This window comes from Maniola jurtina, chromosome 12, assembly GCF_905333055.1.
Source record: "Maniola jurtina chromosome 12, ilManJurt1.1, whole genome shotgun sequence".
NCBI classification, from domain to species: domain Eukaryota; kingdom Metazoa; phylum Arthropoda; class Insecta; order Lepidoptera; family Nymphalidae; genus Maniola; species Maniola jurtina.
In genome coordinates, this window is record NC_060040.1 from 3,461,139 (window position 1) to 3,533,227 (window position 72,089).

The 72,089-nt window shown below is 37.4% G+C and overlaps 1 protein-coding gene and 2 long non-coding RNA genes across 3 annotated transcripts; 1 reads left to right on the forward strand and 2 right to left on the reverse strand.

Moving 5' to 3' along the window:
• Window positions 1-11,282: 11,282 nt before the first annotated feature.
• Window positions 11,283-32,385, reverse strand: LOC123870111. Its single transcript, XR_006797014.1, has 3 exons — window positions 32,326-32,385; window positions 13,871-13,874; window positions 11,283-11,293 (listed from the first exon to the last, which is right to left on the reverse strand). It is a non-coding gene; the product is annotated as an uncharacterized LOC123870111 (long non-coding RNA).
• LOC123870110 lies at window positions 18,136-40,425 on the forward strand. Its single transcript, XR_006797013.1, has 4 exons — window positions 18,136-18,306; window positions 27,270-27,281; window positions 30,405-30,409; window positions 40,413-40,425. It is a non-coding gene; the product is annotated as an uncharacterized LOC123870110 (long non-coding RNA).
• Window positions 40,426-69,876: 29,451 nt separating this feature from the next.
• On the reverse strand, window positions 69,877-70,518 carry LOC123870034. The gene has a single exon (XM_045913195.1). The coding sequence runs from the start codon at window positions 70,516-70,518 to the stop codon at window positions 69,877-69,879; it is 642 nt and encodes a 213-aa protein (XP_045769151.1).
• Window positions 70,519-72,089: the final 1,571 nt, after the last annotated feature.

Here is a 72,089-nt window from a genome sequence, read left to right on the forward strand (position 1 = left end):
TATATTGTTTTCCAACTGTAACCACTTCTACTTAATGAAAGTTGGTCTTCTTTACTATAAGCATTTTTACATCATACGGCATACCTTTTGCTAGTAGGTATAACTTTCATGAATTAATTTGCATTTTCTTTAGTGTACCTACTTATGTAGTTTTATTTAGGTACTAGCCGATGCCCGCGACTTCGCCCGCGTGGATTTAGGTTTTTCGAAATCCCGTGGGAACTCTTTGATTTTCCGGGATATAAAGTAGCTTATGTGCTAATCCAGGATATCATCTATCTCCATTCTAAATTTCAGCCAAATCCGTCCAGTAGTTTTTGCGTGAAGGAGTAACAAACATACACACACACACACACACACACACACACACACATACAAACTTTCGCCTTTATAATATTAATGTGATATCCACTTTTATAACCAGCTGTAAGTCTTACTTCCAAATAAATTTAAAAAATACAAACAAAATCGCAAGTTTCTAGAACCAGTGCAGCGCTTTGAGCTACCTACCTATATACCTACGTATACCTACATTTGATTTAAAATATAATATCAGTCAGTTACTCTTTCCTTTTGTAGAGTACCTAATTGTTGAAACAGCACTTTTTTAAAGCTTTTTTATCTTTTTCTCTAAACAGGCAGGTACCTAATTTTCTTTAGAATCATTGCAGTAAATTGCACGTAAATGCTAAAAGGGAGATGGGCCGTAATAATCGTATAACTAAGAACGTGCCTTATCTTCTAAGCTAAAGAAAACGCACATGCCTACGATTTTAGAACGACAAATTAGTCTGTACTGCTAGACATAGGCAGCTGAAGGGACTACCATGATGACCAGTCATTGGTTTCTATGCACCATCAAATTATGTATTTGCAATTTGACATTGTAAGGTCTACTTCTCCTGAGATGCTCCGGTATCGGGGCGAAACGTGCGTCGAGTGGTGTTGGGATTTGTGTGGTGTTGCGTGGTGGTGGAGCGTATTGCTTGCTTGGTGGCTGGCTTTTCCTGCATGTTCATTAGTGGGAGGGCGGGCGGTGCATATTGCATGCTGCATGTTGCACTATACAGATTTGTTTAATTTAGCGGATTATAGCAAATTAAGGTTTTGGTTCCTTGTATACCATCAAATGAGTTTTTCAGCTACTTATTAATTCATTGACTTGGATTGATTAATTATTATTATTATTGTTCTGAATGAGACATTAGTGATTAGATAAGTTTAGTATTTACCTCAAACCCGGCGTTGAACTCGTAATTTCTTTGGCTTTGTGATTTTGGGAGAGATTACGGGGTTAACTCACAATGTCTATGTGCGCTTAAATGTTTTGTATAAAATTAGAGACTTCATGTTTACAAAATCATGATAATAAATTTTTAAGGCCACAAACTAAGTCGCATGTTTGTGCTGCTTACAATATTTATAAGAACAAGTGTGCGTAGGCATTATTTTGTCTTAAACTTTAATCATAATTCAAAATATGTTTACCGCTGGTAAGTACATACTCATTATAGTCCATGATAAGGCCCTGAGTTAGCGAAATGTTTAATTATGTTTAGAACTAGTTAGCAATTTTCGTGGGAAAATTATTGCGCGTCCAACATTAAACTTTTCATGTGAGCTGAAGCTGATTTTGGGGTTAGGAAGTTTTGTTAATGCTCAGGCCACACCAACGGGAAACGCCATTAAGTAATTGAATTAATCGATGGTCATTAACCGTAGGAGTAGCCACGACTTATCGCAATAATGTGACAACGGCATTCACATTGCGTAGGTCTGTGTCGATAACTCGGGTAGCGTTATTTTTTGGCATATCCAAGAGGCTTAGCGCGAAAATTATTTGCGTTGAAGTGGTCACACCGTATTTGTTTAGCGAAGCCGATTGTGGATTTTATTTTATTATATGGATATTATCTTCTCTTCATTGTGTTCTTTATTTCTTCCTTCGCTAATGATAAAATATATTCATATGATAAAAACTGTCACTCATTATGGCAGCTGATAAAATAATTCATGCGAATAAAGCATATTTGAATTACTTATAAGCCTCAATAGCCAAACAGGTTGAAGAGCCGACTGAATTCTAAAAAAAGGTTGGCGGTTCAAACCCCACCCGTTGCACTATATTGTCGTACCTACTCCTAATACAGCTTTGCGCTTAGTTTGAAGGGGAAAGGGGAATATTAGTCATGATTAACATGGCTAATATTCTTTTTAAAACCCAAAATAAACCAAAAACTTATAATACCAAGCCCCAAAACGAGGCTCTAGAAAGTAAATTAAAAGAAAATCACAGTAACTTCATTCGTCAAAAATAGAGCTTAACAAATGTATAAATGTTAACATTTACATGGAAAATATGCAACGAAGCACTGAGCTGGGCGTGCGGTAGGTACACCGCGCAGTCTTTCGTGAACTGCATGATGTTCCGTTTATAGCTTCAGACATTTTAGAATTTAAAATCGTGACTAGTTCTTATAATAATTAGAATACGTATAAGTTCTCTGGTGGTGAGTGCTGCTTTTATAAGTGGAAGTTTGCCCAACAAGGGCAAAATGGGGATTTGTACTCGTAATTTCTAAATTATATAGGGTCTGGTCTAGAAGGCACAATGAGGAGCACATAATTTGTAAATAGAAGTACACAGTGCGAAAAAGGGAGATCCGTGCCAAGGATTATGAGCTTCAGTAATGAGAAAGACATGCAGACAGAGTTTAGTAATTATTAAACAATATTAACGGGACAAACGACACTGAGCAACATATTTTTATTTATTATTTACATATTAAATTATAATTTGACATTGATACGATCCGTTTTGTCGACGTACCAATACGATTTGTCCGTAGGTATAAACTAACCGAAAGTTGAAGCGAAACTTAACTCCACAAATTTCTCTGTGCCCGTAATTACTCGGCAAAAAATAAACAGAACTTGATTTCTGTTTTTTAAGTAAATCGCTGGTGGGTAGGTATTTGGGTTGTTTTTCTGCCGCTGTTTGGCTTGATGCCTATATTTAAGTTAAGCAGATTTTTAAAACTTAAGGACGCCTTAGTTGCGTTTTGTAAAAGTTAAGATACCAACTTCTTTTTCTTATTAACCAAGACGGGCGGACTGTTGGCATGCAGCTTGAAAATCACCGAGAAACAAGTGTAAATTAAAAACCCCCCCGACAAGTGAAACTAGAAAAGAGCTGATAACTTTCAAACGGCTGAACCGATCTTCTTGGATTATAGCTAAGAACACTCTCGATCAAGCCTTCTTTTAAACAAAAAAGACTAAATTAAAACCGGTTTATTAGTTTAGGAGCTACGATTCCATAGACAGATACACAGATACATACGCCAAACTTATAACACTCCTCTTTTTGGGTCGGGGGTTAAAAAGAGTTAGCTCTCCCTTACGGTGTATAATATAACCGGGCAAGGCTTCTTACGAGTACGTTCCGTCGTTTTAACTTAGGTCAAGCGGACAGCTGAAAAAATTTAATATGGTACTTTTGTTTGGGCTGTGATATAACAACGAAGTTTTGACTTTTCAAAAGCAGGAATTGGTAATCGAGTACCCAGCAAAAGTCAAAGGCTAAGGCTATTATCTAGCAAGTGCATAAATAGGCTATTGTTAACTCCACATAAAACGAAATTGTCGACGAAGCAAAGCTGCTCGTAAAAGCCATAGTAAATTTAATTTTAAATTATCTCGCCGGCAATGAAGCGTTACAAAATAATGCGCTACATTTATAAAGCTTTCCCATACTAAAAGCGTTTTTTTATTTTTTATTTTTTATTCTAATATTTTTAAGGGGCTTTTATAGGTGTCCATATGCCAGCTCCATCGGTACAATCTAAATTAAAATTAAAGTAGGTATAAACCTAGTACCTAAAACTACAACAATTTTAGAGAATCACTAACAAATTCATACACTTTCATTGCCGAAACGTTCAAAGGTTTGTTTAAAATAACACTAAAAGCGTTATAAGAGAGGTTATTTTCACACGCGTAGCTGCGCGCGTAGCTGTTTCGATTCACGTAGCAGCGGGAGCGTAGCGGTAGTAGGTAAAAATACTACGCTACATTACGTAGCGTATACCTACGTAGCGTATACGTACCGTAGTACCAATAAAACGTACTCGTAATCGTAATACAACGTACCTAATCGTAATCTAAATTCTGCCCTTTGATTGGTTGAATTGGTTCTTAACATTTTTCACAGCCAATCAAAGGACAGAGTTTGCTACCGATTACAATTACGATAAATAAATTTTTCTTACACAATCGGGGGGCAGATTATTATGCCGCCTCACTGTATTTTTGTCGTATTACGATTGTATCTCATAATATATATACGAAGGTATATCTGGATCATGCGTTTTATTTACTGTGTCTGATAATGCAAGATAAAATCATCTTTATAATACGTTATACGTATTCATTTGGTTTAACAGGGTAGGAAAATATCGTGTGGAAGCCTGCCTAGAGTTTTCCATTAATGTTCTCTAAGGTATGTGAAGTCTGACAATTTACACGTGGCCAGCGTGTTAGACGATGACCAAACCATTCTCATTCTGGGAGAAGACCTATGCTCAGTAGTGAGCCAGCTATGGTTGATCATGATGATGATGAAACTTGAACTTGAAGGCAAACTGTACTGTCAACGTTTATAGCCTTTATAGCTCAATGGTTGAGGAGCGGACTGAATTCCGAAAGGCTGGCGATTCAAACCCCACCCGTTGCACTTTTGTCGCACCCACTCCTGGCACAAGCTTTACGCTTAATTGGAGGGGAAAGGGGAGTATTAGTCATGATTTATATGGCTAATATTCTTTTGAAACAAAAAAAAAGATGTAAAAAAAGTCCTTTCAGCGTTAATCTGCATTGAGTGTGACGATGTCTTAACCTCTCTTTACAAAACTACCGGTGTATATTAAAGCCAGGTTCGCACTAGGCTTACTTACGACACGTTTGGTTCCAAAAGCAACAACTACGGTTCATTATAACCTTTCAAAGGCGCTTTGAAAAGACTAAGCTGTAATGAAGATTATATCATGTGCGGAGAAATTTAAGCAAAACGGTTAAAAAATATGCTTCTGAAAAAGCTGTGAAACTGGAAATGTTCTGGGAAAACAAGTTTCAAGTTAGTATTTTAACGTATATTCTTATTTACTTATTTATTGGTTAATCCGACTGTATATCTGTCTGTTTCTACTGTTCTTTTTTATATTTTTTTTCATAGGGTTGCGAAGGTATTGTACAACTTTGATGTGCTTACTATAGTCATTTATGAGTTAGACTGTATTTATAGATTTCAGCCTTAGACTGAGTTATCACTTACAAGCAGGTGAGACCGTGAGATTCCAGTCAAAGGCTTACTTGTAATGGAAGAAAAAAGTAGACCCCAGTACCTCTCTTTGCTTGATAATATAAACAAACTTTTCTTGGAGTAAAATACAGTTTAAAGATAATTTTAATACGCAGGGCCTTCTGTGAATTCAGGTTGAGGGAGTTAGTCCCTATTTAAATTAGATGAAATCAGATAAAGTTTTAGGGAAAGAGAGTGATTGCTCAATTGGTTTTACCTGCTCCATAGTGAACTATTCCAATTGCTATTGGAGTAGGAGTCCGACAAATTAACAAAGTTCTGATCGTATTGAGGGTATGGAAGTTATTATGTAATAGTGAGCTTTGAACAACCAGGTTGAAATTACTATCTAGAGTTGATTGTTCGAGAAATGTGTAAACTCACTGACATTATTATCAGCATATAGTTGAAAAACTTGAGATTGTTAACTCCCGACCCAAAAAGAGGGGTGTTATAAGATTGACGTGTGTATCTGTGTATCTGTTCGTGGCATCGTAGCTCCTAAACTAATGGACCGATTTTAATTTAGCTTTTTTTGTTTGAAAGGTGGCTTGATCGAGAGTGTTCTTAGCTATAATCCAATAAAATCGGTTCAGCCGTTTGAAAGTATCAGCTCTTTTCTAGTTACTGTAACCTTCACTTGTCGGGGGTGTTATACATTTTTAATTTACACTTGTTTTCATGTAGGTTTTAATGAGACTTGATGTAGGTTTTCTCAGTAAGACAACAGAATATTAAGTATTACTAAGCTAAAATTAAGTACGGCTATTGGGACTGCCGCGCTAGGAAAGTTCGGTTGTCACATTTTTGTCACGCGAGATAACATATTAGGTATAGCCTCCTCATACCGCTTGATTGGCTTCACTCAGACCTCAGCCCTGCCGTTACTCGCAATGCGTAAATCATGCGTGGACAGGCCGGTGTTTCGGTAGTAGTATATAAATCAGTTCGCTTGTACGGAGTGCCAGGAGTGTGCTACTAGTCACTACTAAGATAATCCACTTAAGTGAAGTAGGGATGGTTCAAGCTAGTCTTTCTACGTTTAAAATTTTCTATACCACTTTCCGCTCCGGCTTCACTCTGAAAATCCTTTCTCAGTGAGCGTCTACCACGTTTACGCTATAGAGAAACACTATATGCAAAGTTTTTAGATCTTATGTGCGTCCGCGTTGTAGGTTAGTAGGAATTCCGTGGGAATTTTTTAATTTCTCGGGATATAAAGAAGCTTATGTCACTTTTCAGGTCTTCAACTATATCTATGCGAAAATTCGCGTTGATCGTTACTTTACTGCGGCGTGAATAAAGGACAATCCAACAAACAAACACACTTTTGCAATTATAATATTATTTGTAGTGATAGCGAATTCATAAATACAAACCAAGTTGGGAACTTACTTGTGAAATATGGCCAATTAAAACAGGGTTGCATTAAGCCTGGCCTTATTTACTATGGATGATGTCTCTCGGGAAATTCGGAGTGGATGAAGGCATTATTGTTAATTTTAAATAAGTTTGATATCTCGAGAGTTTACGTGCCTACACCTAGCAAGGGTTTGCAAATTTTGGAAACTTTTTAGGGCTATCGTGAGTATCGATAAAATTGCACTCTAATAATGTTTTATTTTCAGGTAAAATGCAGCTATTAAATAACTTGACCGCCACTGGAAGCTTTATATTGAGACCGTTTGTTTTAACCTGGTGACATCACGTAATAGATAATAGAATTCTATGCTAATGTGATATAATATGTAGAGATGATTATTATATAACATTTGTACTATAAGGAGTATAATATGATATTATAATAACTTTAACTCTAACTAAAAGAAAAGTCCTTACCGCCCAAATCATCAATGCCCAGTGCAAAGTGATAGACCTAGAAAATAGAAGTTTTACACACAGGTTCAAGATTTCCGGAGAATGGGAATAGGTAAAGGAGATTTAGATAGGTGGCTATTTTCACAAAATGGCCTTTATTATAATATTTAATTTATTATTGAAAATCTTACTTTAACTATGGCATCCATTTTAAATGTTGGTGCAGCTGATATTATTATTTCTGTAGGTAGTTCAGGATTACTTATGCTGGTTTTTACTCACTTTTGCTTTAAAACGTGCCTTTTGAAAGCACGAGTCTATAATAGAGTGTAGTGGGAGCCTTTTAAATTTAATGTTCCGTAAGCAAGCCGCTTCGTGTAGACGCGGCTTAATTACGGACTGGCAGTTTTCTGTGGATGTTTTGCTGTTTTTTTTTATTAATGAAATGCTTATGCGGTAGAGTGGTAATTAGTTATGAGTACTCAAGTTGGAATAAATGAAGATTATGAGTTGAAAGAGAAAAAAACTGTAACTGGTCGAATTCTGTACATTAAGTATATGTATTTTGAAACGTTCTTACCACTAGGCTATCACAAAATGTTTATATAAATGGTAGATTCAAATGGGTATAATACATACCAGCCCATATTTTGTCTATGGGATAGGCTCCCCGTGCGAAGCCGGGGTGGGTCAACTAGTTTAAGAAGTAAACGTTTTTATATTTCTTTCTTTTACTAAGCTACCATTGCTTTCATCTTTTAGTATTTTATAATGTTAAACCACGACCATGCTAGAAGCTTTTCAAAGTAAAGAAACCTTTTAGCTTTACAGTTAATCTCATTTATCATACCTACGTAAGTTTAAGATGTTAACCGTTAAAATAGGTCAAGACTCGAGATGTTCGCCGTAATCCTGTAAGCCTAACGAGACCCCTCGGCTATCATGTAGGTACGTCACGGCGAAGCTCCACCTACGTGACATGATTAAACTTGCGATGTTAGTTTAATTTTTCTTAAAAACAGAATAGGGGACTTTACGATTCACATCGAACGTGCCGCGTCGAATCGTATGCTCCCGCATGCTGCAGTAGCCGACTGCATGCCCGATGGATAAAATACACTGGAATGCGAGCGCATGCCGTTGGATGCCGCAGCATGCCACTGCATTTTTTGCGCAACGGTATAGATTTAGTGGCGTAAAACAACCTAGCATATTATAACACCGATTAGGGGTATCAAATGATAATCATAATTTTATTGATAAACACCGTCAACTGTTGAATAAATGAATGATCATACTTTTATCGTACGCCACAAAATTAGTACAGAAAAACACATAAAAAGCAAAAAAAATATATAGGAAGATATATTGCAGCCTTATTGCTACCTAGCGATCTCTTCCAGGCAATCAAATTGTTAGTAAAACATCTTATTTCACCAAATTCTTCTCAACACAAACTATGCAATTATTTACGTTCAGTTTAAAGTAACCCACAGGACGTCAGTCTGATACGGAAATCCTGTTGTTTCATTAAATATTTAAAAATAAACCTATCGGAAGTGGATATTTTTGACAAAATAAAATCGAAACGTCCTTTTTCGATTCCAAAGCGGATTACCGTCCGAGTAAATACGTGCGTAAAATGCGACTAAGTGCTTGTTCACGTAGAACACGCGAGAGCGGGCATAGACGTTTTTATATAGAAGCTAGAATTGTCTGTAAATTATTTCATATATTTGATTAAAGTGAACAAGACAATTAAGCTCTTTTACCCGCGCTCTGGTCAATCAAATCCTTTCACCAAAAGTTGATCCTTCCATCAAGAGACTGAGAAAGTTTAATGTTACTACTACTTCATTACAGATCTGACCATCATTGGATGTCCATAAATTGTTATTTGTTATCAATATATGACATAGTACAAGTGTAAATTAAAAATTTATAACACCCCCGACAAGTGAAGGTTATAGTAACTAGAAAAGAGCTGATAACTTTCAAACGGCTGAACCGATTTTCTTGGATTATAGCTAAGAACACTTTCGATCAAGCCACCTTTCAAACAAATAAAACTAAATTAAAATAGCTTGATTAGTTTAGAAGCTACGATGCCACAGATAGATACACAGATACACACGTCAAAGTTATAACATCCCTCTTTTTGGGTCGGGGGTTAAAAACGCATTTCATTGTAGTTAGTTGCTTTACCACTCACCAATGTTCTCAGACCCAATACCAATGTACTCAGACCCTTAAGCAAATAAACAGTACAGAGTTCATTCCCTGGAGTATCGCCATGGAATAAATTCAACGGTGTACGGCTTTCGGTTGATCTAATGTATGTGTGAATCAATTCATTGCAACCCCATTGTAATAAACGACTTGCAATGCTAGACTTTAATTAGACAATACGACACGATTTATCTACTGCAGCTCGGAATTTTTAAAACTTTACCCTACAATATTATGATTAACTGATTGTTGTTTGTCTGTTTGGCTATTTTTTTTTAAATTATATAGACTAGCGTTTGGCTGCAATCATACCTGCTGGCAAGTGATGATGCAGCCTAAGATGGAGCACGCTTGCCTAGGAGTTGCCTATTCACTTTTGACTTGAAGGTACCCATATTATAGGTGGAAGGGAAAACTGATGCCGGAAGGGCGTTCCATATCCTAGCGGTTCGGATTAGAAAAGAGGAAGCAAAAGCTATCCCCTACCCTAGATGTCTAGAGTTCTAGTCCTCTTTTATATCTGGAAAAAACCTGATTGACCTGACTTACCTTATTTGACCTGCCCGAGCTGATCTGTCCTACCTAATACTGAAAAAATCGGTCAAGTGCGAGTCAGTCTCCCACACGATTAGGGTTCCGTACTATCGTGAAATAACTTTTTATTTATTTTATAATATTTTTTTTTAATTTTCATGACGGCTATTTTGAAATTTGTATTATTAGGAAAGCTAAAATAAGTATAATAAGTCTGTTTAATTATATGCCGATTTGATTATTTACATATATTTATATATTCATTAACATTAATAATATAATGTTTATACTTCTATAGCTATGTCATTTACAACATTTTGGTTGCCTGGAAGAAATCGCCAGATAGGCCCCTTTACCTGCCTATATTTTTGTTTTGCTTTGAATGTGTCTTTTCTTTAATAATTTTGTGGTAGATATACAAGAAAAGTATATCAATACCATTCATTCATTCATACGACAGTAGTCCAACAACTTAGATCTACAATTAGATTTACTTAAATTTAACTTAAATCTACTTATTTTCCATACCTACTCTTTCAGTTCTCCCACAAAACTATACAATCTATTTCCTTAAGAGCAAATGTAATTAAGTAAGGGCTTCAACGATCTGTAATGTAATGTACAATGTACGTAAATACGAAATCTCTTTCAATTCACGTGCAGCCAGTGGAAAATATCACTTTTATAAGATACGATAACGACACGATGTCGGCAGAATAAATACCTAAGGTAAGTAGAGGTGTATAAAATTGTGCACCTCTACTTACCTTATTATTTTAACAACAATATTATTAAAACAAGAATTTGTAATAATAATTTATAGATCGCGTATAGATAGATAGGTTCAGCTAGCCTAACTGTAGCGCGGTGTACCATAAACCTGGTCGGGCTTATTCGTGCAGTCAGTGCAGCATAAAAATCAGTCAAGTGAAAGTCAGGCATATACAACAAAGGGTTCCGTATCATCTACGAGAAATAACACTTAAATATAATAATACTTTTAATGTGCAAGGCTGTTATTAAATTTTTATTATTTGTTATTATAGCGGCAATAGAAATACGCACTAAAAAAAAAGAAAAAAAAAGGTAAAATTTCAACTCTCTTTCTATTATGGTTCGTGAGCTGCAGCCTGCTGATAGACAGATAGACGGACATGTACAGACGGACGGATGGACAGACAGCGGCGACTTAGTAAATTTATCCTATTGGCACCCTTGCGGAGCAGTAAAAAGACCTTCATTATATTTATCTAGTGTCGTGAACTTGTCGTCTCCTTTAAATGCGCCCATAAACGAGTAGGCTTTCCCTGTCTTAACCGACGAAAATATTTAGGCACGTAACTCTGAATTAAACTTCGACGAGAATTAATTTCCACTCACACGACTTAATAAGAATAATATATTCCGCCATTTTGGAAACGAAGTTTCTTAGCTGCGAGCTTTTGCCTATTGTTTAGTTTCTAAGATCTCATGACCTTTGTAACTGAAACTTTGACTCATTATCATGTAGAGATAATTGTATGGAAGCCTTTTATAAACAAGTGGTATTGGATTCGATTTTCGGCTGAGAAAAGTTCAGTATCATACCATTACTCTTCGTGTCCACTAGTAGATACATTTAGTACTATTATATTATTCTGTGCCACTAGTAATATAATTTGCAACTCTGTTTAAGTCCACGGATACGTATGAAGCGATTTGCGTTCTCATTTCTGATTCGCACCGCTAAGATTTGGAACGTCCTCGCAGCATCAGTTTTCCCCTCCAATTATACCTTCAAGTCAAAAGTGAAAAGATATCTTCTAGGCAAGCGCGCTCCATCTTAGGCTGCATGATCACTTGCCACCATTCTGATTGCAGCCAAGCGCTTATAGTCTATAAATAAATAAATAAAAAATTACTTAGGCTAGGTGCTTGTTTGTGTGGGGTACCAGCCAGGTAACCTCCTCGTGTGCCCGAGTGTTGCAGGTAGCAGCAGCGCTTGGGCCGGTGTACCCTGGTAACATGGTTAACGATTTCTCTTCAAGGGATATTGTTGGCCATGGCTAATTGACCTGGCGGGGAGGGGGTGTTGTCCGCGCGTCCCTCTGAGTATCCCTAGCAGAGGGCGCAGTAGACGCACCCATGGGGCATAGCCCCAGGAGCGGAGGGTGTGGCTGTGTTGGGTGGTTGGTGATGGTGCTTCATCACCCATCCAGTCACTAGCTGCCCCACCGGTCTCTCGCCTGTCCGGTTTGGTGACGGGCGAGGGAGATGTTGAGGATAGGGAACGTGGAAAGGGGATCGCCCTTCCCGCGAACCCTAGCCCTCGAGAGGACCTGTGGGTGATGGACACGGGATGGTCCGTCGCTCACAGTGTGGTCCTCGGGTTGGTTGGCGTGCTGTGGTTCCGGCATGCCTGTAACTAGGTGTTTGGGGGCACGTAGTGTCCCAGTGGTGGGTCTTCTACGGCGGACATCCGCTGGCGGAGTAACGAGGTGTTTCCGGTCCCTTGTGCTCCGTCATTAGCGGTGGGATGGAACTTCGTGAGGTTTTTAGTCGGTAGGAGTCCGACATAACGACCGTGCTCCCCCGTGGTCGGTGGTATCCATGACGGATTTTCCTCACGAGAAAAAAAAAAAAGGTGCTTGTTTGTGTAAATATTCGCAATAACTCAGTTATGGTATCTACTAAAATGATATTGTCATTGACGTGACAATGGCAGCTGATTTCTGCACGATTTATTATTGCTAGGCGGTAATAAGTATTTACCTCCAAAAACACCAAAAAATAGCACAGCTATACGTCATAATCACAAGTATCGCAATAACCGTTTTTATCCGTTATTATCCGCCAAATAATATAAATTTTCATACTTTTAATGAAAATAATAACTCGATAACACCCCGCGTATTCGCTAGTAATATTAGACCGAAATTTACAATCTAACAAAGCTAATAGCCTCCTCATAATTACCGTCAGCTCGTTATTAAATAACCTTCTCAGCGACAAAATAAACAGATTACCTGTACGTGTGAATAGCGGCGCTGATAGCTCACGTTTACACTACGACGATACTGTACCAATTTACTATCGTGAGATGTTATAAGTATATTGACACATTTAGTCTGAGATTTATAGAGCGCACTTTGATTTTGCTCAGACTTAAGACGCTATTAAGACGAGACAGTGCTATACAGCTGGCATAAATCTGTCTCGTTTTAACTAAAACTTAAGTCTAAGCAAAATCAAAGTGCACTCTATAGATTTCAACTTGGAAAACTAGACACGCGACAGCAAGACGTCCAAGATAGCTCCGAAATGTTGTACTAATAAAGAATTGTATGAAAATGTTTTGATACTATGGAGATCGCATAAGAGTCGCGTTGATGTCATACGCCATGGTAGCTGCGCTTTGTTTATATATTTACAACCTAACAAAGCTAATAGCCTTCTCATAACTACCACCAGCTCGTTATTAAATAACCTTCTCAGCGATAAAATAAACAGATTACCGGTAGTTGTGAAAAGCGGCGCTGTTAGATTACGTTTACACTACAACGATACGATAACAATCTACCTATTATTGTGAGATACTATATACTAGTTTATACCTGCGTCTTCATCCACGTGGACGATACAAATTTCAAACCCTTTCTTTTACTATGTCTATGTTATAACAGCTAGCTGCCTGCGTTTCAGCCCGATTTGTCCAGTAGTTTGAAGTGTGCTTTGAGAGATCAGTCAGTCATTCAGCGTTTCCTATATCCTATCCTAGTACATATTATATATAAATTGCCCTAGAAATTTTGACCTAGTTTTCTATATTATCACAATGTCTAATCTGTGCCACGTTGAACACTTTGCTGTTGATCGTTGCGTGCCTATCTAATTTTGAATTTAGAATGTGTTGACAGTTATACTCTTTATTATATTTATAGAAAAAGGAACAAAACTATAATAGAAGGATGCAAAGGAGGTGTCATTACAATATTCTTACATACGACGTGTAGAGAAAGGAATTAGTTAACAAAAGCATAGTGCAAGAAATCCAAGACTGCATTTCAAAAGAAAAGCTATATCGCACTGTCGCAATGTAAACAGAGCTATGTTAATAACAGCGACAGGTATATTTTATATGTATAATAGCAATTTTGTTGACGGAGTTAACGATGTTTACTGGACAACATTTTGTTTTCTCCAACAATGTACTGACATGTTTTGGGTCTACAGGGTTACAGCCAAGCACGGATTAGTGTAGGAAAATTGTTTTCACACCTAGTAATTTTCTTTGGACAGGTTAACTGTCTAAAACTAAATAGGTTTACTGTCTAGTTAAAGATGTGTAAATAAGATTAAGTAAGGAAGAACCTATCTTTTTTTATTCGGATACAATTAAGCCTTTGACTGCGATCTCACCCAATGGTAAGTGATAATGCAGTCTAAGATGGAAACGAGCTAACTTGGAAGCGGAGTTTGTAATCTATATACTCTGAAACTACTGAACCGATTTTAATAAGTCTCTTACCATTAAATAGGAAGCTAGTTTATCAGAAGCAATATAGTTATGTTAAGTAGGTAAATATAAATAAATCAAATTTCATTATAAGTATAGGTTGTTACGGTTATTCTCACGTATTTAGTCAATGTTAGCCCGACTAGCTTTGAACCCATCGGGGGTCCTTTTCATAGGTGAAATAAAAAATTCACCCAAGTGAAGCCGAGTGGATTAGCTAGTTAAGCTATACGGAAATGTTGACACTCCCCAATTTTATAAAACATAGCATTCACACCGGCCTCAATACGCAAATACCAAACAGAGACTGTTTTGAACAAACTTTCAGATCTGGTTTTCACTGAACGCAAACAGAGGGTAAGTCAACCGACCAAAAGTTTTGACCTTCACGACGGACCAATTCGGAATAAATTGTATCGAAATCTGGGGTCTTATGTGTCTGGTTTCAGTTGTGCAAACTTTATAATTGGCCACCAATATGTAGCCCCTTGCTACAGAGTAATTAACTCCTCGATTGTACTTGTCACTTGGTATGATAATAACAGGCGACTAAAATGCAAAACTGAAAGTACCGTAAATTATTATCATTCATCATCATCATCATGGTCAACTCATCACCGGCTCACTACAGAGCACGGGTCTTCTCTCAGAAGATTATGGAGATAGCATCCAGATTTCTTTACGATGTTTTCCTTTACAGTTAAAGCAAGCGATATTCAAAAGTACCTACTTAAAACGCACATAACTCTGAAAAGTAAGAAGTGTGCGTTCGGGATTGACCTCCGACCTCCGATTAGGCTATCTATCTATTCTATACATATAATAAAATTGTAGAAAAGTGGTGTCTGTACAATGGAAATATATAAAAAAAAGTAGCAGGGGTTGTTATTATATCGATGCCGAACCCGAAATTGTAATAAATTTTTTTTGTCTGTTTGTCTGTTTGTCTGTGTGTTTGTGCACGCTAATATCAGAAACGGCTTATTCGATTTAGATACGGTTTTCATTAATTTATTGTAGTAAGCTTCACTTAACATTTAGTATTTATTTCATGTCAATCGGTTCATAAATAAAAAAGTTATATCAATTTAAAGAATCACGGCGAACATTTTTAACGTACAGAGTACGTACTACACGCCTCGCGCCTGAGCGTCCGTGGTCCGTAGTATAGTCAATACTATAACTCTATCTTCAGATTAACCGAAAATACAATGGATATTTTGGCTACCGAGTGAAGCTGGGACAGATCACTAGTGTTTTAAATAAAGATAAGGTAGGAATTTTATAAACAACAGTACACCGGTGATCCCACTATCCCCACTGTAAATTAGAAATTCCAGAATTTATAATAGACTTCTAAACTATTAGAATACCAGCGTTTCTTGGTCTACCTCGTTATTATTCTATAGTAATTCTAGACTTTAGACTCACTACATAATATTACATGGAATTTTCAACTTAGTTTATTAAAAGCAGGTAGTTAGCTAATTAGTATATTGTTATAAACTGTATTGTAGCCGAGAAACACATAAGCTCGTATGTAGTCACGTTGGAGTTGTAAGGAACTCCTATGTGAATATTCAGATTGTAACGCAGACTCCCAGACAGTCTTTTGTCCCAGCCCTTAATTAATACCCTTGCATCCGCAAGTATGGACTCTGTTGGTCGTAGTTTAGGATGATCGCATACCATGGAAAAATCCGTTAGAGGTGCAACAAGGCCAAGAGCCGACTATGCCACTGCTTTTTTTAATAAAAAGTATAGTAAAGTAAGTCAATCACATTGGGAGCATCGAAGCAACATCGATGACGTCAGCAGAGTCTGGTGCTGCCATGAGCTCTGCTTAAGAGGGCTCTCTCCGTCACTCGTTTCAACTCGTTTCATACAATCGTAGTTCCAATTTCATTTGAATATTAAGCAACCAAAGTCCATGAAATTTTGCAGACATATGCTAGAAACTAATATCTATGTCTGTGGTTTTCCAGATTTCTGTTAAAATACTCGGTTTCAAAGTTACGCGGTCTTAAAAATTTTCATACAAATCCCCTGTAATTTTAAAACTACATATTTTTAGAAAAATCTAAAACACCACAGACACAGATATTAGTTTCTAGAATATGTCTGCAAAATTTCATGGACTTTGGTTGCTTAATATTCAAATGAAATTGGAACTACGATTTTATGAAACGAGTGGAAACGAGTGACGGAGAGAGCCCTGTTAAGCAACAGCACAATTTTTTGCATTTGGAAATTGCTGACGTCAATTGTATTTATTTTTCTTTTCATGAACCGTCCGGTATTGATCAGGGTCCTTGCATATTTAATTAATAAGATAAGGAGGAAAGATGCATTCAGTCGACCAGTCCGAACTTTAAAAGATGATGTGATTGTTTTGTATTACACTGCATTTTCACTGGCCACCAGGTAGGATTGCTGCCAAAGACTAACTTGTATTTTCATAAAGAAAAAAAGATACTCTTGCAAATCTTCCGGCTCTTGCGGCCATGTGCGATCACCCTCACATCCGCAAGTATGGTCTCTCGTTTGTCGTAGTTAGACGTAGCGAGCCTCGGGCGTCTGAATGCCCTTTAATTTGCCAGTCCAGACGGTTGTCACATCTTGGCGGAAATAATTGCCTCAATGAATTTATTGATTGGTACTCACTCTCCAGGCTACAGTATAGAGTACGAAGGGTTGGTGGTGATATTTAATGATTTTTGCTTTGATGACTCTTAATTAGAATATTTTGCGTATGGACATAGACTTAAAAATATTTATCTGAGTGTCGTGCCTGTTTCTAATTTTTAAACACTGACCCAAAAAGAGGGGTGTTATAAGTTTGACGTGTGTATCTGTATATCTATCTGTGGCATCTTACCTCCTAAACGAATGAACCGATTTTAATTTAGTTTTATTTGTTTGAAAGATGGCTTGATTGAGAGTGTTCTTAGCTTTAAACGAAAAAAGTCGGTTCAGCCGTTTGAAAGTTATCAGCTCTTTTCTAGTTTTCTTATAGAGGTTTTTGTGTCGGGGGTTTTTTTTAAATTTTGAGTTATGTCTTCTTATTGCTATAACGTATGATACCTACCACCACATTTTTAACGAATCGCTTAGCGGTTTCAAGAAAACTACCTACTCAGTTTTCTTGAAATCAAAACAGCACGACTGGGTTACGTGGCGTGACCTAAACGGATTACGGCGGGTTTCCTTCTTGTTTTCCGACGAGTCGGCGCTAATTTAAAACCTGAATCTCAAACCCTTGACAGCTTGACGCGAACATAGCGTGTTTGTCGTAACTTTCGTACGGAACTCAGAACTATGGAAGTGACAGAGTACTGTTTTTAATGATAAATGAACTTCAAAAATGGATCTCTATAATCCATATATCTCTCTCTATGGATATGGATTATGATCTCTAATGTTTTTGAAAATAAAATATAGCCTATGTTACTCAGGAATAATGTAGCTCTCTGCTGATGAAAATATTCTCGAAATCGGTTCAATATTTCCAGAGATTACTTCCTACAAACAAACTTACAAACTTTACCTCTTCATTATATTAGTATAGATTAACTAGAATTGACAACGACTGCATCCGCGTGGATACAGCTTTTTCAAAATCCCGCATGAACTTTTTGATTTTCTGGAATAAAAAGTAGGTCAATTTTTTTAAAATGTTTCCAAGCAAAAAATCAATAGATTTCAAGTCTAAAGCTGAGAACTATAGAGCGCAATATGACTTTGCTCAGACTTAAGATTGAGTTAAACGAGACAGATCTACGTGAGAGATATACCTCTGTCTCCTATTAACTCAGTCTTAAGTCTAAGCCAAGTCAGAGTGCGCTCTATAGATCTCACCCATAGAGTTAATGTTTATAGGTTCTATTTTTTTTCTCTCTCGTCTGGCTTTACAAAAATTAGCCAATGTCAAGTTTGTAGATATTTACAAGTCAGGGAAACTATATAAGTATGGACTTCGTCTGTGCCGGCGCTCGCCGACACACGCGCGGCACCTCTTAAGAGCGCTTTCCAGTCAGTTCTATGGTTCCACTACCAAAAACACAAGTAAAACACAAAACCCGGCAAACAAAACAAAAAAAATAAACACTCCAAAAATGCAGAACACGCGCGCCAGTAAACACCAACACAGACGAAGTCATATTTATAGGTAGTTATTTGCCACATTTCTGAACTCTACATCCATGTTTAAAGCCCTAGACTAGACTGTGGGGTCCGCGTGACCGTTCTAAAATTTCCTTACACGAAAGCTCTTTGCAGTTGACAGTCGCCGGGGTGGGGTTGAAATTTTGTTTCCGTTCACAAATATTGTGCTCCCAAATTAAAGTTTCCAACTCCAGCCGTTTTAACTTGTTAGCGTGTAATTTGGATTTGTGTCTAAAATGACCCTTTTCGTTATTAGTTAAATTAGTGATTCTTCTGTACTGCAGAGTATTTAGTGTTTCAAATTTTTAACCCTTAATTATTATAACTGTGGACAAATGAGCTGTTCAGACAAATACAAGTGTACCTAAATCATTATGAAATGGTTTTGTACCTATACCTTAGATTTTTTACTGTATTCAAGATTAAATGAACAGACCACTGATGTTTAATGATGAGATACTAGATTAGACGAACCAGTAAACATTGCCAGTTTTTAGGAGATTGTTTAGCTTAAATATTAAATAGCTCCATGTCAATATTGAGAAATACTGCCGACCAAATTCTTACTAATATCACACAGTAAAGCATAGGGCAAAAGTGTGTTAGTCTATCTCTCTGCTACCTTTTCAGGGCCTATTCGTTTAGTCGGACATAGGCTACTTTTGTCCAGGAAAATCCATGTTTCCACGGAATTTTTAATAAAACCTAATTCCATTCCAGCTTTGGCGGATGTCAGCTAATATTTCAATCACAAATAGAATTCTTTTGAAAGTATTTCCTTGAAAGTCAATCTACCTATTTATTCTTATTAGAAATGCTAATTTAGTTTCATCAAAAAATAAAACATTTTTATACTTACTTTAAAAATATGAAATTATATTTTTAGTGCGATCTAGATTTACCTTCTCAATAAAATACATTTCCACATTAAAATTTAATTTTAAAAGTACACAATTCAGCCATTTAAACGTCATTTACACGGATCGCTCAGTTAATTATTTTGCCGCAGTGAAGCCTGGAGACATAATATAAATAACAATAAGCGTAAGGAACGCAGACTTTAGACAAGACATACTTAGGTACCCACTTTCATGTGAACTCAAAATATTTTGTGTATCCCGCGGGAACTCTTTGATTGTCCAGGATCAAAAGTATCCTATGTGCTAATCCAGAATCTATCTCCATTCCAAATTGCAACCTATTCCATCCTGTAGTTTTTGCGTGAAGAAGTAACAAACATACATACACCCAAACTTTCGCCTTTATAATATTAGTATGATTTCCGCCACTTTGATAATCCTGAGGGAATCCTTTGTACATCAATTCAACTACTGAATGCAGAAAGTCGTCTTAACGCGATGCCTACCTGCCTTTCATGATTCTAGGTCAACGGGAAGAACCCTATAGGTTTTTTTGACAGACACGACGGATGGACAGACAGACAAACAGACAAACGGAATCCTTATAGGATCACTTTCTTGATCCTATAAGGATTCCGTTTTTCCTTTTCAGGTACGGAACCCTAATAATGGAGCACACTTGAGCCAAGAGCATGAATGATACATTTCCAACACACGCTACTAGTCAGTCCTGTGTCGGCCGTATTGTAACAAGATCGTCTCGAGCATTACAAACAAATAAACTGTACAAATCAGTCTCCAGCTTTAGACTTTGGTAGGTAGACCCCACCAAAAAATATTGGTCATTAAAATTGTAAATCTGACTGTCTGATCTCTAGAGTATGAATTAGTTTTAATTGGCATATTCTAGAACTTTAAAAGGCTATAAAATATTCTAACTTCGCGTTTCTAGTTATCAATCGTGATGTGAATATACTCGGGTTTTATATTTAACGCAAAAGTGTTCGTGCTGAAAGCTTTGTTCTTGATAAAGTCATAAAAATTAAAAAGGTCAAGGGAATTATCGCTATTTCAGACTGAATTTTATGTAAGTATTAATTTAATTTACTCTGTTCTAGAAAATGAGTGCCTAAGTATTATAATTCAATTTAAAAATGCTTTTATCGTTTCGTAGCAAGCAACCCTTATAGTTTAGTTTTAACAATCAAACATTAAAAGCTGTAAAGTTGAAATTCAAGGGAATTTAGACAATTTTTTTCTCTCTTTAAGTAGCTACGCTACTGAGACCTTTGTGGTTGGAATTAGCTTTGATTTTGATTATTATTTAAAGTAGAGCCTTTTGTGATCAAGGTCACTTATTATGGAAAATGTGCGGCTAATTTGTTTCAAAGTTGAGAATACTGAGTAGTTAGAAACAAAAATACAGTGACAGGTGAGATATTATACGTAGAGATTACACTAATCACACTAATATTATAAAGGCGAAAATTTGTGTGTGTGTGTGTGTGTGTGTGCGTGCGGATACTGCTGGTCAGATTTGGCTGAAATTTGGAATGGAGATAGATTATTATACCCTGGATTAACACATAGGCTACTTTTTATCCCGGAAAATCAAAGAGTTCCCGCGGGATTTTCAAAAACGTAAATCCACGCGGACGAAGTCGTGGGCATCAGCTAGTACGTAATAATAGTTGGTATTCTTTGATACTACTCTTACGAAATTGGTTAATAACACCCTTACAAAATTGTACAATGTCATATTTTGATATAAATTCTCTTACACGGTCGTTGTACCCCTCAGAATATTACAGAACAGTGCAGTTAATTAAGGCGCAAAGCCGTCGGCCGCGGGCGAAATGGGAAATAGCTAATTATGAACTTGCGTAGTAGCTTAAACCTAGTCAAGGCGGGACCAAGGCATAAACAGTAGCGGGCGCGATTTGAGTCATTGAACTATTATTTAAACACGTATAATTAACTCGCTTTCTTGTCTTCTTTCGATACAAATATAACAATCAATTTTAAACTAATATGACAGATACGATAGTATCGAGACGATAGAATGACAGATGGCCATCAATTATTTATTAATTATAAACAAACCATTGATTTTTGATTGATTTTGATCGATGATTGATCGATGATTGACCATGTACCTATTGGCCAGTGCGTAGTAGGTACGTAGAGACGTTAGCTTATAGAGAGGGAAAGATTTTCCTCTACATTTTATAACATGCATCTCACTTTGAGTTCTCTGGCTTCACGATACTACATGAAATTAAAATATGGGTTTAGTTCATTTCAGTTTATTAATAATACTATCGCAGTGCCAAACAATGGATGCCAACCGCTGCGCGGCTCTGGAGCCTTATTTTACGGAACTTACCTCTTTAATTCTTGTTGGAAATTTATGATGAGGTTTTATTATAGGATTTATAATACAAGCACTCCATTTAATTTGTAGGCAGATAAACAGATAATATCCAAAGTAAGGTCTAAATTTTTATGTGTAAGTGGAGAAACTAATCTGACTTATCAACGTAGAGATCAATCCACTGGATCTATAAATTTAAGATTTGCAGGTAGCTGTTCTATCTACAATGAAGACCCCTAATAATGCTGGTGCCACACTAAGGTTTAAATGCCTTACGCTCTTTACCGCGAGTTATTTAGGGTAAAATGTAGTCATAATAAAGATAAATAAAAGATTATTTTTGTATAAATAGCTCGGTCGTAACTACATTATCGCGATAAAAAACAGTATCAGATATATCTATCTGAGTGTGGCCCCAACTTGAGAATGAACATTCTTTTTTTAAATAAAAATAGCAAGCAAACGAGCAAACGGGTCACCTTATGTTAAGTGATTACCGCCGTCCATGAAAATTTGCAGTACCAGAAAACTTTTCACTTCTAAACTAAGTAAAATTAGCAATTCGGAATACGGAAACCCGAAAAAAATCACTAAATTACAGACTACAGACTGACACGAAATTACAAAGTAAATCAAGTATAGTACGCGACAGGTGGAGATGGCTATCGGGGTATGAGACGGGGGGAGACCCCGCACAACCACACGTCAGCCGCGCTATCCCGCACCGGATTAGCGAAGGAGCTGTGCGGGTGTGCGGGGCGTCCCCACCCCGATAACATCTCGACCTGTCGCCTGTAGCTATGAATTCTGAGCTATAAGTTTTTATTCATAATCATGGTAGGCTTGAAAAAGTAAAATTCCTAATTTAAATTTTTATACGAGTAGGTACTTTTTAACCCCCGACCCAAAAAGAGGGGTGTTATAAGTTTGACGTGTGTATCTGTGTATCTGTCTGTGGCATCGTAGCTCCTAAACTAATGAACCGATTTTGATTTAGTTTTTTTTGTTTGAAAGGTGGCTTGATCGAGAGTGTTCTTAGCTATAATGCAAGAAAATCGGTTAATCCGTTCGAAAGTTATGAGCTCTTTTCTAGTTATTGTAACCTTCACTTGTCGGGGGTGTTATAAATTTTTAATTTTGAGTTTTGAGTTTTTTTTAGTTTTGACGTGTCCTTTCGAGCGTATTTCGAATCACTGAACAAACTCTACCATTTACGAAAGTTAAATTCGTAACGTTAAACTTTTATAAAATTGCTTGTTTAAACGGAAAGTGAATAAAACTTTGAATTCGACAAATATTGACTGCCTAAACGAGATTAACTTTTCCAATCAGGTACATTATTTTATTTACTCTGTTAGTCGTAAATAATAATAATAAGATTTTTGTTTTTTTTATGGTTTCGTACCTCAAAAGGAAAAACGGAACTCTTATAGGGTCACTTTGTTGTCGGTCTGTCTGTTTGTCCGTCTGTCGTGTCTGTCAAGAAAACCTATAGGGTACTTCCCGTTGACCTAGAATCATGAAAGGCAGGTAGGTAGGTCTTATAGCACAAGTAAAGGTACCCACGCTCTCGAACTAAACTGCAACTGAACTGCGCGTCGCGGCAATGCGCTGCACGATATCCTGCGCGTAACTGCGCGTACCGCGTAGCGCGTCACTGCCGCGCGTCGCGGCTGGAGAGAATACACCTTTAAGGAAAAATCACGTTGATCTGTTACAACCCTGGCGCTTCTTTACTCGCCTTCTCCATTTCTGCCCCTCTAGCGAGTAAGTTAAGAATAGAACACGATTTCGGAAAATAAATATCTATACTAATAAATAAAATTGGGGTGTTTGTCTGTAATTTCGAAATAACTACCGCATATTAAGGTCATATGGTTATTTGAACGATACTATAACTGAATCACACGTTTTTAAAATTTTTGTCTGTCTGTCTGTCTGTCTGTCTGTCTGTCTGTCTGTCTGTCTGTTTGAAAAGGCTAATCTTGGGAACGGCTGAACCGATTTTGACGGGATTTTCACAGACAAGTAGAGAATTGACCAGGGAGTAACATAGGCTACTTTTTTAACCGACTTTCAAAAAGGGAGTTGTGTTTTTCTACCTATGTACACCGAAATCTCCGAGATTTCTGAACCGATTTGCGTCATTTCTTTTTTAATCGATAGAGGAACTTTGCGACATTGTTTCATAAAAAATTTGGAGTCTAACTCCTCAATCCTGATGCTGCAGGGGATCTGACCAATCCACGCGGGCGAAGCTGCGGGCATCAATAAAAAAAGAATGAATGAAATCGGACTACGCGTCAATGAATTGAATTTTAAAAGATCTTCAATCTACAGAATCGGACCTGTTATTTTAAATAGATGAATGGTCCTTTATTTTTAATACATGAATGGTAACAGCTATTTCCTCCACTACTAAAATAGTTCGGTTATTTGTTCATTCCCAAAGCCTTGTACGAGATAAGTAATTTTGTTCGGCAAACGGATTCTTTTGGCGGAGCCGGCTGAGCGTGAAATTGGGAACAAACGTGTTTATACTCCTACAGTTTCTCTCCAAAAGGAAAAAAAACTATTTATTAGACATAGTATATTTACCTAAGAGGAAATGTAAAACTTGTGGCACATAACAGCTAAAAAAAGTTATCGTGCTTGTAAATCACAATAAATATGAAAGTGTTTCTGATTTTTGCATGGGTACTATTTGGGTACTATAGTTAAAGACCTGGATAGTGGCATAGGTTACTTTCTATCCGGAAAAACCAAAGTTCCTTTGGGATTTTCAAAATCTAAATCCATGCAGATTAAGTCACTTATGATTTTTCGGGGTAATCGCTTGAGATTGACATCGTATGTTATTTCCAAAGTCTTTAACTATAATATCCACGCTAAATCACGCCGATCCATTGCGTTTGCTTCGTTGCGGCATGATTGAAAGACAAACCAACAAACCAACACTATTTATATTATACGAGTAGTGATGTTGTTCTCTATCTAAAATTATATTACAATTACAATCTATTATATCAATTCTAGGCCAGCATTATCACTGTAAGAAGAAACCTTATTGCAAAATGTTAGTGTCAAAGGAGATTGCCTTTAAGAACTTTATAAGGTTCGCCTTTGATACGCAGTGCAGTGGGAATGTCGCTCTATATGGTAATGTCGTGTCTATGCTAAGTAAGACCCAGGGCGGAAGTTACTTTTATGCTTTGCGATAATGAAGTTAGCTTAGAAAAAAACTTTCTTGCAGTAGCGTTCACATGGACGTTGACCAGGGTAGGCTTAGAAAACAAAAATAGAAAGATTTTTGGTTCAAATACATTGTTAGAAGAGCTTTTGGTTCGTCAAAAGAACTGGTGAAAGTTTTCCCATTACAAACAAGTGTAGATTAATATAACACCCCCGACAAGTAAAAGAGGTGATAACTTTCAAACGGCTGAAACGATTTTCTTGGATTCTAAGAACACTCTCGATCAAGCCTTCTTTCAAACAAAAAACTAAATTTAAATCGGTTCATTAGTTTAGGAGCTACGATGCCACAGATAGATACACAGACACACGTCAAACGTATAACACCCCTCTTTTTGGGTCGGGGGTTAAAAATAAAACTCTTCGGTAGTCATAATAAATATTATGTAGTTGATAAAAACTTTGATGTTCATTGTTTCATAAACGGGGTTTTTCTGAAAACTGTCTAAAAAACTTCAAAATTATTTAAAATATTTATTCAAAAAGTAGTCTCGCTTTCATTCGGCTCTCGCTTATCATGTTCCTGTACCCTAAATATATTTTTCAAAATTTTTGCAATATTCCTTTGTACAGTGGTAGGTTTCAACTGTACAGCTCTTATAGTTTGATTTAAAATAGCTGTGCAATATAGACCGATGCGACGCACAGACGATCAGATGGGCTACACTGAACTATAATAGTTCCTTGTTTTACTACGGAACCATAAAAAACAGCCGCAAAATAAACGAGAACCGATGAATTACAAATTTATTTGAAGCCGCAAGAAAATCTATAAGGTCTGTCAACTGTTCCCGAATGCTGTACCAAACAAAACGGTTGAATAAATAAATTCGAGTAAAGCGCAACGCACAGTGGCACGATGTTGTGGAGCAGAGACGCGGCGTCTTTCTGGAAAGAGCCCATATACACTAGCGTTTCTGCAGCGTAGGCGTTCGTACATGCAACCTATGCACAGCACAGATGCCATTATTGCTATGACACTTTAAACATGAACGCTTTGCTGGCATCATGTAAAATCGCGAACGTAATCTAAATTATTTTTGTTTTAATTTTACTTTTAATTATTTTCTTTATAACAAGCACAACCAACAATAGAGTTTCCTGGTTCCTGGAAAGGTCGCCGGTTCAAACCCCACCCCTTGCACTATTGTCATACCCACTCCTGGCACAAACTTTACGCTTAATTGGAGGGGAAAGGGGAGTATTAGTCATGATTAGCATGGCTAATATTCTTTAAAAAAAACTGCCGTACCCTTCCAGGTCACTCCGCTTCCATCTTAGACTGCATCATCACTTACCACCAGGTGAGATTGCAGTTAAGGGCTAACTTGTATATGAATTTAAAAAAGATGCTAGCTCAGCGATCAGCGTTAACACAGCGCTAGATCGCGTAGTCGCGGCGCCATACGTTTGACGAACACCCACGCTGATGGAACGCTAGTGTGAAGGTGCTCTAAATATTGAATTTCTCTCAAACACTCAAGAGCATTGGAATGTCAAAGCGACTCAAATGTAAATAGCTTAAATAACAGAGCCAAAGGCTGCGAGATAATCAGTTCAACCAAACAGTCGGTAAGCAATTTACTGTGGATTAAATCCCAATCCGCTACCAGCTCGCCCCCAAAGTGAATAATACAGTTTTGTTTATACTGTGAAGTTACAGTTCTAACTGAATCCATTGAGGAATGCCTGAGGAAATGTCTTTGGGAGATGTAACTCTATTTAAACTTTGGTAGAAAATCATGCGTTTTTTTGGTGTTACCTTACTTACCTACTTCCACAGAGTACCTAATAGTACTTTTAACGTTTAAATAAATAGCGAATTTTGTAAGTACCGAGGTAGCTTGCGTCCCTGTAATTGACATAGGCAATTTTTTATCCCGGAAAATCAAACATTTCCCACGGGATCTTTAAAAACCCAAAACCACGCGGTCGCGGGCATCCTCTATCTAGTTCAAAATAAAAATGTATCATAAAGCCACATAAAGTATAAAGTTTTATAAGAACTTGGAAGCTACATTCCTATTTTGAGAGGAATAAAAATATGTAAGTATTTCATAAATTAATTTTTAAAACGGCTTAACAAAAAGGCTTCCTTTTCATTCGCAAGCTACTCTTATTGTTGTTGGGACATAAAGTCGGACCTAATTTGATCTCACAATTTTCTCCCGCGGTCGACCATAGCTCAGTGTCAACGTTTCATTCGGCTTCATATTACCAGCATCTGTTTAACATCTTCAATCTCTTTATCACGAAGGAATATGGTTTAAAACACTCCATTTTAGGTGCAGTGGTAAAATTGTCGGCAATTTCAGTGCAGCGGTCATTCTGTTCAGCCACAACTTGAACATTTTCCAAGACTTTGTACCGACATTATTAAAGTAAAATGAGTATTGTTACGGTTGCTTTTGTATTGTTAACGAGCAACTTAAAACATAACAAGTTGTTATCTCAACGGCTTATAGGAGAGAATATTGTTCTGTATGCAATGAAACTCTGCATAAAATTATTTATCAATGTTAGCTATGAATACTTTCTTGTGGCTGGAGCCTACTACCAGAGAAACAGATTCGTTCATGACGTGAAATGGTTTTTTTTTTTAAATATTAGCCGTGGTAATCATATCTAAACGGTAAAGCTTGTTCTAGAATTAAGTGCGATAATATTGCAACGGGTGAGGTTTGAACCGCCGCTAGCCACGGCGGAAGCCACGGCGGAAGCCTCCCACTAGACCAGACCAGAGATTTAGAAATTATAAAATTCCAAACCCCTGCCGGGAATCGAACCCGGGACCTCCCACTAATAAGACCACAGCGCTTATCTACCACTGCGCCAGGGAGGCCGTCAAGATATCCATACTTCCGTACTAATATTATAAATGCGAAAGTGTGTCTGTCTGTCTCCCTGTCTGTTACCTTTTCACGGCCCAACAGTTGAACCGATTCTGACGAAATTTGGTACCGGGTTAACTTATATCCCGGGGACGGACATAGGCTACTTTTTATCCCGGAAAATCAAAGAGTACCCACGGGTTCCTAAATACCCATCCGCTTAACCGGTTTGTATGAAATTTTGTACTGAGGTAGCTTGCGTCCCTGTAAATTGAAATGGGCATCTTTTTATCCCAAAAATCGAACATTTCCTTAGGAATCTTTAAAAACCTGAATCCACGCGGATGAAGTCGCGGGCATCCTCTAGTTATGTAATATTATAACAAATGTAAATGTTATTCGTTTGTTCTGTTTTTGTTCGCCTGCTCCTCAGTTATTGCTGTATTTCATTATTCCTAATTCTGCAACCCTTGCTAGTTGCTACGGAATAAGTTCTGCGCGCGACGTGTTCTTGTGGCGGATTTGGCTAAGCGTGAAATTAGACAGGAACATGCTCGTGTAAGCCCAGAAAGATCTGGTACAATTATAAGCGCGACTGTGTTTTGGTTTTGTTTAGCTGTCGCATGTGGGAAGGCGAGGCGAGCTACCTAAAACTAGACTGCTAGATTCGCACGACGCGACGTGGCGGTTAGGTTTTTCTATTACGTAGGTACTCGTGCAGTTTTAGTAACTGTGTACCTATTTCTTTGAGGGTGTTGAAGAATTCTTTTTTTTATTCAGATATGATAAGTTGGCCCTTGATAGCAATCTCATCTGGTGGTAAGTGACGATACAGTCTAAGATGGAAGCGGGCTAACCTGGAAGGGATAGTGGCAGTTTTTTTTTAAACCCATACCCACTTTGGTTTCTACACGGCATCGTACCGGAATGCTAAATCGCTTGGCAGCACGGCTTTGCCAGTAGGGTGGTAACTAGCCACGGCCAAAGCCTCCCACCAGACCAGACCAGAGATTTAGAAATTATAAAATTCCAAACCCTTGCCGGGAATCGAACCCGGGACCTCCCACTAATAAGACCACAGCGCCAGGAAAGGAGAATTAGGTATCAATAGTAAAGAATAGAAATATTTTTTTTATCAACTAAACTAGTTACAGTACTTACCTACTTTTGAATCGTCAAATGCCTACTACTAGTCGGAATACCTTTGTTTGAATGTTACAGTCAGACTTGTACCGAAGATTCTTGTTGAATTTTAAAAATAATTGTGGTACTACGCTGCCCTGTGGCATGCCGCTCTATACTGCTCTGGGTGATTGATTAACTGATTTATCAACGCACACTTCAAACTACTGGATGGATCGGGCTGAAATTTAGCATGCAGAATGCAGACAGCTATTATGACCACAGCGAAAACTGGATGGATGAACTATTATGACGTAGACATCCGCTAAGAAAGCATTTTTGATAATTCAACCATTAAGGGGGTAAAATAGGGGATTGAAATTTTTCTAGTCCGCGCGGATGAAGTCGAGGTCATAAGCTATATATAAGACTGTAGCATCATTCCCAACAAGTAAATAGAGGCAAAGCGCAAACCTAAACATTTCATTTGCTTGAGTGGTTGTAGGCAACGTAATGGATTTGCTAGGTGTATTTAATTTAACATCTGAATGTACCAGGCTTGTTAATTACCGCGAAACAATAGAGCCAACAACTTATTACGCTTCAAACTTACTTAGTGATAACACAAAAGCAGCATAACAATTCTCATTTTACTTTAATAACGACAGTACGAAGTCTTGGAGCAATTTTCAAGTTGTTCCTGAACAGAATGATCGCTGCACTGAAATCAGTTGCAACTTTATTTATGCATCCAATCCATGTAATTTAGACTTAATTCCGTTGTAATAAGGAGGTAGGACGTGCGTTAAGAATGTTTGTGGTATGAAATCCGAATGAAACGTTGACACTGAGCTCACGGCGAGTGCAGTAGAAAATTGTAAGATTAAATTAGGTCCGACTCATAGTAGCCACAACTAGTGAAGCTGAATTGTCGATATCTTCGAAATCGATAACTGACATTCCAGACTAGTGATTCGCTAACTCAGTGTCTAACACTGAATGATAGCCGCCGAGCTCATTTGACATTGGTTGTTTTAACTCAGTGAAGCAGCAATGTATAACAATGCAGCATATTTAGATAATTTAAAATAGAAAACCTTCAATGGATTAAAAATAAATGTCAAATGATTTCGGTGGCTATCATTCAGTATTAGACACTGAGTTAGCGAATCAGCTGGTCAGTTAGGCTCTTAGTTCAGATCATGGTGTAATGTCTACACCATTACCTTGATATTCAATTGAAAAAACATGTGATTTTTGTGGTGAGAAGCATAAGATATTGGTAAGACAATACTGTAATTGGTAGCGCGGAAATTAATATGAAACGAGAGCCTGGATGTAGAACAGTTCAAAGTTGATATGGTAGTTATAGTTATTTCGTTGCCTGAAAATGGAAAATTAGATCTGCTTGCTGGACCATCGTGGTCATTTATTTTTCTAAGATAAATAGTAAGCAATTCATATTTATGATTGCAAACTTGCAATAAGCCCAAAAATAATATTGTTCTCCTGAATAAATTTCGGCCACGATATCTGATCTCAACCGAGACTAGCCAACTACGCAGATGTTAGATATTGTAGTTCACAAATGCGTGCGTAAGTACAGGCGACTGTATATCCTCATTCTCACACTCCGATGGGTTGGCACGCCCAAGAGATTAGGCGCAGAACCAACAAGCTTTGTGCAGTCTCCAAGACACGGGGTGTTACGCTACCAACTTTTAGACTCCGGCCTACTACTATGAATTTCTTAACCTGAAACTCAAAAGCTTTTTTGGCTTAACTAGAGAATTTAATTCAAAATTAGCCATTGTACCATCCAGCTTCAATGATACATATCAGATGTCACTATTGTCGGTAGACCCATATTATTAGACCATACCATATTTAGACTATCGATATCTTCTCTCGTGAAAGCGCCATCACTAGTCACAACAATAAGACTGGCTACGATACGAGAGGGAAGCCTTGTTAAGCTTTTTTCGAAAGTTAATTACGAAATGGTAGTTTTCGTTGCTGGGAACAGAATTTCTGAGTTGCAGACAAAGATCTTATTAAGGCGCAGACTAACTTTTTGGAATACTTTAATATTTTTTGCTTAGCCCAACCAAAAGAGTTCAATATCTTTTATTTAGTTGATTTGTTTTTAGTCACACTCTTGCCAGCAGATCTGAAAAATGAACGAAAAATAATTGTTTCTTTCGGGTAAAAGCAAAACTAAGGGCTAATACATACAGACCGAGAACAGTGCGCGTTGCGCCCACGTTTGGGGGTGCCTGTTTTCATTATAACCATTTCAATCCTATGTCAAAGTAAAGTAAGTTTAAGTTGAGAAAAACACAGCAGCCGCGCTTTACTGCCACTCCACTCTGTCAGTGTGCATTACGCCTTAGTGCTTTGTTGATGCTCCGTTATGTAGGTATACATGTCATGAAGTTTATAAATGATGCTTCATAAGCGTGGATTTTGGTTTTCAAAAACCCTGTTGTAACTCTTTTTTCCGGAATGAAAAATATTATACCTTTTATGGACAAAGATTGTTATGGCTATATACTCACGTATTTACAATCTATACTTAAAATGGAATTCACTCACGATAGTTTAAACGTTAAAATATTAGAACTATGCCATTTCTTAATATCCGCGTAAAAATTAATTAGATACAGCTTTTATTAATTTTCAGGCAGACATCTTATTGATTGGACTGAATGTCTCTAGGGATTATTTTATTTATCACTAGTCGGCAAGTACTCTCAATAAGTAATTTTTTTATGTAAGAAAAATCGGTAAGTATTATAAGTATAAGAAAAATCTGTAAGTAAATATACTACCGAAGAACAAACTTGTCTAAACGTGAAAGCCGTAAAAAAAATGGAGTTCCGGCGGAGTATAACAAAATCCATTAGCAACCGTCCCGGTGGACGCGCGGCCTTCCGAATCGGAAATTACATTAAAAAGCGATACTTTTCAACAGCAGCTGAAGAGAAGATAGTTTCAAGGAAATGCAAAAAGCGCTGATTTCCTTTGAGAGAGGAAAATTTTTTAGTTCGCTTGCGTTGAAATATTGAAAAAATTCAATTTATTACAAATTCTAAGAGCATTTAAGCATATAATTTGAGCACTAAGTTTTTCCTTTTTGTCTTGTTGGATCTTGTCGGTAAATTTCACGTTTTACTTTTTTTCGCCGACTTCTTTTTCTAGTCACATTAAGAATGAATTGTGGTATCCTTCAGCTAAGCACTAAGATTGTGCTAGGAATATGTGTGAAAAAACAGTTCAATGGGCACCATGCAACCTACGCGAACACTATACACCTGCACGTATAGATTCGCGTCGTGGACGCTCCCAGAATGCAAGAAGCGATCATCTTGCATTCCGCGTTCATGACGGTCAGTATGGCCGTAGCTTTAAATAAACGACGTAAAGCCAAGCCAGTTCTCCAAATAAAATAAAAGGTTTTCTTTGTAACACAAAAGATTACAGAATAAGTCACTTATCTTCCAAATATTTGACCTACATCCTGATAAGGTATCCTTAGGCTGTCGGAGAGTCGTCATAAAGGATAAGAGGGTTACCCTTGTATTGGTTTCCTTGAGGATTTTGATTTTCGGATATCGCCTTTGCCATTCCTTTATGATGCTTGGATTGTCAGACTTGAATGAACAATTCGATTAGTATAATGCACAGAATTCGCCATATTTGCTCTACTGTAATATCAAAAGTATGGTTTACCGTTACCCATAGAATTATTAAGTACCTACTAGTATGAACTAACAGTAATAAATTGTAATAAAACCTTACATGTGTTTTAATTTATATATTTTAATCTAACTTACATAATTTTGTATCACCTGACTTCCAATTCGATGCGTATGCAACCCACATCAATTTATTGAGAAGATGCTAACTACGGCTAATGTGAACATGACGTTACGTTCAACCTATGAACTCTATACATATTATTACAGTATTAGTAGGAATTTTGCGGGCAATTGCTAGTAAAATATAACAGACACTCAATTTCTCTACTTTTCAGTTCATGTAATCAGCTCAGACAGCACTTTTAATTTGAAGTCAGACACCGCGGTACAAAAACCTATCACGTAGGGGGATGTCATTAGTAGTTTAGTATTATTTTCATTAAATGCATAGTTGGGGAGGCTAGGGGATTGCTACGTGGATGGAATTGATAGCCTCGTCGACGGGACCTCCCCCTTTCCCCGTCATTGTAGTTATGTGCATTTTGCAGTATATGGTTTAATTTAATACCTTGATGTACCTAGTTGTATATCAAAAGTGTTGTATCGAGCTTGCGAAAAACGAGGACACGTGAATTTTCACGCGACACACACAAATTTCATTAAAATCGGTTCAGTCATTGGGCCGTGAACACGTAGCAGACAGACAGACAGACAGAAAGACAGCCAGACACACTTTCGCATTATTATTATAGGTATTAGTATGGAAGTATGGATGAGAGAGGGGGACGTCCCGCACACCGGGTTAGTGTGGGGCTGTGCGGTTGTGCGGGGCGTCCCCACTCCGATTGCCATTTCGACCTGTCGCGTACTATAGGTATACTTGTCGAGTGCTTAAACCAAAATTATTTCTTTGTTTCTCTTTATTATTGGCCATAATAACCATAACGTACATGAGTGTCCTCAGCCTATACAGAATTTAATTAAAACCTTGTATGTAATATGCAGAGTACCGCCATTTTTAGGATTTAAGCGGTATATTTCGACGGTGAAAAAGGACAGTTGCATACTCTCCCGATATTGCGAAACTTGATAAGGGTCAGGCTCGTTAGGGCGATACGCTAACAACTAGGTACATGGGTTGTCAATGGTCAATGTGAGATAACGTAAAAATACACTAAGTACTAAAGATTTTTATACTATATCAAATGTGAAAGTGTGGATGTTTGGATATTAGTATGTTTGTTACTCAATCACGCAAAAACTACTTTTTATCCCGGAAAATCAAAGAGTTCCTACGGGATTTTAAAAAACCGAAATCCACGCGGGCGAAGCCGCGGGCATCCTCTAGTAATGATATACAGTGATGGCCTACAGGCATAACGCATATTTGAGACAAAATATTATAGCATGCAACCTAGTGACAGATATCAATGTCGCAATGTGTTGCTCTGGCGTAAAATGGTCTTTACAGTGATTGACTAAAGGTTGATTTTTCAACTGTAAAATAACTTCAACCTGAGGAATAAAGAGAATTTAATAGTTTTTGTATAGGAAATCTGTCAAAACGTTAAAAATTAATTGACGATTCAATTTAAATTAACTTAAAAAATTTAAATTTTTACAACACTTATAGCACAATGACCAGTTGGTCCAGCATTTCTACGCTTTTTCTACGGGTCTTCTAGAGTGACGTCACACCATAGATTATTTATAGGATAACTGACGTTAAGATGGCTGTACAAAACATTATGATGACTTTATACAACACTCGTCTAACAGTTGATACCTAAAAAATGAATATTCAATCAAGCACTTAATTCTTTGAAGTAATCAGCAATAATATCATGCAGTTGTATAAATTATACGTCGCGTTATTATTGATGATTTCATACAGCCTTTATTTCACATCGGAAAATATGTGAAAAATATTCTGACCAAGAAATATTATATTATGACAAGAACTAGCTTCAATATTTCATTCTCTTTGACATATTATGCAGAACAAACAGTGTACCTATTGATGCAAAGTTTCGACATACTCGAATAAAATTTCTCCTTTAAAACTAGGTAGGTATGTGTTGTGGACTCGCGCTATTTTCACAATTTTATTGCATGCATGTATTGATGAATATACGAAACAAAGTCTTGCAAGGTATTTTATTACTGTAAATTGAACAGTTGAAAAGAGCAACCGCCGAGTTTCTTGCTAGTTGTTCTCGGTAGGAACGGCATTCTGAAACAGTGGTAAATTATTTTGACGATTCAAAAGCACTTGTAAAAGTCTACTTGAATAAAAATTCATTGTTTTTTATTCTGTTCTGTTCCGTTCTGTTCCCCTCCGCTGCGCTCCATTCCATTCCCTTCCATTCCATTCTATTCTATTCCATTCCATTTTATTCCATTCCATTCCATTCTATTCTATCCGCTCTTAGTTTACCTGATCAACCCATTTCCGCCCCACTGCTGAGTACGGGTCTCCTCTCAGAATGAGAAGGGATTAAGCCATAGTCTGCCACGCTGGCCCAATGCGGATTGGCAGACTTCACACAGACATTTAGAACAGATCATAAATGTAAGCTTGAACATTGCTAAATCCAGCAGTGTAGGTATTTGAAGTTATATCAGTCAGTCAGTTTCTGCTTTTGTAAACACTTCCCAAAACAAAACAAAAATGTCGCGCTTTGCTAAACTTAGTTAAAAGTGACATAAAATCAATTCGCTTGAGTTCACTGCATTATAAAATTGTAATACCATTATCATGCAGGGAAGCATACTTAAGCCCTCTTATGCCATTATTGCAAAAAGCCACTCTGCTATTATGTGTAATCGTACGGCACTTATCGATTCTTACTTTGAAATGGGTCGATCAGAGCATATCGTTCTTGTTTTCTGTTACTTTGAGCAAAATGATGTTCTGTCTGTAAAGCTTTCTGGGATTTTATTTCAGAAGAATAATTCAATAATTAATAATAATCATCAAGGTAGATAAATTGCATAGATACCTATTACAAAGTCAATAATATATAGTATATACTGTATTGTCCTAGTACGTTGCATCGACGAGGCCAAGACAGACATCAATTAGTTTAGTAATCCACGTGTAAAGCCGATGGAATTGTACCTGGATCCCAGTAATTATGGCCACACTACACCCTGCAAGTATTAAGACTTAATCTGTACTAAATTAGTACGTCGTTTTGTGTGGGTGTCTCGAATGGTTGGTTATACAGAGCCTTTTGTGATTACCGAGAAATAGTTGTACGAAATAATGGGTATTCTTTATAGAATTTACGTAATATGGTAGTTATAAGGGTTTTAATTTAATGAATTTTCCTATGGAGAAGGAAGATGTGTCTGTTCCATGGCCAAGCAGTTAGTTGTAGAAGTGTTGGGTATAGTAATTAAACGTAGCTGAATTAATATGACCCATCTGATCCGAGTTGGGCTCAATGTCTGATTGACTAATGCGGGGATTGAATACATAATCTGTAGTTGTAGTTGAATTTTGTGTGATATAGAGAAAAAAGAAATAAATGTACTTAATAAAATTGTATCGAAAAAAACATTATGTGATACCTGAAAAGCTTTGAAAATACTTTTCTCTCCGCTAACCGCAAAAAAAAGTTTTAGGTGGCAATAAAAATATAGATATTACCACCTATTTATGTTTAAGCAATTTTGCGGGTAGTTCCCCTTTACAACTAAGGTTCGCGTTAGCCCTCCTTTTTGAAATATCGCCCCATTTGTTCGGTATGAAATCCAACGCGGCGATAAAGGCCGGCAATTCCCCATTGATCCCTAAAATTTGGCGAACATAAAAACAAATGCAGTCTCCTGTGAACCCCTCAAATCGGAAAGAGCCTTAGAATGCGTGGTGCATAAGCTGACAATTTAAAAAGATGGGTTACACACGTAAGGCAAAAAATTGCTCAAAAAGTTTTTTACGAGTAGTTAATATTACTAATATAGGGATATACAGCACAAAAAATACTTTAAAACTATCCAACCAATGTGTCCCAAAACTTTTTCATTAGAAAGGCAATAATGCGAAGATAGTTTCACTAAAACAATGCATTAGGCACATTCTTTTTTTAGCGTAGTTCAGCATACGCCAGGTATCCTCAAAATTAATAAACCCTTAGCTGTGAATTTACTTGATCATCTCTAACTAAGAATGTATTACACCGTTTTCTAAAAGTCTTGGTGATATTGGATGAAATACCAATTGTTGGTATACGGCCTCCTAGTCGAAAAGTCCATGGTACGAATCTCGGGCACGCAACTCTAACTTTTTTGACTTGGCCAGCGTGGTAGACTATGACCAAACCAAACTTTTCTCTTTCTAAGAGCCGTACTTAGTAGTGAGTTAGTGATATATGATAATGTTTCGTCTAACCCAGAGCTTCAGTTTATATCGCAACGTAAAACGTTACTGTATCGAATATCGAAACGCCTTTAACCACCAGACCAGACCTGAGCCAATTTAACTCAATTGGTATTGGAACGAGTCCTATTGCTATCAAGTACTTGGCTGGTCTGTTGAGGCTGTATCTGATATTCCAATAGTCCTTACGGCAAACTTCATGCAAAGTTGGGTATTGTACCTGCGAGTATGCTAACGATGGTACCAGGAAACTAGAACATCGAGAAGCATATTTCGAAATGCAAACAGCAACTGCTCGTAGTGTGCACACACTCATAGACAATTTACAAGAGGAAGGCATGAAGCAACGACACGTCGGGCTCTAGAGCGACAAAGTGAGAAAAATATGGTTGTTCAATATTTATGGGATTTTTATTTCCGTCGTTTAACTTCGGATACACGTTGACAGACGGCAGGGGACAGTGCAAAGCGAAGATAACGCTGGAAGCGCTGTGTGACACTGATATTAGTATCCATTCGTCTGTGCTAATTTGAAATGGATGGGTGAGAGAGGTAAGTTATATTGGAAACATGGAGATGTCATATTCCAAAAAATCGATGGCTGAGAAAAGCTCGTTGAACTAAGTATCTGTAATAACAAAAATTGATACTTAAAATAATCAAAGAAAAAAATATGATTTGTACTAAAATAAATAATATGTATGGTACTATGTGCCTGATACCTACTTGACCTATTTAAATGAAATCTGAAACAAATTTTTTTCTCAAACCGTAGTTATAACCAATAAATAAATTGTTATTGTAGGTACACTTTCTAGTGAGTCAAAGAATCACGGTTTTCTGTACTTCAAATTTGGAACAATTTTCAAGAACAACAAACGCTTAAGATCTCTAATAAAATTTATCAGGTTAAACAAGTGTAAATTAAAAATTTATAACACCTCCGATAAGTGAAGGTTACAGTAACTAGAAAAGAACTGATAACTTTCAAAAGGCTGGACCGATTTTCTTGGATTATAGCTAAGGACACTCTCGATCAAGCCACCTTTCAAACAAAAAAAAACTTAACTAAAATCGGTTCATTAGCTTAGGAGCTACGATGCCACAGACACACAGATACACACGTCAAACTTATAGCAATCCTCTTTTTAGGTTGGGGGTTAAAAAATACTCTACCTACTAAAAATACTCTGAGAAACTTGGCCAACAGTTTAATTATACAGAGTAAAGTAAATGTTCATGAAAAAACTTTTAGTGCTAGTTTTGAATTTTCAAGTCATTTCCAGACATTTTATAGTCGGGCCTGTCTCCGTACGTTGTTTTTCTTGGCTGGTGCATTCATTTGGCGCGGCTTAGGAGGATAAATAATGCATGCGCCTCCAGGGGTCATCGGTATTCCGCGACAGTGCTCACCATGTCCGAACTACACTACTCACTCCCTGCTCTTTATGTTCTCCTGGTACAATGGTTCATTGTTCCGTACATACGATGTTGGATTGTTGGGACAATATGACTTTTATGTGTCTGATCTCTGTAAGAAATAGAGGATATTATTTTATCACTATCGGAGTAAGTCATATAATATTATTAATACATGGCATAATATTGTATAGCAAATCTTTGAAAAGAGCAACCGCCGAGTTTCTTGCTGGTTCTTCTCGGAAGGAAAGGCATTCCGAACCAATGTTACGTGGGCGGTCCCAAAATGAATTGGCCTGATATAGTTCTAAGCAACATATCGATACATGTTATGTTATATCGGACAGTACGTTTATCGTGTTACTTTATATACTAAAATGCATCGACATGAAAAGCGTAGTCTCTGCTCAGCAGTGGTTTGAACATCAAGATTCGCGTGTTTTTTGGAAATGTCGAAAACCGAATATCGAAGCGTCACAAGTTTCTGTTTAATGAAGACTTATCTCCCGCCCAAATAAAAGAACGATTAGATGATGAGTACAAGGAGTCTTTCCCCTCGTATAGCACAGTAAGAAACTGGGTGAAAGAGTTTCGCTTCGGGAGAGAAACGGTCGAAGGCTTCGGCCATGACGGTCGACCGGTGAAAGTGTTCTCTCCTGAAACTATTGCTGTAATCGAAGAGGAGGTTTTAAGTGACCGCCGTTTGAAGATTAGAGTAATTGCAGCTAGACTTAGGCTCTCTAAAAGTACCATCCATCGTGCAATCCATGACCATCTTCGTATGAAAAAAGTTAGTGCAAGATGAGTTCCGAAACTTCTTTCAGCTGTCCAAAGACAGGAGCGAGTGCGCTGTGCAACCGAGTTTTTAGGTCTTTGGGACGAAAACACAAAGAATGTAATCGAGCGGCTACTTACTGGTGATGAAACTATGGTCTTATATCATGATCCAGAAAGCAAGCGCGAGTCAATGGAATGGTGTTACAAGGGTGAAAAGCCATCTAGAAAGGCAAAGGTGCAAAAATCCACCAAAAATGTCTTGTGTACAATCTATTGGGATTCTCAAGGGATTTTGATGGTAGAATTTAAAAAACGTAATACAATCGTAAACGGCGAATATTATGCTTCATTACTATATAAACTGCGAGACACGATTAAGGAGAAGCGCAGAGGCAAGTTGTCTTAAAGCGTCCTGTTGCTCCACGACAACGCACCCGTTCACACTGCCGGTGTTCCGAAGGCTGCAGTTTGTGAATGCGGGTTCACGGAACTGGAACATCCACCGTATAGTCCAGGCCTGGCCCCGTCAGACTATTATTTGTTCCCAAATTTAAAGCGGGGCTTAAGAGGAAGGAAATTTTCAAACGATGAAGAATTGCAGGCGGCCGCCTTTAGTCATTTTGAAGACAAAGATTGAAGTCACTTTTATGGAGGTTTAGAGATGTTAGTTCTCAGAAGTCAAAAGTGTGTTTATATTAGTGGAGATTACATAGAAAAATAAAATTGGTTTCATCTCATTTTGTTGACTATTTCATAGCTAGGCCAATTCATTATGGGACCGCCTAGGTAGATGCCTAATTGAATAAAAATATTTTGATTTTTTTAACTATTTTCTTAAATTACAAAGTACTAGTAGGTATGTTAACTGGTTCTTCTAATAAAGAAACACAGACCAAAGAATAAGCACGATTACTCAAATTGTTCAAAAACTATTAGACTACAGGCCCATGTTCAAAAATGGATGGGTCATATGAACCACCAGGTGACGTATACAGGACGATATAAGAGCATAAAATAATAAGATTCAGCACTATGCCGTCACTTGTAAGCTGTCCAACAGAGTGCTGGTGAGAATTCAAAAGTGCAGGTAGAGTGAGTACATTTTGGTCATATATTTTTGTACGGCATTTTTACCATCGATAGATCCATGAAAAATAATAAGAAAGCGCGCAGTGCCGTAAAAAAATGGTGCGCCACAAAGTCAGTAATTTTTTTGATTTTCTGACCTTTTCCGGGGTAAATTTGGTCATTTAATTCTGTACGGCACTAGTTTCATACTGTTTCAATACAGCCTCTAATCCATTATTCCGCAACGCCGTACAAAAATCATGTGACAAGGGGAAAAAATTGAGGGTAGCAACCCCCTCTCTTTCCGTGGTTCGGGGGGTGATTTGAAAAAGTACGGCTTTGGTTCCAAAACATTATCTAGCACTCAAAAGTACTATTAAAAATAATGCCGTCAAAAAATTAGTGTTCATTTGAATGTGTATCAATAATTATCTTAATTTCATGGTATACTTGATTTTTAAAGCTGTAAAATCATTTGACTCTGTACGGCAACTTTTTTTTTAACATGATAGTGTAAAATACTATTGTTGTATAGTATTGCCGTTCAAAAGAAACTGTTCTAAAAAAATTAAAGAGAAATACAAAAACTGAAATTTTTCAAATTATTGCAAAAGTTTAAATATTCATAGATTAATAAAATATAGCAATTTTCTACGCTTTTCCCTTGTTTTAAATAGTATTAAGATACATAAATTAGGAAAAAATTATGCCGTACATTTTAATGCAGACCATATCTTTTAGGCTGATGAAAATGACGCTACTATTTTAAGGGTGTAGTACTTTATGGCCATCTGATACTGTACGGCATTAACATATTTTTGAAGAGAACAATTGATAATATGATAAAATCACTATGCCGTCTAACTGAAGTGAACGGGTGTGTATATAATATCCACATCCCCTACAAACCTTTGGACCAACGAAAATGTACGGCATGTAAAAAAATATTATCTATGCATAAAACACTTTCAAAATAAATTAATTTTATGTTGTTTCAAATCATCCCCCGGACCACGGAAAGAGAGGGGGTTGCTACCCTCAATTTTTTCCCCTTGTCGCATGATTTTTTTACGGCGTTGCGGAATAATGGATTAGAGGCTGTATTGAAACAGTATGAAACTAGTGCCGTACAGAATTAAATGACCAAATTTACCCCGGAAATTGTCGGAAAATCAAAAAATTTACTGACTTTGTGGCGCACCATTTTTTTACGGCACTGCGCGCTTTCTTATTATTTTTCATGGATCTATCGATGGTAAAAATGCCGTACAAAAATATATGACCAAAATGTACTCACTCTACCTGCACTTTTGAATTCTCACCAGCACTCTGTTGGACAGCTTACAAGTGACGGCATAGTGCTGAATCTTATTATTTTATGCTCTTATATCGTCCTGTATACGTCACCTGGTGGTTCATATGACCCATCCATTTTTGAACATGGGCCTGTAGTCTATATGATTCCCTATTTCGAACGATCTACTTATATTGTTTTTCAGGATACAATGTACCTATCTTATAATATGTTAAACTAGAGTAGGTAGTTTCAGCGAGAAGCGTGCACGGACAGACAGACAGACAAAAATTGAGAAAGTGTGATTTGGGCTCTTGTAGCTTTAATATGGTTTCCCCCAGTTACAGTTTTTAAAACATATGTATATTTTATTGTATAGAAATCGTCCGGTTACAGTTTTTTTATAAGTGAAGAGATCTCACCGTACTCAAAACAAAATAACAAGGTAATCACTTCACTCGGCACTTATTGCAAACTATTCTAAGTCGATAAAAAATAGCTTGCAAATCCCAGTAGTTTTCACGAATGTTGCCAAAGTAGTCGAATAGAGCATGTGATAGCTTACTCGAAAGTTTTAGCAAGGGGGTATATTTCGTAACACGTAGTTAAATCACAAATATTATAAAGGCGAAAGTTTGTGTGTGTTTGTGTGTGTGTGTGTGTGTGTGTGTGTGTGCGGGTGTGTGTATGTTTGTTACTCCTTCACGCTAAAACTACTTGGACGGATTGGGCTGAAATTCAGAATGAAGATTGATTATACTCTGGATTAGCACATAGGCTACTTTTATCCCGGAAAATGAGAGAGTTCCCACGGGATTTTTAAAAAACTACATCCACGCGAACGAAGTCGCGGGCATCAGCTAGTGTATAATACGTTGTAAATAACTGGTACATACCACGATTAACTTGTCGAACACCTAATTACATTTGGTGGTGTGTAGTAAAAAAGTGTGTTATAATTATGTCATCAAACCACGAAATGAGCCTAAAATCATTAACTTAGTTAAATGAATTTGAAAATATAAAACAATTTTTTTTAACGTTTTTACTTTTTAAAACAGTCCAATATTATAGTGATGATGTACTTTACATCTCTACTATACAGGGCAACTGTATAAACTAACAGAGCCCTTTAGATCCTGTAAGTAACTACTCAAATATACCGTTTTTGAATGGATCAACTGTTTCCATTTTCTTCTGTCGGTGGCTATTTAAGCAGTAGTGTGGAACGGACACGAATTAGATCACTTCGATGGTAAGCGGCCTCTCCCTCTTCTGCCCTCAGTGTAACCCGTAACAATCAACTTCTCTAGGCTGGTATTTCCACGCTGTATGTCGTATACGATATAAAAATATAGTATGCTTACGGAATAGGATTAGAAATCCCTACGGAATCCACTTTCATACTATTCGCTATTTACCGCCTGCGTCTAGCAAATCGATATCGTTCGTCGCAGATGCAGCTCCTCCAAAAAGATTTTGTTCCTACAACAAAATAAAGGAGGAAGGTACATTTCTATTTATTGAAAGTAAGAATAGAATTTTAGTTTAGTTCCAGTTATCTAAAGTTATAATAAAAGGAAAAGGTCACTGACTGACTGATCTATCAACACACAGCTCAAACTACTGGGCGGATCGGTTTGTTTGGCATGCAGATAGTTATTGTGCCGTAGATTCTTGAAAATTCAAACCCTAAGGGTGTAAAATAGGGGCTGGAAATTTGTGTAGAAATAACCCTTTTTTATTCATCGCGTACACTTTGAAATTTTTATTATTTGTGGTTACAGCCCCAATACAAATACACATTCTGTGAAAACTTCAACTCTCTACCTATTACGGTTCACGAGATACAGCCTGCTGATATGTCTATCAGCAGGCTGTATCTCGTGACGGACGAACAGATCGACGGACGGACGAAGGTCACACGAACGGATGATCGGACGGACGAAAAGATGGACGGACGGACGAAGGATGGATGGACAGAAGGACAGACAGACGGACGGACGGACAGCTTAGTTATCGGTCACTTTCAGTTACGGAACCCTAAAAATAATATAATAATGCTTGGCGGCAGGTCTCGTCGTTGAGGTTGTACCTAGATACGTCAAAAGCCTCTGTTCTAACAGCTAAAATCCAGACTTAATACTTATTTAATAACTAAAGTTTGTAATAGATACCTTAGGTAATGTTGCCCTTTATTTTATCTGAAAGTTTGGAAACTATCTAGACTCATCTGTTATCGACGTTGGGATAAGCTGAAACCCATGTCATGTTATTGTAATTGAAACAAAACATTCTCGGACATCGGAGTCTAGACGGTGGAGTGTAAAAGTTTGAAAAGTAAATTAGATTTCGTCTGCGAATGTTACAGAAACCATTGCTGGCCTCTGCACTTATCGGGATATGTTTAGCGGTGCGTTTCCATTGCCCTACTAATACCTATTACGTTAGGTCAAGTTCATGCTCGTTGTATAATCCACACTTATATTATAAATGCGAAAGTCTGTCTGTCTGTCTGCTACCTTTTCACGGCCCAACAGTTTAACCGATTTGATAAAATTTGGTACAGAGGTAGTTTGCGTCCCGGAAATCGACATAAGTAAATTTTTATCCCGGAATAATAAACATTTAAAACAAGCAAAAACGTAAAAGGACAGTAAAATTATTGCTCTTTAAAAATGTTATTATATGGGTGCAATGGAAACAAAAAGGGGATTCACATAACATAAAACCGATGAGAACCGATTCCTAGAACTCTTTTGAACAGTATATTGTACAGAAGTTCTGCCCTGATTTTTTCCGAAGCTACTCATGATTGGTTTAGAAATAGAGTATTGAATATTTATTTTTAAACCTTCTTGCTATTTAAATGTATATGTAGGTACAAGTGTAATTTATAACACCCCCGACAAGTGAAGGTTACAGTAACTAGAAAAGAGCTGATATCTTTTAAACGGCTAAACCGATTTTCTTGGATTATAGCTAAGAACACTCTCAATCAAGCCACCTTTCAAACAAACAAAACTAAATTAAAATCGATTCATTAGTTTAGGAGCTAGGATGCCACAGACAGATACACAGATACACACGTCAAACTTTTATCACCCCTCTTTTGGGTCGGGGGTTAGTTAAAAACGATAAGCTGACTGACTGAATGATCTATCAAGTCACAGCTCAAACTAATGGATGGATCAGGCTGAGATTTGGCATGCACATAGCTATGTATATCTTTGTAACATTCGTTAAAAAAGGTTTTTTGGAAATTCAACTCCTGCGGGGGTTAAATAGGGGTTGTGTAGTCCAGGGGGATTCGCTGCGGTGGTAAAATATAATGTCTAGATAAAATAGATTTAATCTAATTATTTTATTTATTTCAGTTTATATTTTATTGAAAACGTTTTATAATTTAGCATAAATTTTATGTTATTATTAACCCCCGACCCAAAAAGAGGGGTGTTATAAGTTTGACGTGTGTATCTGTGTATCTGTGTGTCTGTGTATCTGTGTATCTGTCTGTGGCATCGTAGCACCTAAACGAATGAACCGATTTTAATTTACTTTTTTTTGTTTGAAAGGTGGCTTGATCGAGAGTGTTCTTAGCTATAATCCAAAAAAATTGGTTCAGCCGTTTAAAAGTTATCAGCTATTTTCTAGTTTTCTTGTAGAAAAGAAGGTTAGATAACCCTTAGGTTCATAATATTCAAGTGTCAATGAGTATTTATTCATCCAAGGTGTCAATTGACAAATGTTAAGCTGTCAAGATGGACGTTGTCTAGATATACATAATTATTTATTTGAAAATGATTTGTCGGGGGTGCTGAAAATTTTTAATTTACACTTGTATCAATAAATGTTTAAATACTTATCGAATTATTAATATTATTCTACATCAGCTAAAATATTTCCCAGATTTATATTCAACCTGGTATCGTAGTTCAACCTGCATAATGCTCCCGGCTATTTATTAGCTGGAAAGCATTGAATATCATTTTGCCGTGTTTTCATGTGTAATGCACCGGTCAACAGTTTGCCCTATCTATGATTGGGTATACGGTCAATGAATAAACTGAATATACATGATTTGCTCGTACCAGATGACCAACTATGCAGGTATTGAAATTTTTTAGTAACCGCATTGGTTATTTGAAAATCATTAGGTACTGTGTCTATCCAGGCCTTTGATTTAGCACCTCCTTGTTGGAGTATATTAATAATTATAATTATTAATCTAAGCCACGGACGGAAGGAAATACTCAATCAATGGCTGGACCCAGGACAAAGCACAATTGACAGATATTATTTTATTATTAAACCCCCCCCCCCCCCCCCCTAATAGGGGTGTTATAAGTTTGACGTGTGAAAATGTGTATCTGTGTATCTGTCTATCTGTCTGTGGCATCGTAGCTCCTAAACTAATGAACCGATTTTAATTTAGTTTTTTTGTTTGAAAGGTGGCTTGATCGAGAGTGTTCTTAGCTATAATCCAAGAAAATCGGTTCAGCCATTTGGAAGTTATCAGCTCTTTTCTAGTTATTACTGTAATCTTCACTTGTCGGGTCGGGTTGTTATAAATTTTTAATTTACACTTGTATTTATGGGCTCTGAATTTTCTCCTCTTTCATTTGACACCCCACTCGATACAATAGGGAAAAATTTTTTTAGAAACCTCCACTTTTTTGATGTAACACTCCGTTAGGTCATTTTTTTTCGTAAAAATTATAGCTTTGCCTTTGCCTAGTTTAGGCACTACGGTGGAACACACAGAATCTGGATACAACCATTCATACATACATACATTCATACATAGACTGCTAAAATCATAACCCTTCCTTTTGGCTTTGCTGCAGTCGGGTAATAAGCAAGCGATTTTGTGCACCAACCTAATACGTAAGCATTTCATATTCATTTTCGACACAGACCGCATATTAAATGTTCAGCCGATTATACACCACAATACAGCCTGCGCGTATTTTAGCGAGGCTTTTGTTTCAGCCCCTTTTCTCATATTGTGCCGCATGAGTGGAGCTGTATGTGTTTGCTCAATCTAATTGCTACTCAGCGCGTTCAGTCGAATGAAATATTGCGGATGGGTAATCCGGGTGTTGCCAGTTGCCTGTCTTGTCGGGTATTGATCAATTCATCAATCGTTTCGCATAAAGTTTGCGCAATTTTGGATTCAGCTGTTTTATGACGAGTTTTTAAAACGTTTGACCTGACTGTGATTTTTTTTGCGATTTCAGGCAAGGACTAATTTATTCTTTGCTTTATTCTACAAGAATCGATATTATACCTACTTACTAGTACATGGATATGGTAACGCCACAGAGTAAGGATGTGAGCAATGATCTCTATACAGTATGTACAGTCAAAGGCTGTATGTAAGTCACATCATATTCGCGTGGCACGGTTATGCACATGCGTTAGGTGTGTGAGGCGTGTCCATAGAAAAAGTTCACAAGTGAGACAAGTTGTCCATAGAAAAAGTTCACAAGTGAGACAAGTTTTAGTTTCGCGGAATAGCTACTCGAATTCTGAGAGCTACCGTACGTACAAGACGGGAAGACGGGACATTCCAATCAATTTTTTTTTGTTGGCTGCAACTCGTGTTCGCTTAGACATAACTTGATAACTAGGCTAAGTTGAGAGCTTCATAGAACACGATTTTTATCAGAAATCGTTTTTATAGAGGTTTTTTCACTTCCACGCAAGTGACGTAAAAAAGAAAAATTTATGGACACCTATTCTAATATTTGCAACAAAAAAAAAAGAGAATGTTTGAAATATTTACTGCGCGCATAATAAGTACGCAAGAATGTGCGCACTCGATGTTTCCATAAAGGATGTAACTTATGAAAAAAGCTTCCACAAAAACACCGTCTACCGCATGTTTATCATATTACATTCCTCCCGCAAAAATAACTGGGGGGCGTGACAAAAATTAGGATGGATTTGGGTCGCAGCGGTGCCGCTTTGACGGCGTAATTACTTTAAAAATTACGTGAACGTCGCTAACTTTATCAAAGCTGTACTACCCGTATGAGAGCCTCAACAACGTATGACTGCTATATGACTGTAATATATTGCGAGACGCTTTTGATTTAATTAAGCGTTAAAATGAGTGTGATTAAAATAGTAGGAATCAACCAACCGAGAATGCACGAACCAGGGCAGATAGGGATAGCAACAATAATACAATCAAACGTAGTTAATCGATGGGGGATCGTCGAATCGTCTACTCTTAAGGATTTCATAAAAAAATGGCAGCTAGAAATATACGAATATTTATTATAAGTACTAAAATAAACATCTTGTAACTTAAAGCAAAAATAGCGTTTTAGCCAAAAATCTACGTGCATTAATCATAAGTACAAATAATATTCAAGCTACGAAATATCAGAAGCGCATCCCGCCGCCTGTGGACGTCTCTTGGAGGCCGTCAGATGCCACAGTTTAATCAAAATGCAAATTAAAATGCCTTCGCATCAGCCTGTGACGCGAAAAACGGTGTTGTCTACAGTCTGTCTGTGTTTTGCAGCAGCTTCAATCAGTCCTGCATCGAGAAAACTAAAGAGAAAAGAATTCATCATTCGACATTTAGGGTGTACAACTTCTAACAAAATAACTGTCTCGAATGTGATAGACCTGAGGACGTACACCACTTATGAGTGGAATGTGTTCGTAACAAGGCGGAGAGATGGGAGGTATTCACTCGATTTCCCAGGCTTCGCCAGATTGGCGCCTGTAACGGAGTCCTATCCCAATCTCTGTCGGATGAGCCTAGGCCTTACGCAAGTAAGTGGTTTTATAATGTGGCCTTACGGAGTGACCTATTCAAACGTTTTTTCCATTTAAAATAAAGAGTATAAAAAAAACTTCAAACAAAATGTGAAGTATACGGTGTTCTTCACCATCATCATCATGATCAACCTATCGTCAGATCACTACTGAGCACGATCTCCTCTCAGAATCAGGAGGGTATAGTCAGTCTACCATATAGACCAAGTGCAGATTGACAGACTTCACATACCTTTGAGAACATTATGGAGAACTTTCCTTTTCCTTACCATACACGTTGTATTGTTTTTCCCTCATGTTGTTTTCCTTCCCCGTTAGAGCAAGTGGTGCTTATTTGCTTAAAACGTACATAACGAAAAGTTGAGACGCGTGCCTGGAATCGTAAAGGAATCCTCGGTGCGTTGGTGATAAAGTAATTAAACGACACGAGTTCCTTCGTAAAATTTTGTTTTAATTTTTTCTCACAACAACATAAATAAACAACGTTAACCAAACAGTCTTGACGTATGTAATCTGAGTGAAGGTTTTTTCCTTTTTTTAAACTTTTATTTTTAAATAAGAATGTGTGTAACCTACATCACTCCCCTCCAGAGGCCGTGTCTACGGACGATAATAATCCGGAAACCGTACTCGTCTACCGGAACGCGTGGTTCGCAATCCGATATTGTCTCCAGCTTGTTGCTGGGGAACATCTGGAGGTTTGTGTTGGGGAGGATTAGGTGGTTTGGGAAAGAGAGTATCGTCGGACAATATGTAGGCTGGCTTTAGTCGGTCGATTGATACAGTCACGTCTCGGCCCTTAACTTTTAATCTAAAGGTTTTAGCGCCTCTCTTTAAAACCTCGTATGGCCCTGTATAAGCTGGCTGCAAGGCACCATGTAGCGTGTCTTCCCTAAGGAATACGTGGCTGCAGGTGCTCAGCTCTTTAAATACGAAGGTTTTAGGTTTAGAGTGGTGCTGAGTTGGTACTGGTTGTAATTTCTCGGCAAAGGATCTCAAGCGAGCTGAGAAGTCGGTGATGTCGGTGGTGTAGTTTGCGGTATTTTGGCCAAAAAATTCGCCAGGTAAGCGCAGTGGCTCACCGTACACCAGCTCGGCTGATGAGGCATTAAGGTCCTCTTTGATTGCGCTTCTTATGCCAAGAAGTACAAGTGGTAGGGACTCGGTCCAATTCTCGTCGGCGTGACAAGTTATAGCTGCTTTCAGCTGTCGATGAAAGCGCTCGACTAAACCGTTGCACTGTGGGTGGTAAGCGGTTGTGCTGCGGTGCTGAAATCCAATGGATTTGGCCAACTGCTGGAAAAGTGCCGATTGAAACTGCATTCCACGATCCGTTATGACATCCACTGGACTTCCGTAGCGCGACACCCAACAGGAAACAAAGGCTTTGGCAACCGTCTCGGCGGTTATGTCGATAATTGGGACAGCTTCCGGCCATCGCGTGAAGCGATCGACGGCTGTCAAGCAATACCGAAAACTGTTTGAATATGGTAGTGGGCCGACCAGGTCTATGTGGACATGTTTGAATCGCGCTGAAGGTAAAGGAAGCGTACCCAAAGGTGACGACACGTGTCGGCTTACCTTAGTGCGCTGACAGTCCAAACATGCCTTAGCCCATTCACGGCAGTTTTTGCGCATGAGAGGCCAAACAAAACGTTGTGCAACGAGCTTAGCTGTAGCGTTAGGACCAGGATGGCTAAGGGAGTGGAGGCAGTTGAAGATTTGCCTACGACAGCTCTCAGGGACGAAAGGTCTGGGAGTCGGGGTACTGACGTCGCAGTACAATTCGGTACGACTACCAGGGATTGTCATTTTGGTGAGGCGAAGAGATGTTTCACCTTTAAGGTAGTTTGCAAGCTCGGAGTCTGTGATTTGAGACTTGGCAAGGACTTCTAGATCGACTGGCATCTGTAGTTCATATATGCGGGAAAGAGTGTCGGCCACGACATTGTCTTTGCCCGCGATATGTTGGATGTCCGTCGTGAACTGTGAGATGAAGTCCAAGTGTCTATACTGCCGTGGCGAACAGTTACTTTTCCGCTCATGGAAAGCGTAACATAGCGGTTTGTGATCAGTATAGACAGTGAAGTGGTTGGCCTCTAGCATGTGACGAAAGTATTTAATTCCTTCGTATATTACAAGGAGCTCACGATCATATGGCGAGTATTTAACCTGCGATGGGCTCAACTTACGCGAGAAGAATGCTAGGGGCTGCCAAGCTCCATCCACGTATTGTTGTAGAGCTGCTGCGATGGCTTTGTCTGAAGCGTCCGTGACGAGACCTAGTTTAGCATCGGGATGAGGATGCGCCAGTAGGGCTGCATTGCACAGACTTTCCTTGCAGTCTTCGAAAGCTTGCAGTGATCTTCCTTCCATAACGACCGGATGGGAAGCTTTTACAGATCCGGTTAGCAGAGCATTCAGAGGGGCCTGGATTTGGGCAGCGTTGGGCAAAAATCGTCTGTAAAAATTTATCATGCCCAAGAATCGCCTCAGCTCTCTGACAGTTTTGGGAGTAGGGATATCCGCGATAGCCTTGACTTTGCTATCTAAGGGTTTCGTACCTTTTTCAGAAATTTGGTAACCCAGGAATGTTACTTCAGGTGCACCAAAGACGCATTTGGCCGTGTTCACAAGTACGCCGTATTCTTGCATACGTGTGAAGAGTTGGCGCAAATGTTCTTCGTGCTGTTCCTGAGTCCTGGAAAATACCAAAAAGTCATCGAGGTATGTGTAGCAAAAGTCAAATCCACGTGTCAGCTCATCCACGAATCTCTGAAAAGTCTGCCCTGCGTTCCGCAATCCGAACGTCATAAAAGGAAATTCGTATAATCCGAAGGGAGTTGTAATGGCAGTCTTCGGAATGTCTTCCTCAGCAACAGGGATTTGGTTGTAAGCCTTGACCAAATCTATAACTGAAAAGTACTTACAACCAGTTAAGCTGTGGGAAAAGTCATGTATGTGACGTATTGGGTATTTGTCTGGTATCGTCCTTGCGTTGAGTAACCTGTAATCACCACAAGGACGCCAGCCATTATCTTTTTTGGTCGCAAGATGGAGAGGTGATGACCACGGACTGTCAGAAGGACGAGCGGTGCCATTAGCCAGCATCGCGTCAAACTCCTGTCTGGCGATTTTCAGTTTATCTGGAGCCAGCCTACGGGGTGAACACGACACTGGGGGTCCTGGTGTAGTGCGGATATGGTGTTGTGTGGTGTGTTTCACTATACCTGGTGTACCGGCGGGGCGAGTGATATCCGGAAATTCAGATAAAATGTTGTGATATCTGCTGTTGCCGCCGGTCGGAACCTTCACACTTGTTACAAGCATATCAGAAGTAAATATATTCTTACAGTTAGCCAATGTGGCCGTAGTTGCTATAGAAGTGAGATTATCTATTAAACGCTTGTTGCGACAATCTACTACAAGGTTGTAAAAATTTAGAAAATCTACGCCTATTATTGGTTTTGTAACATCTGCTACAACGAAACGCCACACAAAAGTCCTACGAAGTCCGAAATCTAAAGCTAAATTCACAAAACCGTAAGTAGCTATCACAGAACCGTTAGCTGCACTCAAAGTATATTCAGTCCGAGTACGACGGTCACGTAACGCTGATCGGGGGAAAACACACAGATCGCTACCGGTGTCGATCAGGAATTGCGTCTTCGACGATCGATCAGTGACGAACAGGCGACCAGTAGTTGTTGAAGGACGATCGTTTGTCGCCGTTACCGACCGCCCATCGAGTTTTCCGACTTGAAGTCACAGGGGCGAACGCATGTGCGGGCTTTATCTCCATACTTGCTATGATACCAACACAGCGGAAACTTCCTGTAGCTGGATTGTGTTCGTTGCCTTGAGGAATTACGCTTGCCTTGGGATGTGCGAGAACGTGATCTGATGTCCCTCTGCGTCGCCATTTGTCGAACCTGCTTCCGTAGCTCATCTACTTCTTTAGTAAGGTCGCTGATGAGTGAGCTAGGGACCCGTACTCCAACTTGAAAAACATCGTTGTGATTTGTCGACTCATTCCCCTCGCTATCGCCGGGCGGCGATGATGCCGACGTGCCTTGTACGTCTTTACTCATGTTCGTATATAGAGGTCACCAGTAAAGGAATCCTCGGTGCGTTGGTGATAAAGTAATTAAACGACACGAGTTCCTTCGTAAAATTTTGTTTTAATTTTTTCTCACAACAACATAAATAAACCACGTTAACCAAACAGTCTTGACGTATGTAATCTGAGTGAAGGTTTTTTCCTTTTTTTAAACTTTTATTTTTAAATAAGAATGTGTGTAACCTACAAATCGAACCCCAGACCACCCGAATGATCACCTCTCTTCGTTTGCTCTACGTGTTCTTAGTTAAGAAATATTTCAGAGAGTGTGGCCAAGAACTTTTTACCTAGATCGGTGCTCGTACCTTTCAACAATCGGTTCGGAAAGTATCGTTAAAATCTGCAACTTTCGGTGTGTGCTACTTACTACCATCGATGTATATTCTGCGCTAAATAACTTAAAATTTAAAAACCCCCGGCACAAAAACCTCTATAAGAAAACTAGAAAAGAGCTGATAACTTTCAAACGGCTGAACCAATTTTCTCTGATTAAAGCTAAGAGCACTTTCGATCAAGCCACCTTTCAAACAAAAAAAAACTAAATTAAAATCAGTTCATTCGTTTAAGAGCTACGATGCCACAGACAGATACACAGATACCCCTCTTTTTGGGTCGGGGGTTAAAAAAGAAATGCATTAGCATTGTTTTAGTGGTCTAAAACCATATTCGCCTCATTGCCTTACTAATGAAACAGGTTTGGGGCACATTGGTTAGATGGTTTCAAAGTAAACATTTTTTGTGTTTTATATGTATATTGTTCACTTATATACTTATTTATTGCAAGATTTGTAAGTACAAAAAAGATGTTACATAAATTATTAAGTAGGTACATATCACAATCTTGATTTGAATGTTGATCTATTGTTTCACTCGCGGCGCTTCCAAAATCAATGGTTTCACCAAGCATCTCTGTTCATTTGACAACCCTCAGAGGATCGACATTTCTTGCCGACCGTCGCCGTCGCCCGACAGACGCGTCGGTTTAATCAAAATGCAAATTAAAATGCTTTCGCACCAGCCCGTGACATGGCAAAACACCGTTCCGCTCGCTGATGTGTGTTTTATCGCCGGCACTAGTTTCAGGATGAAATCCTTAACAGGGCTCTCTCCGTCACTTACTCCATACAATCGTAGCCCCAATTTCATTTGAATATTAAGCAACCAAAGTCCATAAAATTTTGCAGACATATTCTAGAAACTAATATCTGTGCCTGTGGTGTTTTAGATTTTTCTAAAAATATGTAGTTTAAAAATTACAGGGGCTTAAATATTTGTATGTGAATTTTTAAGACCGCGTAACTTTGAAACCGAATATTTCAACGGAAATCTGGAAAACTACAGGCATAGATATTAGTTCCAGGAACGTTTCTACAAAATTCCATTGAGTATGATTGGTTAGTATTCCAATGAGAGACGAACTACGTTTGTATGGAGCGAGTGACGGAAAGACCCCTTTTAAACGGTAAACAAAAAAATTTCTTCACAGTTTCTTGCTGGCTCTTTTCTAAGTAGAATCTGCTTTTTGTGGCGGTAAAAATGTCTTAGCCTGTCGTAAGGCATTTTATAAAGTTGACTTGCATGAAGTAAAAATAAGTAGGTATTTTGATTTCAGATTTGATTTTGATTTTCAACACAGCTATAAGATGGGGAGTGGAGATGGAGTCCTCGCTTTTTGCTCCTTATCCTTACATCCATATTTAATATTATAAATGCGAAAGTGTGTCTGTCTGTCTGCTATCTTTTCGCGGCCCAACAGTTTAACCGATTCTGACGAAATTTGGTACAGGGTTAGCCTATATCCCGGGGATGGACATATCCCGGAAAATCAAAGAGTTCCCACGGGATTCTCAAAAACCCATCTGCATAAACGATTTGTATGAAATTTGGTACCGAGGTAGCTTGCGTCCCTGTTATTGATATAGGCAATCCTCAATCAATATATGTATCCCGGTGATGGATTTATCCCGGAAAGTTAAACAGTTCCCACGGGATCTTTAAAAACCTAAATCCAAGTGGACGAAGTCGCGGGCATCCTCTAGTACTTACTAATACTAAATCCTAATACTAAATCTATTTATTTTAAATTAGCTGATGCCTGTGACTTCATATGGATTAAGGTTTTTAAAAATCCCGTGTGAGCTCTTTGTTTGTTCGAGATAAAAAGCCTATGCCCTTACCTGGGATGCAAGCTATCTCTGTGCCTTTCGTCAAAATCAGTTAAACAGATGGGCCGTGAAAAGCTAGCAGACCTATAGACAAACAAACCTTCGCATTTATAATATTAGTATGCATGGATTAATATGGAAGTATGGATATGGATAAACGATCGCGATTGTCTTCTTACAATTACCCCGGTTTGCCTATCCTTGTATTTATTCATGCGATCCCGGCCTGCTTTGTCTATTTGAAGGGCCCAGACAACAGCCTTATGAATATGCTTGCTATTGTATGGCTGGAGGAGAATTTATGTCATAATACCATAGGCCCTTATAAGTACTGGTGATATCTATACTAATAAATAAAATTGGAGTGTCTGTCTGTAATTTCGAAATAACTACCTCATATTAAGCTCATATAGTTATTTGAACGATACCATAACTGAATCACACGTTTTTAAAATTTTTGTCTGTCTGTCTGTGTGTCTGTCTGTCTGTCTGTCTGTCTGTCTGTCTGTCTGTCTGTTTGAAAAGGCTAATCTTTGGAACGGCTGAACCGATTTTGACGGGACTTTCACAGGCAAGTAGAGGATTGACCAGGGCGTAAAATAGGCTACTTTTTTAACCGACTTTCAAAAAGGGAGTTGTGTTTTTCTACCTATGTACACCGAAATCTCCGAGATTTCTGAACCGATTTGCGTCATTTCTTTTTTAATCGATAGAGGAACTTCGCGACATTGTTTCATAAAAAATTTGGAGTCCAACTCCTCAATCCTGATGCTGCAGGGGATCTGACCAATCCACGCGGGCGAAGCTGCGGGCATCAGCTAGTAATAAATAAGAAGAACTTTCATAACTAGCTCACCCATTCTGACTTTGCTTGGAACTTGTGTGGAATTCCTAAAAATGGTTTTTAGTGCTAGTCTAGGTACATTACAGAGGAAGCCTGCAAGCAAAATCTCAAGTGTCTAGGCCCAGTGCAACATTTTTACAAAAAAAGCATAAGTTTGATTGATCGTGTTACGCACAAATAAAACGAAAGAATATTTTTGTTTTATACCAAGTTACACCAAGAGATGTACACAAAAATAAAGAATATAACTGCAAAATAAAGTTTTTATGATATTATATTCCTTGACCGGTACTGGATGGCGCTATAACAGGTTTTTTCAATCGGTCACTTTGAAGCCTGAATCGCACTAACGAAGTGTTTACCTTCGGACTCGGGAGACTCAACTTGTATGATACAAGGGTCGGACCTGCTAGGTGATTCGCTAACTTAGTATCTAATACAGAAATATAGCCTCTGTGTTAGATACTAAGAAAGATACAGAAAGATAGGCTGTGCAGGTGTGCTTGGCTTCTCATACCCCGATTGCCATCTCGACCTATCGCGTACTTATTGGTAGATGTAGGTACATATTCAACATAATTAAGTCTTTTGGTAAAAAACAAATAAGATATTAAAAAAAAAATATGAAAAAAGCTGAGCCGAGAATCTCTTTAACTAAAATCAAAATCCTTCATAAATATTTAGATAGGTACCTACCTACCTTTCTTGATTCAAAGTTCTATAAATCCTTCAAAATTGGATAAGTTATCCGAACTGTATTTTAATTGGATGTAATTTTAGAAGTCGCTAAACTATGAAATAGAAGATTCGATAAAGTTCTTTGATCTGAAATATGAGAAGTTGGTACTTATTGAGTTTTAATTGAGTAGACTCAAAAGTTTTCAAGTAATCTTATCAATAGTTTTGTGTTCTTAGGTTGTTTTGGGTTCATTATACTAAATCACCTTTAACTAAGTAAACTAATAGTCTCATAAATATTCAAATATCATATTATAACAGACAATGACCTTCTCTTTGGGAGGATTATATGGAGATCATACTTTAGGCTTAGATCTATACAACATACTTTGATTTTACTCGGACATATTATTGTCGTTGTGCTAGATTTTTCTTTCCACACACATGCAAATTGTGGAACCAATTTCCTTCAGCAGTGTTCCCAATAGATTGCAAAATAAATATTATTCAAGCGTCGGATCAACGAATTCCTGGAAAGCCGGCATCGTATTGGCGGTACCTGTGGTGCTGCAAATGTTCATGGGCAGCGGTAATCACTTAACATTAGGAGACCCGCCTGCACATTTGCTAGCTTTTTCTATAGTCTAAACTAATATTGTACATTGTCATGCAACTCTAACTTCTCTGAGTTATGTGCAGTTAAAATATCACTTGCATTAACGGTGAAGGAAAACTTCATGAGGAAATCTGCGTAATATAATGAGAGTTCTCTATAAAACGTCCTCAAAAGTGTGTAAAGTCTGTCAATCCACACTTGGCAAGAGTGATGATGGACTCAGGCTAAAACCCTTCTCATTCCGAGAAAATACCTGTGTTCAGTACGGGGCCGGCGATGGGTTAAAATCAAACTATTTTAATAACATACATAGTTCCGTCGTGAACAAGGCAAATACCTAGATAGTTTAGTAATATCTGTAATACCTAGTAATTCTACAGAGTCCCACGCAAAATCTTGTTTGATAGCGGATACCTACTTTCTCAGAAATTCTAGGTAGATGTTTTTGCAAGCTACCGACGGGTTATATACATCGATAGGTATTTCTAAGTATTCGGTCTTTTACCGTTATTATGTTCGTCGCTTGACTTGGTATACGTTTAGGTTCTTTCTAAATAGCTTTTAATTAACTTTTCAAGGACGTTTCCAAGAATTTTTACACTCCAAGTCTTCCTCCTTCTAAGAAACGAGTTCCATATAAGAAGGAAGACCATAAAAGTTGAACTGAAGCAATTAGCTTGGCATACAGTCGCCCACGCATAACGAAAATTCAGGTTGTAATTAGAACACTAGCAAAAAATTGGCGCTTTTATTATACCTACTACCTAAATACAATCTAATGCTAATAACCATTTGCCTAAAACACTTGTAGTAATGATTTATTATTTTTCGAACCCGCAATGTATAGCGTGCCAAACTTGGGGTCAATGCCGCGCCCACGACGCAGCATTGACCCTGCCGCACCTACCATCTCAATTTTTGTTGACCTCTAACGTCAGTCAGATGTTTTATTTGTAATACATTGCAAACTTTTAAAATACAATTTTTTTAATATTTTTTTCGTGTTTTTATGTAGAATCTTATCAGTACTATCACCTATTTTCGTTTTTTCTAGCGATATTGTGCCTTAGTCATAGTCAAAATTGTAAACCAAAATCATCTTTATACACCCGTTAAACATTTAATGATGATTTGATTTTGATCGCAGAAATAAGTAGGTATAGTAACTATCTATAAAATAAAGGTAAGTAAATGACATCAAACGAGTCGCAGAGAACCGATGGGTCCAAGCGGCGCAAGACCTGGTGTGGGGAAGTTTCTACAAGAGGTCTATGACGTCTATCGGTTGACAACGACAACAACAATAACTCAAAGTTTAAAAAACAAACCCTCTATAAGAAAACTAGAAAAGAGCTTATAACTTTCAAGCGGCTGAACCGATTTTCTTTGATTATAGCCAATCAAGTCACCTGTCAAACAAAAAAAAACTAAATTAAAATCGGTTCATTCGTTTAGGAGCTATGATGCCACAGACAGATACACAGATACACGCGTCAATCTTATAACACCCCTCTTTTTGGGTCGGGGGTTAATGAAATAGACTATTGGTGCTAATTAATTGGTTGTAAGTATACATTGATGAGGAAGAATCTATTGTACATACAATCTCTTAACTAAATAACTGAAAGCAATACTGTCTTTTTATTGGAGTAGCTACTTACTTGTTATAACTCATTACTTAACTAATATGGTGTTTTTTCTCTATTTACACAACAAACATTTTCATTAATTACATTTGCATAATGTATTAGAAAGTATAGGAGGTAAAGGGTTACACACTGATCAAATAAGGGTTGTTATTTGAAATAATGTATGCTCAGCGAAGCAAATAACGCATTCTATACGAAAATCACTAATTCTGCGTTTAGTTTTACTATACTAGTAATATGTACCTAAGCACCCACTAAGTATTATATTATTTATTAGTACCAGCTACCACCCGTGGCTTCACTTAGTAAAAATAAAAATGAATCCTCCTTATTTGCTATTCGTGGACGAAAAATTTGGCCTTATAGTTATTAGTAGACACACACATAAGGATATGTGTGTGTCTACATATTATAAAAGGAACATCTGAATTGTACAAGTGTAAATTAAAAATTTATAACGCCCCCGACAAGTGAAGGTTACAGTAATTAGAAAAGAGCTGATAACTTTCAAACGGCTGAACCGATTTTCTTGGATTATAGCAAAGAACACTCGAACAAACCACCTATCAAACAAAAAAAACTAAATTAAAAACGGTTCTTTAGTTTAGGAGATGCGATGCCACAGACAGATACACAGATACACACGTCAAACTTATAACACCCCTCTCTTTGGGTCGGGGGTTAATTAAAGAAAAAGCTGACTGACCGACTGATCATCATCGCATAGCTCAAACTATTTATTGGACGAATTGAGCTGAAATATTGCATGCACATATTACTATAACTACTTCTATACAGATAATACTATACTGCACTGTTATAAAGTAGACATCCGCTAATAAATAATATCAAGTATCTATTTTTTACACAGAAGATGTCTTTGAGTAGCGTAATTTTAATTTAGAATTTGAATTAATTCAGATAACGTGTAAAGTATTTTCGAAGATTGCCTCGGAGCCGATCGGTTTCAAGGTATAATCCAAATTGTTCGTGCAAGATTCCACTTAGATAAAGGTACTGTAACGAAATTTGAATCAGATTATGCAAACGCGAAGTGTTTTTCCTCTATCAATATTTCGCGGCGATACTTAGAAGTGTTTACTTGTGCGGCGTTACGCCGAGCCGACAATACTCTTGCTAGTCCTATCACAGGGAAGGAATAGAGTCCTCTTTAGTACAAAGTTAAAATCCATAGAGCAGTCTCAGCTATACCAATATTATAAAGAGGAAAAATGCGTCTGTTTGTTTGTAATCGACAAACTCTGTAAGTAACAAAACGAGCTGTGATGAATTCTAAACTTCAAAGTTTAGAACATCGGCGCAAAGTTGCCTGTCTATCGATTTCGGAGTGTGTGCACAAGAGCTTTTTGATCTGGTTCCGCAAGGCATTGTCAAGGTTAATATTCCTCGGACATGTACGAAACGATTTGCTTCCTCGTTTCTAATCCAAACCGCTAGGATACGGAACGTCCTTCCGGCATCAGTTTTCGCGTCCACTTCTAATATGGGTAAGGAACCCATATTAGAAGTGATTCAAGTCAAGAGTTAATAGGCATCTTCTAGGCAAGAGTGCTCCATCTTATAACTCCATCCGCTGCATCATCACTTGCCAGCAGGTCTGATTGCAGCCAAGCGCTAGTCTAAAGGAAAGGGTGATTGACTGACTGACAACGCACGTTGATCTATCAACGCACATCTCAAAGTACTGAATGGATCGGGCTGTCATAGCTACTATGATATGATATATACATCCGGTAAGAAAGGATTTTTGTAAATTCAACCCCATGGAGGTTAAAATAGGAGTTAGAAATTTGGGTAGTCCATGCAGATGAAGTCACAGGCACAAGCTAGTGATTAATGATATTATTAGTTTACCACTTTTAAGTAAGTAATTAAAAAAGTCTTTGTTTTCAAATAAAGACTACTCTATTCAAATCTCTGTCCTGTTTTCCATTTACTCGTTCGGTGTTATCTTTATCCCTGTAGTAGGTATAGTTTAATTTAATATGCGCCGTTACGAAGTAGGTTATATGCAGTAGGCAGTAACACAGTATCATCTCGACGTGGCTTCTTGTTAGAGACAACACGCGAATTTTGTACCCAAACTTGAATTTCCCTATCTTATTTAAATACACTCCGGTCGGTTTTATTCCAGGCTTATTATTTTTCAAATAAACATTGTATGCGGAAGCTTTTTTCACTGTTTTCCTCCAATATCCTTTCATATTTTGTATTTAAATTAGCTCTACAAGTTGTGAGCATAATAATGTGTGTATTTTTATGTGTTTTTTCTGCGGAAATAAAACACTCGCATTTTTCTGCAGTAATTTCTAAGCAATAAGTATATTTACAGAGCTATTTCAATGTACAATTTTATTATTTTCTCTTGATTTTGTCTATATAAATTTTGTAATTTCACAAAATCTTTTCATAGAATTCTCAGCGGTTTGGTCTTGGATAACCTTATACAGACTTTTACATCTTCTAGATATAGATATTATCTAGGTACATACTTGGTACATATAAAATGACTTGTTCGGACTGGACAGTTGTAAGGAACTTAAAATTATTTTGATAGTAGGTTTCGTTATGACTCAGGCACTCACTAAAATGGAATTTTGGAAATTCCATCCCTATGGGGGATGAAACTTTATGAAGGTCTGTTAATTCTTAAGTTATTACTATGAAAATTGGTATTAAACTTTATGGTTAAAAATGAAGAAATACGTATTTCAGGATTTTTATAAATTCCACCCCCAAAGACGTTAAATAGGATAAAAATATGTATGAAAGTCAGTTATTTGCTACGTATGCTACCTACAGAACTTACTAAGCTTACATGCCGAGAATAAGTTGAAATCTGCCTCAGAACTAGATTACAGTGGCTTAGCCAGCTCGGTCGGTCTGGGCACAGCTAATAGTCCGCCATTAAGGCTTCGGGCTAGGATAAATCGAGGTCGAGTCGAAGCCCTGTGGCTTTAACTCGGACTTAAATTGTCAGTCCGAGGTTCCGACTATGTTCGAAAATCTACTGCTTGAGACTCTGTTAAATAACTAAATTGATTTTATTCAACCTTGCAGTAAGTATATTAAATTAACTTTTCTCTCTGGTAATTTGTATTATAATAATACAATAAACTCTACAAAATTAATTTAAAATCTCAATTAAAGCTAAAAAAATAAGTTACTTTTGAATAAAAGGCTAGCTTTATTACATTTTAGCTTTAAGTTTTATTATATTTTCAATAAAAAAAAAAACAAAATCTTCTTTATCTGTAACCTTAATCGTTGACAAAAATACTAAGATGTGCTTTGTTTTTTAAAGTGGTCAAAGTTTAACGCTGACTGTAACGTAACTTTAACAGCTTGTTATTGAATTAATTCACCAGAATGTAATCTTAACTAAGAACCATAACCTACCTAGTAATACCAAGTATTCGCTATTAGACAAGATTCTGCTAGGATCCTTGTAGTAAGTACCAGCACCTGTATTGCACAGACTTACATAACTCCCTTAATGATTACATTGCTGAGCTTAGCGCTCGCCTTAGTACCTAACTATGTTTAAAGCCACGGAACCACTAAACAGCGAAGCTATACTTTTGCTACACTGGTCTAATAACTTCAAAGGTATTGTTACACTTCTGATCAAAATACTTTTTTTCTTCAATCCTAAGTTTTTGGTCTACTAAATGCTAAACTAAACACATAACCAGGCAAAACGGCCTAAAACGAAATTGAGTTGAAAGTTTATGATTTTGATAACTGAATAAGTACAATCTTTTTTTAATCAGATACAAGTCAGCCTTTGGCTGCAATCTCACCTGGTGGTAAGTGATGATCCAGTCTAAGATGGAAGCGGGCTAACCTGGTACCTATGGCAGTTTTTATCAAACCCTTACTCCTTTTGGTTTCTACACAGCATCATACCGGAACGCTAAATTGCTTGGCACGGCTTTGCCAGTACGGTACATGGATTTACGGACAAAACAATTGACAGGAAAAATATAGTGTCTAGCTACAGAAAAAACCGGCCAAGTGCAAGTCAGACTCGCGCACCAAGGGTTCCGTACTCGGGTATTTTTCCGACATTTTTCACGATAAATCAAAGACTATAAATAAATAATTATAATCTGTTTATGTACAGGTAAAGTTCTTTCATATGATACCCCTACTTGGTGTAGTTATCTTACTTTGAAAATTGAAACGCATTTTAGTTTTTTTTTTAATATGATGTAACCAAAAATTCACGGTTTTCGGATTGTTTCCTTTACTTATGCTATAAGACCTACCTACCTACCTTTCATGATTCTAGATCAACGGAAAGTACCCTATAGGTGTTCTTGACAGACACAACTGACGGATAGACAAACAGACGGACGGACAGACAGAATGACAGACAACAAAGTCATCCTATAAGGGTTCCGTTTTTTCTTTTGAGGTACGGAACCCTAAAAATTAGTATAGTTAGTTATGTAACTTTGGTTATAGTTAACACACGACGACACGAAAGTTGATTTGTCTTTGATCCTCCTAAATCCACCTTTTCGACGTTTGAAACGAGTAAATAGGTATATTTTATTATGTTCGACACATAATAAAATATTTACATCTAAATAAGTAACAGACAAGTGCAAAGGATCTGTCCTGGGAATTTCTTTTAGTCGCTAAAAGGACAGAAAATATTGGAATAAAAAGGTTAAGCTTGTTTCGTTCTAAGTAGCTACCCGTAATGTATGCTTCTTTTAGAGGTGACCTGTCTATAAGCTCTTAAAATTCTATCTATACTAATATTATAAAGAGGAAACCCTTGTATTTTTGTATTTTTGTATGTTTGTATTGAATAGGCTCAAAAACTACTGGACCGATTTCAAAATTTCTTTCACCATTACTTAGAGGGATTCTTCCGAATCCGTATAGGCTATATTTTATCCCGGAAAATAGATAGGATTTTTCGTGGTAGTGTCCACCCGTGCGAAGCCGGGGCGGGTCGCTAGTTCTAAATAAAGGCGAAAATTGGTCTGCCTGTCTATATCTAACCTTTTAGGGTAAACCCACACTGCCTTTCTCGCAGAATTCTGTGACATATGGATAATGTCTGAAACAGTTTTTCAATAATCGCGCTATAAAATTTTGTAGTGTGGGCTGGCTTACTTTTAATGTAGGTACTCTCTACAGAATTCTATTGTATCTTTTAAATATTTGTGTCTTCGAAACACTTATAGCTATTCATCAAACTGTATACAACAATAGTAAAACAGCGAATCATTTATTTGACTGTAGGTAATATCTTTTTCAAGCGCTACGCGCTACTCTATACTTATAAGTAATTTAAAAAAATGTAAACCCTCGTTTGGGCTTCGCTGCAGTCGGGTAAAAAGAAGATAAAATTTCAAAAATTACTCCTGAATTAAGATGGGTAGCAGAAAATTAGGCAAAAGTCTCATTTATATTTTACTAGAGGATGCCCGCGACTTCATCCGCGGATGTAGGTTTCGAAGATCCCGTGGGAACTGTTTGGGTTTCCGGGATAAAAAGTTGTCTATGTTAATAACATGGACGCAAGCTACCTCGGTACCAAATTTCATACAAATCGGTTGAGTGAATTGGTCTTTAGGAATCGCGTGGGAACTCTTTGATTTTCCGGGATAAAAAGTAGCCTATGTCCGTCCCCGGGATATAAGCTAACTCTGTACCCTTCAGAATCGGTTAAACTGCTGGGCCGTGAAAAGGTAGCAGACAGACAGACAGCCAGACAGACAGACACACTTTCGCATTTATAAAATTAAGTATGGATTTGTTTACTGAAAGATATTTCATAACCTGGAAGTCAACCTCCTGTTGGAAAGATCGGGTCACCATCTACCTAGTACACATGACTTCAAGAGAAGCTTTAAGAGGATTAGGCTTCTCTTAAAGTCATGGCACGTAAGTAAATTAATTAGCCACGATAACATCCAGTATAATTCAAGAGGTCATAGCTACGTGACTCAACTTAATTATAATTGCGTCTTAGATATTCAGGTGAGCTTCACATGGAATCTATGCAAAATTATTCATATCATAAATTGTACTACTTTCTCCCTGATACCGATATGAATGTATGATATAGCCTGAGAGCTAGAAAAACATTATTTTCAAGCATTTTATCTAAATATATAAATAACCAGAGGATGCCCGCGACTTCGTCCGTTCGTCCGATTCCGTGGGAACTGTTTGGTTTTCCGGGATAAAAAGTTATCTGTGTCAATTACTGGGACGCAAGCAACCTCGGCACCAAATTTCGTCAGAATCGGTTAAACTGTTGGGCCGTGAAAAGGTAGCAGACAGACAGACACACTTTCGCATTTATAATATTAATATGGATAAATCACTTACTGTTCAAAAAACATAGGTACAAGTATAAGTATAGATACAAGTATAATAATAACCCCGTGAAAATAAAACTGTCTCAAATATATATTTGAGGTTGTAAATGGATTACTAACAGAGTATATTGACTTACCAATGAGCTCGAATACGCCCATCACCTTCGCCAATTTGACACAAGATTGATTCAAATCGAGTTGATGCGATTTCCTTGAATGCAACCTTAATGTATGGAGCTTGTTCGAGCACCAGCCTAAGATGACTTCTCTAGCGTCCTCAGTCTCGAAGCCGACATGAGAATATTTCGGAATGACAAATAGCTGAGCGAAGTTCTTGAATTATTGGACACTTTTATTTGTCTCCTGACGTTTGAAGGAAGCGAGAATGGACCAAAAAGGGGTCCCTATTTGGGGCGTGAAATTGAATCTTGTTGCGGATGGGGGTGCATGGAAACTTAAATATTTAAGGGAAATTACTGTTTGGAGAGGTAACCTGACGATTTAGAGGCAAGGTATTAATTTTATGACCCCTTCCCTAAGGGGGATATATGAAGTCGTTAAGTTTTAGCAGTTGTTTGTTGGGGATTTAACTTTGGGGTTGCTGAGGCGTGGCTTCATATGTTGCCTTTACCGCGGTGATTAGAGATAATTAAAATTAGCACATTTTCAGGGAGCAATAGTACTCCCGAGGGCGTAGAGATTTTAACACATCGCGAGTCCGTATCTTTAGAATCGGAACCACATTGGAATAGACACATTGGAACTTTATGTAGCTGATAATTGGAAAAACTGTTTTACTTTTTGAAAATTATTTCAGTGTAACATTTACACTCAAACTGTGCCTAGATTAAATGATTAGGTTAGGCCTATTATTACTATAGAAAGTCAGGCACCGTATGATTGGGCAAACTAGCATGAGCTACGTAAATTGATGAACTTGAAGTGACATGCATTTGATGCTGGCTTTGAGTTACACTTGGCATGTGTTTATCACTCGACTAGACATCTTACACGTTTATAACTACAATTTCACCTGGTTGATGATACAGTCAAAGTTGAACTTGGAAGCAGCAGATTTTTGACTGCGCTTCTTTTGCAGGTAGGGTAGGGACGATGTCGAAGTCTCCCCATCGGACAAAAGTAAAGTTTTCCTACCAAATATCCAATTAGTATTAGCTTTTACCTACAGAGCCGTGATAGTCTAGTCTAGTGGTTTTAAAACATCCGCCTCCTACTCGGGAGACCTGGTCGATCTCTAACTTTTCGGAGTTACGTGCGTTTTAATGTCACTTCCTTTAACAGTGAATGAAAACATCATGAAACAACAACCTGCATGCCTGAAAGTTCTACATAATGTTCTCAAAGGTGTGTAAAGTCTGCCTACTGCCTAAACCCTTGTGCTCAGTAGTGGATCGTCGATAGGTTGATCATGATGATTTACTAACCTAAAGCAAGGATTAATAATTGATTTAACAATGCAAACCACCTCATTGCATTTGCTCAAATCGTATCATCGGAGGACAATCGATCTAACAAGATCAATGTTCAATAAACACCAATTAATATAGCATCAATGGAACAATAGAACCACAGTTCACTAAGACAGTAGGAAGTCGAGACCGAGTATGGTCTCTTGGGGGAGCAATTTCATTAATACAGCGGTCGTCTCCGTACCTAGGTAGGGGAGGTTGTACATTTTTAAATATATCCACCGTAACAAAGTACCTGCTATTTGTACAATGAATTTAAGGTGTCTTGTGTTTATATATTAATAGGAGGAAGCTCGTATTTTTCTTTGTGGGGTTGCAGTTTTTTCAGTTGTGTACGAAGGGGAATCATCATCTTGGAATTCTTGTATTTTTCCGTTTTACCTTAAAAGGAAAAACAGAACCCTTATAGGATCTTTTTTTTTTTGTCTGTCTGTCTGTCTGTTTTTTCCAGAACCTTGGGGTCCCAACTCTATGACTTTTTGACTGTGTGCCCATTGCCACTTCAGCTTTACAGCCCGTTATGCTATATTGTCTTGACTATATTCTATTAATGCCGGTAAGGTAAGATTAGATAGTATCTCTGAAAATTGGAACCCAAAATCAAAAGTTTATGTAAATCTTTTATTACTACATTTCACTTTAATCACTGACCAGCGACCCGTCCCGGCTTCGCACGGGTGGACATTTATTATTTCTATTTTTCGGGATAAAATATAGCCTATACGGATTCGGAAGAATCCCTCTAAGTAATGGTAAAAGAAATTTTGAAATCGGTCGAGTAGTTTTTGAGCCTATTCAATACAAACATACAAAGGTTTCCTCTTTATAATATTAGTATAGATAAAATACCACCTGAACAAATAGGTGCAACTCCTTAAGATATTTAAAATAAACATTTTTACGCTCCCCCAATTTACCATTCCCCTAAAAAGTTATTACTTATTCAAATTAAGTTAAAAGAAAAGTTTGGCAAGTGTCATATAATTTGAAACAAAAACACACTCAAGTAACAGCTGCATTAAAACAAAAAAAAATATCCCCTAGTAAAGTATTAAGAATTTTTAAAATATGGCAAAGCCAGCCACAAATTAGAGAAGGAAATGAAAACATTTTTTTCCATAAAGAAAATATTATGGGGGCTTAAAGAGTTTCGAGTTTTCGCATAGTCTTAGGAGATTACCTTGAAATACTTTTAAAGGAGAGGGGGCGTGGAATGAAAATTGTTTTAGAGTTGTTTTTGTTTGCGGAGTTTATAAAAACCGTACTACATACCGGCGAGGTGGCTTCATTATTTTAACCCCGAGACGCGGTTTTAAAGTAGGGTAACTACGCTTACTAAAGTAGAGAGACAAAATATTCCTCTTTCAAAATTGACAGAAGATGTGACTTTCTTAAATATTTTGGATGTTCCGTTATGAGACTGCTACGGGAATTTGGTTTGTGAAATGTGAGCACCATGGTTTAATTTCTTTATGAATGCTTAAGAGGGCTCTCTCCGTCACTCGTTTCATACAAACGTAGTTCCAATTTCATTTGAATATTAAGCAACCAAAGTCCGTGAAATGCAGACATATTCTAGAAACTAATATCTATGTCTAAAACACCACAGACACAGATGTTAGTTTCTAGAATATGTCTGCAAAATTTCATGGACTTTGGTTGCTTAATATTCATATGACATTGGAACTACGATTGTATGAAACGAGTGACGGAGAGAGCCCTGTTAAGGACACAAAGATATAAATAAGAGCAACTGCCGAGTTTTTTGCTGGTTATTCTCGGTAGGAAAGGGATTCCAAACTAGTGGTACTTGTATTTGACGATTCAAAAGTACGTATAAAAGTTTATTTGATTAAAAAATATTTTGTTTTTGATGTTGCCAGCTAGTTTTGTGATCGTAAAATTTTTATGAAGTCATCATTTTTCAAGTATAGAATTAAAAATAAATATTTGATAGCCATTGTATGGGGTATGGGGTATTTTATAACACAGATTTTTTTTATAGAAAATGGCTGAATCAATATTTGTAAAACTTAAACGTACTCTTAACATTCTCTTAATATTATTATAGAACGTCATAAAGCAATTGGTTTTTTTTTATTAGTCTAATTTCACATATTTTAAGATTTATCAGAAGGCGCTCTGAAATCCAGACGTGTGGGTACCATACGAATTAAGTAGCTAAAAAGCTTATTCAAATAATAATGTAGTTCCTTCTTTCTTACAGAAAAATAGAATAGGTATAAGGTGGAAATTACCTCATTCCAGCTAAGATTATCCTTGAATTTTTAATGAAGAAAAAAGTTCTTACCTAGGTTTCAGAAATAGATAGATATATATTATTTAGGATACTTTAATTAAGTTATTTATAAGTGCAGATTAATTTAATTATTTTTAAGTTTCACTGTGGCGACCAAAAATTTTTTTTCTTCTTTCCTTGCTTTCTCAAAAGCCGTGAGCTTTATGAATGCACTAAATTCTAGTTCATAATAAATGTGACCAAAAACCAAATCACGTCGTATTTACTTCGTATTTATAAAAAAATCACCAAGGATTTATTTTCTGCAAAATTATACAAATTACATTTTAAAGTAATTTAATTTTACACGAAATATTATGTAATACGAAAGCGTATTCAAACAAAATTACATATGAAACGTGTTGGGTACAGCGAAATCTTCATTAATAGCATTGCACTGGCTGCAATTATCACTAATTTGGATTTAATTTGGACTGGAACTGTATAATGTGCCATTTTATTTGCGTTGTCGCTGTAATAGCTCGCAAATGATCCTCTTAACTACCCTGTCAGTGCATTGTACTGCTGGATAGTGCAGGATAGTTGTGATAATAGTAGAAAGTACTAGTAAATGGTGCCAAAGGTCTCAATTATCATCATTATCAACCGATAGACGTCCATAGCTCTCTTGACTGCAACTGATTGTGATTGCGCTACGCAATAAGACGCCAGGAATCAAAGGGTCAGTGGTACCTACGGGCTACTGCAACTAGCACAATAAATTATTATAAATCACCTATTTAAAGAGTCCATGTTTGAATTATTAAATTTAACATACAACTATCTATGAAAAGAATAATAATATTATGATTTACTTACAAATTATCAATTATTATTATCTTAGTAATGTAATTAATTAGAGATTATTACATGACAAAATTATATCTTCATGACAAAATCGATCGACGAAAATTCCACTAATTCATGATAATAAATTCTAAGTAGGACTTACATAATATACAATAAGGTATTTCAATTAACATTATGAAACGTTTCGGCAAAAAAACTTTCGAACTCTTTCGTAGGCTACCTATAGTTTTTTTCCATTTATTAAATTCCTAGGACATAATTTTTATAGTGAATTTTTATGCTTCGATGATTTTTGTATGTTCATTTATTTCATTTTTTAGCATATTTTTTTTGCTTTATTACACTTTTTTCATTATTTTTGTTAAATTTTACAATGCGTGACTCCCGTAGTGTCATTATCAGCCAATGCAAAACAAATCACACTCTCTAATCTACGATAGCCTTGAAGATGTAACGCTCTATTGGTATTGTTATTAAAAACGATAAAGGGTACAAAATTGATAACTTCTATCGGCTCCCTTGAGATTTCTTCAGCTGGGCCTTCCAGATCATCTCCAACTCTTGTTCTGATGCATATATCCATCTCGACTACACTTAACCCCGCAGCATAAGCACAAAGGATACTCCTCTGTCGGAAAGCAGGATATGGAGGACTAAATTCGCATTCCATATAATTCATCTGAGCGTCAGCATTTCCTTCAAGCATATGAAGAGCGCATCGGTGTACACGGTTAGCCCAACAATCTGGGGCTCTAAACTGACAAACTAGATCACCATTTTCATCTCTTCTAGTCCTTCCCCAAGGGACGAATTCAAAATTTACGAAATCCTTGAATCTGTCGTACGTTGAACGAATTTGAGTCATGAATCTTGCTGCATCACTGCATCCTGAAGTGGTTCCAATCCTAATATTGATTTTGCCATTTTGAATTTGTAATTGACTGCTAACTGCCGACACGTATGCGTAGAGGAATATGAAAACAATATTATAAGCAAGATTCATGTTGTACACTATATAATTGACACAGTACTAACGAATTTTTATTAATTACATTTCGATATCAATAGCTACGAGTATAATATCAGAAGTAGATAAAGATTAGGTAATTTTTTCAACTAATTAATTACTTGATAATAAATCAAGTAATCAGTTGTGCTAGTCTAGTGGTTAAGACATTCACCTCCTAATTGGCAGGTCGGGGGGTTCGATCCCGTGCATGCACTTCTAACTTTTCTGAGTTAAGTGCATTTTAAGCAATCAAATATTACTTTCTTTAATGGCGAAGGAAAATATCGTGAGGCATGCCTCCATAATGTTCTCAAAGGTGTGTGAAGTCTGCAAATCCACACTGGGCCATCATGGTGGCCTATGGTCTAAACTCTAAACCCTTCTCATTCTGAGATCTTTGCTCAGTAGTGGGCTGGCGTTGACTTGATCTTGAGATCAAGTCCTTAATTAGTTGACAAAAAAAAATGACAATTTGATACTTTTCTGTGACACGGTCAAAAAATACCTGGAAATGACCTGGATCGCCACCAAGCCTTTCGGTTTATTTTGATAATTAGCCTATAAGTAAGCCTGTAGGTTCTTAGTGTAACGTACACTAAGAAATATGTTTCGAATTCCCATCCCAGTAAAGCTGGGGTGGGTCAAATCGTAGAAGTAGATGATTAAAGTAAGACAAGCCTTTGTACGGTACATTTGGGCAGTATTGATCGAGTGGCTAGACGATCCGCCACGCGGGGGACTATGCTTGTTCAATTATTCAGCCTACTTCCGCGGCTGCGGCAGTGCCCGTTCGTTACATCTCACCCTGAGTGAATTGCCTCTCTTTTATGGCGTAGATCTCCCATATATCCCCTGTATTGCAGTGAAATAAAAATTCATAGTACACCCAATTTATTCCAGTATTTTTATAGCACAATCTTCTAGTTTTGTTATAAGCCTTCGAGGAACAATATTAGTCCTTTAGCATATTAGTGCCATCGTATAGAGTTAAATATTTTTTGTTAATTAAAATTCAACATTTTGCGTATCCAACATTTTGGGATTCAACATTTTGCGAATCCAACATTTTGGGATTCAACATTATGAGAATTATTCAACATTTTAGGAATTTAATATTTTGAGCCTGAAGGATTAATTCATTTTTTTTTATTCACTATAGGCAAGCGCTTGACCACAATCACACCTGATAGAAAGTGATGATGTGGTCTAAGATGGGACGCGTTTACCTAGAAGGTGCCGATTCACTCTTGTTTTAAAGATACCCATTATATAGCATAGACATAATATAATAGTATAATACGTTCATGATTTATAGAAGGGTAATCAGGCATAATTGACACCCGACAGAAGTGAAGCTTTGTTTATGAAATGCCCAACCATCGAGGTGCATTTTATTGCTAAGTTCACTTATTATGAGTTAGTTACTTAACTCAAGGATGATAGTGTTTAGAAACTACGCTTCAATAATTTAGTTTCTTTTAATACACAGGAAATGCTCGAGCGTGATAAAAATATTTTTAAAATTCATCCGAAAAACCGAGCCAAGCGTTGTAGTGGCTGGTTTT

What these genes read in the sequence shown, in the direction of transcription:
- LOC123870034 (XM_045913195.1), bottom strand. Translation starts at nt 70,518, where the DNA reads ATGAATCTTGCTTATAATATTGTTTTCATATTCCTCTACGCATACGTG.